The 72,089-nt window shown below is 43.7% G+C and overlaps 1 long non-coding RNA gene across 1 annotated transcript; it reads right to left on the minus strand.

Moving 5' to 3' along the window:
• Positions 1-27,106: 27,106 nt before the first annotated feature.
• LOC112662459 (uncharacterized) lies at positions 27,107-41,550 on the minus strand. The gene is made up of 3 exons (XR_003138564.3): positions 41,150-41,550; positions 39,953-40,832; positions 27,107-27,506 (listed from the first exon to the last, which is right to left on the minus strand). It is a non-coding gene; the product is annotated as an uncharacterized LOC112662459 (long non-coding RNA).
• Between the last annotated feature and the right edge of the window lie 30,539 nt (positions 41,551-72,089).

Below are 72,089 nucleotides of genomic sequence, written 5' to 3' on the forward strand. Positions count from 1 at the left end.
TCTCATGCATCACTTAGAGACCCCATATGTTAAGTCTGTGGCATCTGGACGGGATGAGAAAGAACCCAAGAAGCATGCTTGGTCTGTGTGGCACAATCACCTATATTGTCTGAATTATTAGTAAAGTTTGATAAGATCTCTGATTTTCAAGAGTCTGATTTGACAATGTGACCCTTAGTGACATCTTAATAGCACATATGATAGAAAGCAAAACAAAACAAAACAAAACAACAACAACAACAACAACAAAACAGTCACAGATTCTTGCCCTCCCTACATGTCTTTGTCCCTCTTCCCCATCACATAGTGTATACTGCCTCTGGGCTCAGCCACATGACACGATGTGACACAAGAGAGGCTTGAAATGCACAGGGCAGTAGCAGTTATTCTCTTGCTGCTCTTCGAACTGTGTGCCATGTGGAACCAGGACCAGTCAGTTGGAGGATGAGAGACCATGTGGATAAGAGACAATATACCTTAGTGGAGGCCCTAACCCAATCAGCCCTGGTAGCTGGTGGGATGGGTTAACTGACTATAGATGCATGAGTCCAGCTGAACCCACATGAATCGCTTCTCCACAGAATCATAAGACAAATAAATGCTTGGTTTTTTAGTCCACCTGCCTTTTGAGGTGTTTTGTTGCACAGAAAATGCTAATTGACACAGTATATTCAAAATGCACTGTGATCAGACCCAAGGCTTTTTCCCCACACCTTCCCCAACCCTTACTGTGCTCATCTCATTCTTCCTTTCTTAGTTTGAGAGTAGGGCTCACAGACTGGTGGCTTAGGGGCAGCCCAAATACGTCTCATGCACAACCAACGTCCTGCCAAGATTCACTGGAAAAACCATACTCAGTATTTACCTGCAATGTACATCAGATGTTTAAGTGTCCTAGCCATACTATGCACCAAATACTTTCCATATTAGCCCTGGTCCTGTGAACACAAAGTGTAAATCAGGAGATTTTTCCATGGAAATCTGAATTCCTAGTACTCTAAAAAAATTGAGGGAGGGGTACGTGGGTGGCTCAGTTGGTTAGATATCTGACTCTTGATTTTAGCTCAGGTCATGATCTTGAGGTCCTAGGATCAAGCCTTGCTTCATGCTCTTTGCTCAATGGAGAGTCTGCTTCTCTCCTTCCCTCTGCCCCTCCCCCTGCAGTCTGTCTCATGTAAATAAATAAATTGTTAAAAAGTTTTTCTGTTTTTGTTTTTGTGTGTTTGTTTGTTTTCTGTTTTTGTTTTTGTTTTTTTTTTGTTTTGTTTTTTGTTTTTTTTTTTTTTAGAAAGAATAAGGATGTAGGTGTCTTGTGCTAGGATTGAGCTAGAGGGAGCTAGATTTGAGAAGTGATTTCTGGTTCAGAGGGGACATTTGCTGCCAGTTCACCAACGTCCCCATCACTCCTGGGTATACTGTACACGTCCTGTTTCTCTTATTGCACATTACCTGATTGGCCTTAGAGGAGTCTGATTATATGTAGGTTACACTGGATGATCCTTAGCTTTAGGGTGTGACCATGAACTATTATCTTTTCCCACATTCTGGCCTCCTTGCCTGAGTGTTCATCTCCTTAGATGCTTCCTAAACCTTTGTACTTTCTTTACACCCCACCCAAGTGCCTCCTGTTCTGTGAAGCCTTCCATGTGACTCTAGATAAGGCTAGTTCACCTTCCTCTATTCCTGGGAAGACTTTGCACATAATCTCTACTAGCAGCTCCATCCTCATTGCTCTCATGATTGGTATTTAAGGAGCTGCCTGTACAACTAGAATGTGGCCTCCTTAAACACCAAACCGACCTCTTCCCATCTTTATCCGTTAGACTTGGCTTATGGCAGTGCCCCTTAAACCTGTGATGAATGAGGGAGCCAGCCAACTAGACACTCTGGCTGAACTTCAGAGAACAAATTTGATGCAATTTGTGTTTTGTGTAAAATTAAACTTACGATTCTATTTTTGGAATATTCTCTGAAGATTACTTTATAATCACCAGCATTCTGTTCTGCTTTTAAGGAGCCTCTGTGGCTTTAGGGCTAGCAGCTTATAAAGGAAATAAAAAGTTGTTTGAAGTTTAAGAAAATCTGAGCCAAATAGGTTTGAAGAAGTGTAGTGGAAGGAATCAAAAGGATATGGACAACAGAGTGGTCAGTAGAAGCTCCTAGCTTCCTAATAAGAGGCCACCCATATAGACCAGTGAGATGATCTAGTATCAACCACAAAACAGGCTAGACTCTACTTTGGTAGCAATACCCAAGTCAAAGTGCCTTGACAGCAAACATTTATTGCCTTACTTGTGCTACATGAGCACCATGAATGGGCAGAGGGTGGCTTCTTCATCTTGATCACTCAGGAAGGAGGCCAATAGAGGCTCTTCTCAACACATGCTTCCACGCTTACTCAGCTGGAATACTGAGAACCTGTGGTCCACACACTGGTTGTTAAAGTCACCATCTGGAAGCAACACATATCATTTCTACCTTCCTGTGTCAGGAAAAAAGGAAGTGGAAGCATTTTGTGAACCAATAAGTGACTGCCACAATGAGTGATTTTGCAGGACCTTCAGGTTTCAAAATCTACCTCATGGTGACCTTTGCCACTGAAGTTAGAACAGAATTTAACAACAATCCATTGAATCTGGTACTGCTGCACAGCTGTTTCATAAAGCAACTGTCCTTTGTTTCAAACAGCCATACATTAGACAGTAAGTGAAAGGGAGGGCCAGGAGTAAGCCTCAAGATTATGCCCACTGTCCAAGATGTGTCAACAGTCCAGGGCAGTAGAATGGGCACATGCTTTGTAGGAACATTGGAGGCTATGAGGGACAGATAGGACATGTGGAATTTGGCAGAGGGAAGTTGAGAAGCAGGAGTGGAATCAAGGAGAAAGTGTGCCCAAGCAGGATCTTGAAGTGTCCACCGGTGTTTGCCCAATGGAAAGGGCAGGGAAGGAATGGGGGCACAACAAGTTCTTTAGGCATAGCATGGGGTGGCTATTCTGAAAATGAATGATTTGCACATTATACACACATGTGTGACCTTGAATCAATGCTGTCCTCTGTCTGACTTCAGTCCCCCTTTATAAAACAAAGAGGCCAGGATCAACATCCCATTTTTAAAACTAGAACTCAACAGTCTGGTTTTAAAATGCACCTACCAAGTAAATTATTGAGAATCACCAAGACTATTTAGAATAAGAAATACCATAATATCAACTTGCCCTCTCAGAAATAAAATCACGTTCTAGAGATAGAGGAATTAACTTTTTTTCCCCTCAAAGCCTGGCATTGCCCGAAGACCAGACAAATCGGTTAGAAAATCAATTAAATTTAAATTTAAATTAAATTGAAAACTGTGGGTCTTTTTGCAAAATCATTGATTGTGATTCATTCACAAATATTTCCACTTCTCTTGTTTCTGACACTGAAAAAATACGTGTAGAATAACTTTATTGCCTTAGGTTTAAAGTTTTCCTAAGGAAAATCAGAATTCTTGACACCATAAAGAAAAGACTAATACTTGTTTGCAAAACATTTCTTTCATTTCTTTTTTTGTGAGAGACAACATAACAAATTCAAGAGAAAAGTGCAGAGTAAGAAAAATATTGCAATAAATAAGAATGATTAATAATCAGAACATACAAAGAACTCTTTACTATCATTAAGAATCTTAAAAAAAAAAAGAATCTTTGTCAGAGAAATAGGCAAAGAATATAGAAAGACAACACATGACAAATAAAAGGCTAATAAACACATGAAAGAGCTCTCAATCCTACAAAATACCGAGGGGATGCAGATTGAAATAAAAAAGGTATAATTTATATTAAATTAGTAAAAAAAATTAATGTTGCTTAAGTTGTTTGAATAATGAATATTCTCATTCAATGTCATAAAATGCAAGTTGGTGGAAGCATGTGCTGCGAAGCCAGATGACCTGGGACCCCATCCTATTCTGCGACTGCAGGCAAGTGACTTTCTCTCTTTGCACCCTATTTTACTTTATAATAACAATGTCTTCATTATAGAGGTTTCTGAATTAAATGTAATAATCCATGGAAAATTCTGAGAGCAGCTCCTGGTAGATAGTGAGTACTCAGTGATAATTAGCTTTTATTTTTCCATCCTCAGTGAGAATATCAAAATTAGAAATGCATATGCAATTTTATTTATAGGCATTGGTCCTACAGAAATAACTACCTATGAGCATACATTTTTTTTTCTAGGAATATCCATTTCCATATTTTAATGGTAAGACTTTGTTCATTTTTTTATTTTTTTATTTTTTTTTAATGGTAAGACTTAGAAAACAACTTTAGGTGTTAGTTATAAGGAAAATAATCACGTAATTAGAGCTGCCTCCCCTTTATAGAATTTTATGCAATTATTTACAAAGAGTGAGCTAGATGTCTATTGGCTGAGATAGAAAGATCACTAATATATATTATTATCTAGAAAACAAAGTAAGTCTGAGAACAATTCAGATAGTAGTATCTCTGGAAATTATTTAAAAACATAAAATTTGTAAATATCTTGACAATTTTCATTAAGGAATCACACCAGACCTTTATAGTAGTTATTTTTGGGTCAGGGTGTGGCTTGAAAGATAGTAAAGGCTGATTTTAAATTTTTATTTCAGTAATATTTGTATTTCTCTATAACAACTATGTATTTGGGTACTTTAAAAAATAATATTTTAAAATCAAATGCTGAATCAAACTATATTTGCACCAACTAGACAAACTTCTAATTCAAATATTCTAATTTTATCCTCCAGGCGATGATGGAGAGCCATGGATGATTCTTGGGGAAGAGATTGACCTGGTCAAAACTACAAAAATTCTTGAATAAACAGCATCTTGTCTTTTTCTGCTTTATTTATCTTACCTATTCCTCTCAGTGCCTATATACTCGCTTCTTTTCTTGCCAACACTCTGTGGTTTTACTTTAATTTTCTCTTGGCCAAGGGAAAATTCAACCCTCAAGTTGTTTTCTCTCTGTTTTCCTCGTTATAGACAAAAATTGGTTTCTGAAACCTTTTCTTTTCTGCCACTGCTGAGCCTCCAGAGAAGTCACTTAAGGCCAGTGGGTTTTATTTCCCGCTCCCCCAGTGCAATGAGGAAACACTGGGCCAAGAGTCAGAAGCACAGGCTTCTGCCCTGGTGTGGTGCTGGCCTCAGGTTCGGGGCCCTCTCTGAGCTCCATTTTCATACTAATGATGTGGGGAGGTAGAAGCAGGGATCCTCTAAAGACCCCATCCAGTCACATTCACCTAAGAACACAAGGCAGTTCTGGCACCTTGGAGCTCCAATGATCACACAGGGAGGCCTGTGGTCTGGTGCCCCCATGCCTGTACCTGCCTTATCACCCTACCTAGAATGCAGCTCCCCTCATCCTTCAATAGGCTCAACCCTTCCTCTACTCATTCCTTCATCTAGTTATTCAACAAAAGCTGAGCATCTACTAGGTGCTGGGCACCACCCTAAGCATCAAGAATACAACAGTGAACAAGATGGATGTGGCCTCCACATAGCTTGAAATATAGTGAAGGGGAGAGATATTACTCAAATAACCATGGGATAAAAACACATATTTATGATGTCTATTTGGTACAGTGAAGGAACATAAGTGGTGTTAAGAGGGAGAAGTAAAGTCCCCTAGACTGGGGATCAGGAATCATCTCTTGGAGGAGGTACCATTGGAGGGAACACCTTCCAGGCTAAGGAAGGAAACAGCTTGCCTTGTCTGAGGAAGAGGAAGAGAGCCTTTTTGGTTGGCATACAATGAACACAGAGATGATAGGCCGGCGAGGTGGGGAAGTGAGTTAGGGTAGTGACCCCAACACTGCTGTACTAATTAGAGCTTGAGGCTACTACAGGTATCATGGAGGGATACTCCATGATGGGGAAAATGGTTTTAAAAAGATGGAGTGACTTGTCCAAGGTCAAGTGTCTGGTTGGGGATGGGGAGCCAATTCATCTAATTGGAAGCTCTAGAAAGGTGGAACACCGCATACCACCCCCCAACCTGTGTCTCCCCACTCACCCTAGTTATGCCCTCCCCTCACACTGATCCACCCAGGCAGAGTGTTTTCTGAACTGGTTTTGGAGTTAAACACATTGATGCTGATCTCCTTGCACCTAGGCTTATTCCTTCCTTGTATTAGCCAGGCTTTTGCTAAAATAATGCTGCATAACAAAAACTGTTTCGTGCTAGAGGTGTTCAAAGCACAATTTATTTCAGGCCCACAATTTTATTTCAAGCCCAGAAGGTTGGCTTTCATTCAACTGATCTCAGCTAGCCTCAGCTAGGCTTGAGTGATGCCAGGCTTCAGGTTGGTTCAGAAGACAAAGGACTTTATTCCAGAATGCAGACTGAAAGAGACCACCTGAGCATGCTCTTCTCACGGAAGAGGATGAAAGCTCGAGAGTGAACAGAGACACGTAAGCTCATTTATGCTGCTGGTTGGATGCAACACGTACAAAGCTGCTCACATTGCACAAGCCAAAAGCAAATGGGTCAGTTGGCCAGAGGTGTATATTCCAGCTTCTCTGGAATGACAATTCTTTTTTTTTTTTAAAGATTAAAACAAAAATTATTTTAAGTAATCTCTACACTCAATGTGGGGCTTGAACCCACAACCCTGACATCAAGAGTCACATGCTCCACTGACAGAGTCACCAGGTGCCCCTAGAATGGTAGTTCTTTTCTAGGAGGGTGGGTTGAAGGTAGGGGGTGATTTTGCCTCCCAGGGCCACTTTGCAAAGTCTGAGATATTTCTGGTTCTCATAACTGGGACAGGGGCAGAGGGTGGTATTACTGGCATCTAGTAGGTAGAGATCAAGGGACACTGCTAAACATCCTGCCTACCCAGGATGTCTCCACAGCGAAGAATGAATCCAATACAAAATGCCAATAGTATTGAAGTTTAAGAAACTCCACCCTAGAGAGAGACACTGCAAGACGGTATAACAAAGGCTGTCAATATAGAATTTTAGGACAGGGAAAAAGTGAAGAGTCCAGGACAATCATCTGATGACCACACCCTCAGCTGGAGCAAAGCTCACATTGTCTTTCATTCCTCTGCCTCAGAACCTTTAATGACACCCTGTAACTCAAACTTCTTAGCTGGACACTTAGGTTCCATGATGAGCTGATCTAGTTCACCAACCTCACCTCCTGTTAATTTCTTTCTTCTTTGATTTTATACTCTGGTCACAGAAGAAAAAGTCGTTTTTTGATTAAAAAAAAAAAGACTGCTTGTATCTTCACACAAGGTGCTCTCAATCTCCGGTGCTATCTCTCTTCTCTTCATCTATATCCATCTTGCTTTTGTCCTCCACATTCTGATTAGGGATCTGCTCCCCTCTGAAGCCCTTTATGTCTCCCCCAGGTGGCTTTGCCCTCCCCTCCTATTTTCTCAGTGAGCCCTTTAGATAGTTCATCACTCACACTGCACCACAGAGATTGTTTTTTTCCTTTGCCACCTCCCAGGTGAGACTGTGAGCTCCAGGCAGAAGGTAATCTTGCCTTGTCTTTCTCCCCAACAATGAGTACAGAGTAAGCTCATCAAGAAAATGAAATGTGAGATTCTACAACCCACTACAAAGGGCAGTGAGCACAGAGGAGAGGATGTACTCAGAGCATGATCCCTGGATTTGTAAATTCCTTAAGGATGTGGAATTTATCCATGGCAGGTGCCCAGCACAGTGCTCTGCACAGATTGTTGCTCTCAAAATATTAAATGAAGAGTTTCTGATGTGAGTTGCTTCTATCAGTCATTTACACCTTAGTATGAAGTTGACCTATCATTGCCTGCCTCTCAGGGATGTTGGCATCTTAAGTTTCTCTGCTTGTGAAATTAAAACCTTGTTTAGGATCAAGCATCAGTATTCAGGAGGGAGAAGAGGAGAGGGGGAGTCTGGAGGATAGGCTAACAGAGAATCAGCTTCTGGGAAAAGACCGGTTTAGCCCCCTGGGCCCATGCTTCAGGCTAAGAGGTTCTTTGCCTGTGCATTCAACTCATTCTCTTATCCTCCAGGAGACCAAGGATCTTAGCAAGACAGTTTTCTCACACTGTTACTCCATTCTCGGCCTCCCAGAGGCAGTTTATTTAGTTGTTTATGTGCCGAGACACACAGCCCTTATTTGGAGGGAAGTGTGAACAAACAGACCTGAGGCAATTTCCTTTCTCCACTGCCTCCCCCCTGGAACAACTGTCACTTCTTCCTTTCCTCCCTCCCCATCCCTGCAGCACGCTTTAGTCCGGAGAACCCCGTGGAGCTCACAGTTCTGGATTTGAGTCCTAGTTTCTCCAGCTCTGTGGCACTCCGCCTTGGTTTCTTCATCTGTGAAAATGGGCAAATTCCCTGTCACCTCTCCCCCGTGTAGCCAGGTGAGGTGAATGTCTCAGCCCAGATAATGGATTCAGCTGATGCAGTACCACTCTGTTGGCAGCAGGCACTGCCTCTACAGAAGAACCTAAGACAAAGTTCGTGGAAAACATTAAAGGGAACAATGTGGAGTAGGGGCAGAGGTGTGGAGTGTTATTTCAGAAGACACTGTGTCCATGTTCCAGACCTTGCTGATCCATGGGGTTGGGTTAGCTTCCTGGAAAGTCCTGTGGGGTCGGGATGGCACGCAGGCCCTTGTGTCCCTCCAGCCCCAAGGTACCGTGGCAGACATCATCAATCAAACCCAGATGCCATCTCGGTGCTGTCCCCAGCACAGGGAGCCACTGACAGTCAGAGGCTGTGGGAGGATAAAGCGGGGCTTTGGAGTCAAGCCAATGTGATTTGCAACCTGGTTCCTAAATAATAAGCAAGCTCAATGTTCTCCTGAAATCTCAGTGTCCCTCCACATCTGTGTAAAGAATATGTGTTTACTGATCTCACAGGCTTCCTGTGATCAATAAATTACACGAACTATTATAGAAGCTATTACATAACACATAGTAGGTACTTAATAAATACTTATTTTCCACCACTTCTCTTCTAATACTAAGCAGACCCTTTCTCTGATCCTTAGTTCTACCATTTGTAAAATAGTAGTCTGAGTGTCATTCTAGCTGGGGATTCAGAGTGCTGCCCGTAGGTCATATTGAGGTAGGAGGTCACAAATCAGACTGCTGTCCCTCACAATCTTCCTTTCTCCAGAGCTAGACCACTTGACTTCCAGCTGAATGTCTATCCTGCCTCAGTTTCCCTCCAACCTCTGGTCAGTTTTGAGAGTCAGCCAGGAGATTTGGGGAGGGGTCATTATGGTCAAGCTAACCAAAGGGCTAGATCTTGCTGTGAAGTGTGTATACACTGAAGATGCACTGTGTGCATCAGAACTCCTGGGAGACGGTCCTTCCCTCAGTCCCCACAGGCCTGTTAGTATGTTAGGGAGTAAGGGACCTCACTGTATGTCCCTTCGGGACGGAAGACCACAGAAGAGACCAGCAGTGCCTAACCTACTCTCCACCCCAGTGACCCCCTCCCATATGGTAGATCATGGTAAGACTTGGCCAAGGTGGATGCAGAGAGGCTTGTAGGGCCAGCATTTAAGGAGGCCCTCACTCTTGGGGCCGTGCAAGGCCAACTATGCAGTGAGGGCGAGGACTTCTTTCAACAGAGCACACTCAACTCACTGCTTGCCACATGCCAGTCCTGGGAAGGGGTTTAGTAAAAGTATCATTTGCCAGATGGAGTGAGGCCTTCTGTGTTCGAACCCCAACACCACCACTTGAGTGTGGAACACCTAACCTCACTATAATGTTTTCCTCACCAGTGAATTAGAGCTAGTAAGCAATAGTGGTGCTGTGAGGATTCAATTAGGGACTGCATAATGATAGCCCAGGATGCATTAGTAAGAATAAAAGCACAATTTTTATGAGGCTGTGCCATATTGAAAGCAACAGAGATCCTAGGAGAAATGGAAGAGATCAACTTCCTACCAGGCATAGAAATTTGAATACATGTTTTCCCACCCTGAGCCTTAAAACTATTTTCTCTAGGGCTATGACTCCCCCACTTTACATATTAGGAAACTGAAGCCTTAGAGGATGAGAAACCTGCCCCAGGATGCTCAGTTGGTAGGAAGAGCTTACAGTATTTGAATCCATGACCCTGAAATGCCAAATCCTTTGCTCCTCCCTTCCACCCTGAAGCAATGTCTAACTTGAAACACGCAGACTAGATGCATTGCATGATTCCTTCAACCACCCGTTCATTAGATCACCCACATGGCTTCTTAAACATGCACCTGCCAGAGCACTGCTCTCTGATTAGACTCAGCTGGGAATCTGTATTTTTAACAAGCAGTCCTGGGATTGGCATGAACTGCCAGGTTTGGGCACCATGGGACGCTGGGTGACCTCAAAGGTCCCTTCCACCTCCAATTTTCTAAGTATAGCCTCAGGAGAGAGCGAGAGTAAAAGTGGTTATCAAATTGCAAGAATAAAGTGCCTTGCTAAGAAAAGGCTGGCGCTTTCTAAGGGACATATAATTAAAGCCCAATAGATTAAAATTCCTTTCAGAAATGAGCAATACAAAGATTAAGGCACATCTGATATGGCTTCTTGAAGGGCTGCTCAAAGATTTATAGGCAGAGGATAAATCAGCTCTGGCAAGGGGGAAGAGAATGTGCCTTATCAGTCACATCTCACAGCAGAAGGAAAAGTGTGCAGAGAGGGAGAGCTGGCGATCATCAAGCAAGACACCAGAAGGGCTTCTGCAAATATATTCCCCACAAAGAAAAAGAAAATCCCCTTGAAGTGAGCGGGGCAGTGTGGGTTGTCAATCAGGAGTCGAGTGACTTGGCATGTCAAATCCCTTTCTTGGGTGGGTTTTTTTTTTTTTTTTTTTTTTTTTATCACACACAGAAAATGAGCAAAGGAACTGGAGTAATTAGGAGGTAATGAAGTTGTCAGAATAAGCTATTGACCAAAGAGCAGACAAGGGAATAGATGAAAAATTTAAACGTTTCTAATTTAGCTGATCTGGAAGCTGTGCATCCTTTGTCCATATGGGAATTAGCCTCAGTGTCTAATGAATGAGTTCTTCTGGGCAGAGTGGGGAGAGTCTCAGAAGACAAAGGAAGAAGGAACCGGAATCAAAGTCCAAAACGGTAATAGTGATCGTAGTAGAAATGATAATTAATCCCTTACATTTTTATCCGGCTTTGCAAGGCACTTGAACATATAGTGCCTCGTTCAATTCGCACAGAAACCTAAGAGGAAGGAAGAAACACCCACAGACATGAGTATGGTGACTCCAGTTCCTTTGGAATTTTAATCTATTAGGTTTTAATTATATGTTCCTTAGAAAGCAGTATTGAGACTTGAATTCTGGGCCTCCCAGACCAAAGCAAGTGTTCTTTCCATTACACATTTACCTGCCAGGTAAATGGAGGTAATTGGAGTAAAGAGATTGGCAGGCCAGTTAAAGTTGATCTATATAAAGTGGCCAGACCCTGTTTCCTTTCTTCCCGTGGCATCCTTCCTTTCCTGTTCTCTGGTCCCCTCTTCCCTCTCTTCATTGTTGGAGAGTTTTAACCCAAGGAAGAGCTCTCTCTGAGAAGAACCTGGCTGCTTTCTGTCTATTCTGACCAGCGCTGCTAGTGGGGAGCAAGAGACCAAGAGAAAAACCATGTACTCAGTACAGTTGCTGGTTGGCCCACAGTCTCCTTCAGCCTCATCATCGCTCTGTCAGATAGATATGGGGGTGCACAGTCAAACCTCCGACTCTTGGTTTCAGCTCAGGTCATGGTCTCATGGGTTGTGGGATCGACCCCCGTGCCAGGCTCCTCACTTCGTGGGGCAGGGAGTCTGCTTGATTCTCTCCCTCTGGCCCTCCCCCTCACTCGTGCTTGCTCTCTAAATAAATAAATAAATAAATAAATAAATAAATAAATAAATAAATCTTTGAAAAAAGAGGTAGATATGATTGTGCCTTCTCTTACGAAGGACTAGGCAACGGCCCTAAGACAGCTGTCCCAGTGGTACAGCCCCAATGGTCTCTCCAACACCCATGTTCGTGTTCTTTTCTTTACTATTTCCATCTATCGGACCATCTTGGCTGGAGAACCGCAGGCCACAAAGATTATTCAACCTGGAAAAGAAAGGAAGTCGAGGAATAGGGTTCCAGCTGAAAAGGAACGGAAGTGGGAGGAATAGGGTTCCAGCTATAGGTCCAAGAAGAGCCTTCTCCACACCAGGACATTGTTTGCCCCACCTCTTGGTATGTCCTCTAGTGTGAGTCTCCAGAAATCTGTGCTCAACTGTCTCATCTAGTACGTCCCCACCCTCCACTAATCTCATCTGCGTTGCTATGAACTGACTTGTATTCCCCTCAGATTCATATGCTGAAGGTCTAACCCAAATGTCTTAGTATTTGGAGATGGGATCTTTGGTAGGTAATTAGGATTAGAGGGGGTCATGAGGGAGGGGGAGGGCAGGATGGGATTAGTGCCCTTGTAAGAGGAGACAGCAGAGCTCCTTGCTCCCCTCTCCTTCTTGTTCTCCTTGTGGCACACAGAGAAGAGGTCCTGTGAGGAGACAGTGAGATGGCAGCTGCCTGCAACCCAGGAAGAGAGTTTGCACCCAGAGATATTAGGTATAATAACTGAATTGGTACTACACACATCTATTGGAATGGCTCAAAAAGAAAAATAGCATTGGGTGTTAGCGAAGATGCACCACATCTGGAAATTTTACACTTGAGGGGATTTATACATGTGGAAATTTTGCAGGTGTGATGCAAGATAGCCCCGCCACTTTGGAAAACAGTGCAGCAGTTTCTTATAAATATATGCTTCCCATATGACCCAGCTATCCTACTCCTAGATATTTACTTAAGAAAAGAAAGACCTAGGTTCACACAAATACTGTATACAAGTATTTATGGCAGTTTATTCATAAATGCCCAAATCTAGAAGTAACTCGAATATTCTTCACCTGGTGAATAAACAAACAGACCATGGTGCATCCAAACAGTGGAATAACACTCAGCAGTAAAGAGGAGCCAGCTACCTCACCTAGCAGCATGCAGGAGGCTCAGTGGAGACCACATGCATCAGGGCACTTGGTGAGCACTGCAGTACACACACACGTGTGTGGTCTCTTATTTTCAGCATGATGAGCATTCTGAACTAGACCAAGATGGGGGGAAGGTGGTCCTCCAGGGAGGAGGGCACTATTCCTTGAAGGAGCAGATAAACCACAAATACTCACTCCAGAGTGGTCCTCAGAACTGGGGGAAGATAAGGCTGGAGCATGGGTGGGGTCCAACCTTGCCAGAGTGTCAGGGACAAGTAGCAGCAGGCTTGTGTTTCTGAAAGTCACTCTGTCAGCAGGGGAGGGCGGACTTTGGGGGCAGGGAGATTGAAGGGAAAGTGGGAGTCCAGGCTTTTGTAATCATCCTCATGAGTCATGCCCGATAAAAGCCTGGACTAAGGCAAGTCCAGGAGTTGAGAAGGACAGAAAGGATTTAAAATACTTCGGGTAGAATACCATTGGCTTGGAGACCAGTTGATTGTGGTGGGTGAGGGAGTGGGCCCATGTGTGCAGGTCACAGTTACTCATGAGATCCTAGGGAAGTGCTGTGCTTCTCTGGTTGCCGGGTCTGCTGAGCCGTCAACGGGGAACATTGAAGAAGGCAATCTACCTGCCGTACCCACTTCTAAGCCTTGGCCCTGTTCCATTTTGTTCACAGACTTACTGAGACTTTCCTGTATATTTATTTACATATTTGTTTATTGTCTCCCATCCTGTCAGACCCATGTCTGAATTTAAAAGTCATGAGAACGGGGCTTTGTTTCAGGCCACAGGCCCAGAATGGTACTTGCCACATGGGAAATACCTGACACTTGTCATAAACATCTGCTCTTGTTTATCACAAGAAAAAGATCTCAGTAAAGTATCACTAACTTTAAAAGCGAGGCAGTGGTAGGGACTAGATCTATTTTTACTGCCATAGAAACCCAATGTCCAAGAACTACAGAATTCTAGAACTGCAACTTCATGGGATCCTAAGATTTGCAAGTTTGGCAAATGTCATTTGTAGGCTCCTACAACTCTGACAGCCATCACAGGAAGCCCAGCTCCTGCGGGCCCACAGGCTTCACACATCATCAGCAAGTTCCCTCCAAGATGTCCACTGTCCCCCCCACCCCACCCCCACAGCTCACTGTCCATGATGCCTTTGGATACCTGTGCCCAACTCAGCAGGGATGGCAATCCTTGGGCCCAGAGGAAGCTTGGCCAAGATACCACCTTATTTGAGGACGGTAGAGGAAAGCATGTAGGGAGCAGAGTATGTACCCAGATGAGCACCAGGCAGGATCCAGGGAGGCAGGAGGAAAACCAGGAGGGTGTGAGGGGCCCACACTCCCTCCTCCCTGATCATGGGTGGGACCACCATGAGCTCCACGAGCTCCACCTTCTCTGAGATGGACACCAGGTACAGTTACTGAAAGATGGAGAAGAACGTGGGAGACACCTCATGCGGGTGGTGTTCTGAGTAACTATTCAGCCCTAAAGCCCTGTCTTCAGGTGCTTCTTGAGTCTTTCTCCTCCTGTGATCTCTTCCTACGCCTTAACTCAGCCACTTACACCCACGGCATCCGCTGGAGCTTCACTCACCCACAATCTTCCTGCATATATTCCAGCCTCCAACAGCCTTCCAGCTCATTCCCAAATGCCCAATGATAGCAGCCTTTCAACAGAAGGAACTCCATTCCATGGGAACCCATTTCCCACCTCACTGATTTCCTCCTGCTCCTTCTTTCCCAGCTGAAATTCCACATTGATTATTGTAATTCCTCTTGCACATGTTTTAGATTTCTTTGTCTCTCTCTCTCTTTCTCTCTCTCTCTCTTTCACTTGCTTCACTGTATTCACTTGGAAAAAGTATAGCTGGTGAAATGCAGCTACCCTAATCCCCCTCACCTGTACCCTATGGGGTCTGCCTGAAGACAAACCCACAGCTGCACCGATGGGTCTCATTTAAATCTGTGACCATGGATGTAAGGTTGCCCTCTACTGGTGCTGGGGAACTGCCCCCCTAGCCAATCACTTCACACCTTCTCTCTGCCTCAAGCCCATAGACCCCCCCTGTCCTCACTCTCAGAGGACAACTGGCTCCCTGTTCATTGGGAATAGTGAGGTTACAAAGTACTTCCACAGACTTCCCTTGTCCCCCATATCTATCACTTCAGCCCCACCTGCCCACACACAAGCACCTGCTCCACAACCCTGCCTTCCTCCTTGGCTGGTCCTGGTCTCATTGGCCCCCATATTTTTTTCTGGACTTCAACTGCTATGTTTTACATAGAAAGGGGGCTGCCCTAGAACCTGTTTCTCAGGATCCCGACTCGGTAGCCTCCATGTAAGGCAATGTCTTCCATTCTGCCTGGGTGAGTCCCTCCAATATGTGTGTCTCCTCTGTGATCCAGCTGCCACAGCCCTGGGTGACTCGACATCGCTGGTTCACCCTAGACCAGGGCAGCTACCAACTCTGCTCTGGGTCCCTCCATCTGGGGGCTTCCTGCTGTGATTCAAGCAGGGATTACCTCGGCATCACTTGCTTGTCTTCTCACTTCTTCCATCATCTGTGTAACTAATTCCCCACAGCAAATGCCTGCTGTTGTTAAGTGTGTAGAGTGGTCTCTGTTTTCATCGTTAAACCCTGAATAAATCATTTTGTAACCAGAGGGATGTTCATCTTCTACTCTCTGGAACAGGCATTTTACTGAGGAATCTGATTAAGTAGATCATAATCTGAAGATTTACTAAAAAATAATTCTACTTTTTAAAAATTAAATTAATTTTTTTTTTTTTTTTTAGAAAATGTGCACAAGTCGGCGGTGGGGCAGAGAGGAGAGAGAATCTCAAGCAGGCTCCGTACTCAGCATAGAGCCCCATACGGGGCTCAGTCTCATGACCCTGAGATCATGACCTGAGCCAAAATTAGGAGTCAGATGCTCAATAGACTGAGCCATCCAGGTGCCCCTCAAATCATTCTGCTTTTTGAATTATCTAAAGATATGACCAGTTACGGTATTAATTGAAACTCCCATTATTTACATCACCAGTGGTGCCATCAATTTCTGTCATTCTTCCAGAGATGAGATATATGCTTTGAAACAATGACAAATGACCGGTGTTGTTTCTCCCATAACCAGAACACATAGATCTAAGGAGCAAGGATCTAAGGAGCAATTGGGAGTGGCTCTCTCACTGTTACACTGTATGACCTACTTCCAGGGTCATTGTGTTCTGTCCTTTCAACTACTGGCTCTGCTGGTCTAGAGGTCTTTTTTTTTTTTTTTTTTTTTTTTTTAAGATAGAGAGAGAGAGAGAGAGAGAGAGAGAGACTGAGCCATGGGAGGGAGAGAATCGCAAGCAGACTTTTCTCTGAGCATGAAGCCCAATGTGGGGTTTGATCTCATGACCCTGAGATCATGACCTAAGCTGAAATCAAGAATGAGCAGCTTAACCACTCAGGCACCTGTGATCTAGAGGTCTTAATTCTCATTAATTCCTAGAGAAAGATTTCTCCCAGGGACATAACATTATTCTCATTAAACTAGCATTTGAGACTCCAAATGGATGCTTCAAGTTCCTCTTGCCAGTAAACCAACAGTCTGAGAAGGGGTTCACTCTACTGGATGGGTGGCGGATCCTGACTGGGTATTTGTCACAAAATGGGGGCATGGGCATGGACAGTGATGGATCATACCCAGGGGATTCACTGGGATGCCTCTTTGAGCTTCCCAATCCAGTAGTAAAAGTCATTAGCAACCGATAAGGGAAGGCTTGCTAAAGATTCATCCCCTTGAGGGTGAAAGTTGAGCATCCCCAGAAAAGAGCCAGTAGAAATGTTCATTGAAAGCAAGGGGTGCACGGAATGGGTGAGTTGAAGGAGGAAGTTCTCAAGTTCTCATGACCCTGTCATGAGACAGGGTCTCATTGTTGACACCATTATCATAACATTATAAATGTCAATAACAGCCTGTGACCAATTGCAGAAACATGAACCCAAGGAGCTATGCGTATCTTTGTTTGGTATATGACCAACAGTGGTTACTTTCCCTTTTCTTTTCCCCACTATTTTGTATGGAGACAGTGGTTGATGCTTCACTTTACAACTTAGTTTTTGGGTCCGCAGACCAGGAAAAGCCATGTCCAGACCTGGTGGCCTTGATGGGGGATTCGATGACTGATGGAACTTTGTGTCTCCCCTTATTAGGGAGAAGATGAGAACACCTCTTTGATAAATAAAATATTCTGCTTCTGCATTTTCCATGAGGGGAAAATGCTATTACAGGATAGTGAAAAACAGATAGAAATGAGAAAATGAGTGCTGAGTAGGAGATGGATTGTCTTGGTCTGAAGAGCCCTCAGAGGTGGTGAATATGACATTGGTGGTTCTCTAGTGACTCACACCTACACCTTGCATGGTTCCCTCCCTTTGAATTTAACTGACTACTACCTCAGGTAGTAGATGTGATAGGCTGCAAATTTTAGAGATAAGCCTGGTATTTCTGTCTTCATCTTTGGAATCTGCCCTGATACCACCACGCTGTGAGAAAGTCCAAGTTAGCCACCCAGGGAGGCTTCATGGAGGAAAACCAAGAAACCCAGTGACCAGGAGAACCGAGGCCCCTGGGCAGATAGCCTTAACCGGGCTCCCAGCCAGTGTCCAGCACCAGTCTGCCAGCCATACAGGTAAGCCAACTCAGAGTGGCTCCTCCAGCTCCTGTCCCAGCTGAGACTTTCTGGTTCAGCAATAAGCTATGGTGGTCGGGCTCTGCCCAGGCTGTAGAAAAATGAGCAAGTACAATGGGTGTGTTTCAAGCCACAGAGTTTGGGGATGGTTTGTCATACGGCAAGATATCACTGGAACACCCTTTTGAGCACTGTTCAGATGAGGACTTCATCCCTGCAGGTGATATTGTTCAAGTAGAGTTTGGCTAATGGAACCCATCGGCAGGAGGTTGAGGGGCGGAAAGAAGGGAGAAGCCGGGAGCAGGTCTCTGGCCTAGGATACTTCTCTGTGGTTTTGGCTCTTTCCAGAAGTATCTTCTGATTCTTTTACCTGGTGAGCCCAGTCCCTGTGATCCATTACATTGTTTGTTCCCTTTGTCCTTTCAGCCTGAGGTTGGGAGTGGCCTCCTGCTGTTGTTGATCATGGACCCTATGCTCCCAGCTCTCCGAGCAGCTGTTTGATTAATGCCCACATTTAATTTCTCTGTGGAAAGTCACTAATTTCTGTTTACGTGCTTAGATTCTGATGGCTACCTCATGGATTACAATAAATAAACTCTCTGTGTTCTTTTCTACATGTTCATTCTTTTGCTAAGCTCCTGAGGCCCCATGGGGAGTACAAACACAACTTATCCCTATCACTGAGCCCTCTCATCACTCTGATACCTCTAGGGCACTCTCTCCTATATTCTCCACTGTGCCTCAGGGCCTTTGCACTGGCTATTCTGGTCACTTGCCCAATGTTCTTCTCTCACATGTGTGGGACCCATCCACCTCCCTCCAATCTGCTCAAAAAGCACCTTCTCACTGAGGCTTCCCTCAGTTCCTACATAAAAAAATCACCCAGGATGCCCTGTTATAGCCCATCCTCCTTATCCTGTTTCTTTTTCCTATAGAGCATATCCTCTTTGAACATACTATGTTATTTTGTCATGTATCATGTTTACTTTCCATTGTGTCTTCCTTCCATATTAGCTTACGTGAAGGTAGAAAGAAGCTCACTTGTCTCTAGTCCCTTCTTTATACCGATTGCTTGAAGTGGAGCTGGCATGTGGTGGGTATTGAGAAAACATTTGCTGAATAAACAGATGAATATCTTATGCAGAATCTCAATGTCCAAAGCACAAAAAAGGTGAGCCTCTCTGGCAGCGCAAGCTGGGGAAAGGGGCTAAGACCCCAGGCTGTTCGCCCCTACCCTACCCTGCAATATCTTCTTTAGGATCTAAGGAACTCAGCTTAAACCCACAGCCACAGTGGCAGGAGCCCTTGATTGCTTCGGCGACTTACCTACTGCAGGCTCCTAACTTGTTCCTGATCTGTTCCAAGGTTTGTTTGACAAATACTTCCAAATGCTTCTCCTCAGCTTCAACTGGTGCCATCCCCAGAGAAGATTTGGTGGGCAAATAGGAACAGAGGAACAAGCAGTCTCCTTTCTTCTTATTTCTCAGACCCCTTTAATGTGCTCCTGATGCTATGAATTTCCAGGAAAGACTTAGAGTATTTCTCAAACTTATTTGACCACAGAACCCTTTCCTATGGAACTTTTGGTAAAATACTTTGGGAAATGCAGGGCTACTGGCTGATATCAGCCTCCAAATTGCTCCTATGATAATTTTAATCACCATAAATATTTCACTCCTAACTCTCATCTCAACTGCTAATAGAGTTAGTCACTCTGCATTAATATCAAACCTTCATTCACAGGATCTTAATTATTAACCATTAATTATAAAATAATTAACTGTAGGTAAACCTTAGCTCGCGTTAATTACATTTCAGTCCTGAGCAGGGTTCACGCTGGTAGATGTGTGAGTTGAGCGCTCCAATGGGATTCCCACAACCTAGACCAGTCTTGGCTTTATTGCAGGTGTGTGACTTGGAACAAGAAGTGAAACTCCTGAGTCTCATTTTCTTTTTTTGTTCAAAGAACTGCTTTGATCCTATCTGGGTGTTTGAGCTAATAAGGTCCCTCAGATATAGGGCAGCAAGGGAAGGGAGCACATCTTTTCCCATCCTACCCAGAGTAACTCTGCTGCCTTTATTGGGGCGATAGCACCTGACAGGCATTGTCCACTCACTATCTGCCAGGCTCTGTCCTAACAGTCCCTGCCCTAATGTCCACAAAAACGAGTAGCAAATTCTCCAAAGAAACCAAACAGTAATGAGGTGGAGACTGACTGGGGATGCTTTATTCTATGACATTTCTAGCTTTAACATCCTCTCCATAATAATACCTTTACACATGCACGCACACTAAATGTGTGTGCATGTGTATGCATGTGAGTGTGTCTGCGTATGTCAGGACTGAAAAGCAATGTGTTGCAAGAGCTTAAAATGAGTGCAAGAGACCAGGCAGGCAAGCTGAAGGGGCTGGGTGAGAAGAAAGGTTATTTTTTCCTAAGAAAGGTTGTCAAGTCAGCAGCTCGCGGGTGTCCTCTCCTCAGCCAGAGTATTTCCATCTATAATGAGAAGCAGGTTCCCAAAGGTTGAGAGTGAGTCAACAGCCCAGAGATAGAATGTCAGTTGGATCTGGTCAGTTGTTTAGAGCTCAGTCTGTAAAAGAGGTAAGAACATTTCCTTCTCCCGACACTGCCTGGAGTCCCTGAGAAATCAGATACTAGTTTAATGTCCTCACACTCTCGATCTGGTCCTTCCATGGGGGACAGCTAATGGCTGAGCCCATGTCCCAGGGAAGGAGAAACCTAGTACTTGAATTGAGGCAGTGCAACCTACAGTATTTCTGAGTCTTGAGGCCTCTCTGAATCCTGTAGGTGACAAATCAGATACATCTAGAGACAAGCATCTGGCACTGTATACTTACACTCATCTGGAGATTATGAGGGATGCTCCCAGTAATGTTAAATTGAAGGATGTAGATGAAATGGACTCAAATAGAGACTTACCCAAATTCCCTTTTCAAAAACCTGGTGAGGTTCTGGCCAAGGAATAAGGTAGTCAAATTTGCACATAGGTAAGCTGCCTTCCTGGAGCACCAGGGCTTGAAGAGAGCTTCAGAACTAAAATTCTTAAAAAGGGCTGTAAATCAAAGCCAGAGGAATCAATCTCAGGATAACAGATGAGTGCAGGGTCATAAATCTGAACCCTATGCCAAATGGGAACAGGAGAAATATTATAAATACATTGAGGAGTTTCCGTTAGACAAGACCTGGTGCTCCTCCTACTAATTTCCTTCATGACATTTGGCAAGTTCCTTTGCACAAACTGGGCTTTAGTTTGCCCATTAGGAGAGAGTAAAATGTGGCTGATTCTTACATTTATCCTCCTGTTGCAAAGACAGGGATTGCTGTTCAGTCAAAGCAGTCTTTCCCACCAAGCCCAGATGGTAACCTTTCTCGATGTGGGGCTCCAAGGAACCAACTTGGTTGGATTCTGGGCATCCCAGAATCACTAATATAAAAAATCCTTTCCAGTGCAAACAAGCTTTTGAATTCCATGAAAAGCAGATGACTTCTTGTGGAAGCATTTTGGTCATTGCATTTCCTTCTTGCTGTATTAGTGCCATCTCCACGGGCTTCCTTCCAGCTTTGGATTGCTACCCTGAAAGTCCTCACCATGCACCATCCATCTCAAGATATTTGCACCTGAAGGTCACCTGTAACCTGAAGTCCTCCATGCTGAAAGCAATCTTCCTGACGAAGAATACATTATGAAGACTAAGTTATAAGTGCTGATAGGCATCTTAATGACTAAATCTCAGCCGCTTTTACAACCAAACATGTTTTTAATTGGACTTCCTTAGAGACCACCTCCTCTGTGGTGTCTTGAGGGATGTTCTTGCCTGGCATCCTTGTGTGAAGGGCACTTCACAACTTTCAGTGCTAATTATCCTCTGGAGGAAAGAGTAGAGAGACCCTGGCCAGCAGCTGGTTCCATAATCTAGGTCAACTCTGTGGAGTTGGTCTTTTGTTATTTCAATTTCCTTAAATTCGTTATCAGAAGAAACCTATAAACTCTTGATTAACTGGGATCTGACTGAATAGAACACTGGATTTCCAATAAACTTTTTAAAGCCCTCCTCTCAAAGAGGAAGAGGCAAAAGACAGCAAAACAAGTTGATATGAAGGAACTCAGAATAAATAAAGATGCCCAAGGAAAAAGCATGAATGACCTAATAGCACTTGTTGTATTTTTGTGTAATTTTTTTGGTTTTAGTTGTTGAAAATATCACCCATGTTTTCTCACATGCTTCTGTGGGTCAGGAGTTCAGGCCAGGCTCAGAGAAGATGGTTCATCTCTGATCCACATGCTGTTGGCTCAGCAACTTGACTGGGGCTGGGACATCCAGGATGGCTTCTCTCGCATGTCTGGGGCCTTGATCTGGCCCAGATGAAGCTGGGAGCCCTGCTTCATCTCTGGGAGCCCTGCTTCATCTCTCTAGATGGTCTATCATCAATCAGGAATAATCTAGAGCAAGCCTTTTAACATGGCGGCCGGCTTCTAATTTCAAAGCTTAATTTGGAAGTTCCCTCTGAAGCATCAGTCTGAGGAGGATCACCACAAAGTTATGGGTACCAGTAACAGTGGTAAGGAAAAAGAGTCTTTGGTTCTTACTCCTACCAGTGGAAACTGATGACTCCTACCTCTCAGCCTTCTTCTGGTTCAGAGATTCAGAGTGACTGGGGGGTTCAGACTGGGAAAGCAGTGGGTAACCTTCATGAATTTGCTTTCTTCCTGTTTTGTTAGAGGAGAAGTCTGAGTGTGTCTTAGTGTGAGCTCTCCAAACTTCTCTTCAGTAGATAGCACCATGGAATGTGAACCATACGTCAGTTAGAAGCCCATCCTAAAGTCCACTGCCCACATTGACTGTCTCACAGTTTATCACATTACCCACCTGGCTGCAGACTTCAACAGCTATTCAATTCCCATCCCGCCCCCCCTAAAGAATCTCCTTGTACGAAAGCATTAGTGAGCAATGTGGATTAACTGACAATTATGGAACGGAGAACATTTACATAGCACCACCCTCAGCAAAATTCAGAAAATATATACATCCCCTGTTAGACATTTATCTTCCCCAAATTCCACTTTCCTCTGCAGGATCCCTGAAGGTTTTTTTCCCTTTCCTGCCTTCTCTTGTTCCACTCAGGCTCTCAGGGTCCTCTCATGTCTCTACCACATGATACCAGGTCCTTTAAATTTATCTTGCCTCTGTCATGCAAACAGTGCAGCTCTTTTCTCTTAAATCCTTTACCTTTCTCAATAAAAATTTCTTTTTCTTTCTGTTTTGAGAGCTCAGGCCATGAAAATTACAGAAAAGTGAAGACTATTATGATCCAGTTCTACCCACCTGTCCCATTATCGGTGCCACCACCATCAGCATGACCAAAACAACAACATGACATGACACTGAAAGCCAGTTGGTGGCCCGGGTCTGTTCATTTCTTCACCAATTTTGGAGAGCCCTACACTGTGCCAGACTCCATGCTAATCGCTCATACAAGGGTGAACAGCACGTGTCTACATGGATCTCACACTCTGGTGCGTGAAAACAGATGCTTTAAAAGCACACAAAAACAAAGAAATGCATAAACAGACTTAAGTGGTAGGAAAGAGCTAGAGCACAGTGAGAGGGAGTAGGAAGACTTTCTTAGATAAGAGGTTAGGACGGGCTACGGTTAGATGGGCTGTTTAGGCTGAGAGCCAAAGGATAGAAAGAAGCATCGCTTCTCTTCCCAAACTCTTGCCTTCCTCTCATCATCTTCTTGCTCTCAATGGAACAAGCCCAAGGAATGTTCAATAAGAAGACATCAGCCTGAAAGTCTTTAAACTGGCAAAGACCTTGGTGTGTCCCAGAGAGAGTGGAATAGAGGGAATGTGGGCAGTAGAGCCCTAGTCAGTGGCACAGAAATAAAGATTTGTTGTAGGATTCACACCTTATACACATGTGGGAGGGGCTGGCAAGTGTCATCTAGAAGGAGGGAATTGGAGGACCAGAGAAACAGTCACTGAAGCACAGGCAATGTGGACACATCAGAGCTTGTGGGAAAGCCCAAATCATGAGCATGCCAGGAACTCTGATGAGGAACTCAGGAAAGGTATCTGGGACCTGCCAGCTCTGGGGAGCGGCTGAACTGGTATAACCGCTGCCCCTGTGGAGTCACAGCCAAGTGCTCCATTGAGGTCAGCAGCTTGGCAGATGCGCTGGTTGCAGAGGAGATGCAGACAGGGGTGCTGCTGGCCTTCCGTGTGCCTGTTCATTGCCAGGGACGACCACAGCAGCCTCCTGAGAGTAATAACTGCTTTCCTTCCATCCGCAGCTTCCTCTTTGTGTAGCTCTAAATCAGAACCACATAGCAAAGGGGATTCTGGGAATCCCACTACTCCAGGCAAGGGTTTGGATTTTCTACTCATGGGAAGGAAAACCCATTGGCCTTTAGGACTCCAGGGCACCTCATGGAAAACATAAGTCCTTCCCTGCCATGTACCTGACCTCCCTCTTGTCTCTCTGCTACCACATTCGTCCCATATTTGATTGTTACTAGCAAAGTTCCTCAGCCCCAAATCCTTCAAGTGTCCTTTTTCTGGGAGACAATAGGCATATCGCACACCCTCCTCTTGGACATTTAAGTTCCTCTCTGCAGTCACAGAGCCCAGTCTGTGTCCCACTCCTTCAGAGGTTCAGAACTCTGGGTTTGGAAAGGACAGACTTTGTAAACTTGGGTTAGGACACCAATGTACTACCCTCTAGGTGGTAAGTGTTGGGGCCAGGCGGGAAGGGAAACTCCTCAAGATGACGGATATGCCAAAATGGCTGAGGTTCCTGTCACCACCTCCACTTGGGACGCCAATGGGCCAATGACCTGCTGACAGCTTGAGCAGACCCTTACACCTCTCCTTTGGACTTCCCCAACCGAACCCAATGCCCTTCAAACCCCAGAGGAGGAAGTCACCTTTGACTGGTCGAATTGCAATCCTTCCTTTGCATAGTGAGGGTCACTCTGACTGGTTGGATTGCAATCCTTCCTTTGCATATGAGCCAACCAATAGGAAACCATTCTGCCTTACAACGTTATGTAAACCCCCTACCACCTTGTCTTGGTGCGACTTCCCCGACTCACTCTCTTTCCCCCGTGAGTCGTGGAACCTCGCCCGAGGGTGCCTGCAATAAAATCTGTTCTTGGACCCTCGCTTGCCTTGGCGGTCTCATTTCCATCTAGTTACTAGAAAACTTAACAGTAAGCAGGGTCAAGTTACCTGTCTGAGCCATAATTCATCCACCTATAAAAGGATATAGCAAACCCTACCTCATAGGATTGTTGAGGGGATCAAATTTGAAAATGCATTTTAAGTAGTTGGCGTGTATGCCAAATGTTTAATCATGGCAAATGCAGTTTAAGTTGATTCACCTTCCCCTCTCCCCCGCATCTGTGTGCTGCCTGGGCTAATGCTAGCACAACTCTGAGGTTAGTCATGGCCCCATTGACATCACTTATTCCTATCTTTCTTTATTGCACATCACCAATATTGTAGCCATTATTAAGCTTCTAAGCAGGATGAACCAACTCTTTCTTTTCTCCTTCTTCTTCAGTATGGTAATACTAAAATTAGCTTTCTCAACCTCAAACAGGCATCATAATCATGGTGCCTAACTCAGGTTCCTTATAAAGACTAAACAGATAATGTGTGAAAAGGGTTTTAGAACACAGCCTGGCCCATGGGATGAACTCAGTGAAGGTTTCCTATTGTTACTACTACAACCGTTATCACTAGGTGCACCCTTGTCTCAAAGGTATTGGGTAAAGTCCCTGAGGTCTAGGTGGGAGGACCCAGCACAATGATGGACTCAAAAGTGTCTTTCCTCACTCAATGAGTCAAATCATGAGATAAGTCTAAAAACCTTAGCTGTTTTCTTTTGGAGAACTCTAAGCCCCTTAGGACATCCCTGAGAGCTCAGGAAGTGGACTTCATTGTGTTTCCCTCTGACCTGAACCTCTGGATCCAGTTGCTTAGGGCAGATTGGCAATTTCAAGCTCCATTAATGACTCTTCCCAGGAGTCCACTATGTCCTCATGTAAAAAGCCCAGAAATGCTGGCCAAAGGGACAGACCCATCTTTGTTCTTTTCTAGGATTCCTTGAGATATTTATGATCACCTTTCCAAACATGTATGTCTTGTTCCAACAATAGCAATAACGATGTCCAATATTTATTGACCATTTACTATATGGTTGACACTATGTTCAGTGAATTAGATTCATTGTGTCTTTTATCCTCACTGACCAATGGTAGAAGCTATTACATCAGTTTTATAGAACATGAGACTGGGATGTGTATGTATACATTAATCACACTGGATTAATTTGTGTTACATGCATACTACATACAAATAGAAACGATAAAGTATAATTTAAAAAGCAAAAACACATGCATATAGTTCAGTTTTCAAGTGCCAGGCACAAAGAGAGAATTGAAAGCCAAAGTGGATAAGTGTAAAATCTCATACTGTGGCAGCCCTGGAGGGTAGGGGATAGTATTGGACTTAGAAAAATGCCCATATGTTTACAGGCTTGGATTCCAATCTCATACAGGCACAGGAGGGAAGTCCTGGAGGCCAGAGATGAAACATATGAAGGAAGCAAAAGGAGACTTACTGCATGGAACAACAAAATTCATCATCTAACTGGTAGGGTTTATAGAAGTAGAATATAGAAGGATGGGGGTAAGGTAGTGTTTCAAGATATAACTGAACTTTCCAGAGTGGATAAGACATAAATTCCCTGAACATAAGTCCTGAGCAAGAAGGGTTAGATAACCTTCTCAAGACCTTGTAACCAGTGAGCAGTGGAATCGTTCAGATTGACTCAATCCGAATGCAAAGCCCTTCATTTTAACTAGCACCCCCATGCTGCAAGCAAATCTTTGGTATTCTCCTGGAGGGCTTAAATCATGACTAATTCATGGTACTCTTAGGGCTGTAACAAATCTCAAATTCTAACTGGTCCAAATCAATGACAATCATGAAGCTGTCAATCTAGTATTTCCTAAAACATGTTTCAAAAAATATTTGTACCATGAAGTGTTCTTTTGGGATTGGTGAAGGGTGGGAGTGAGGAGGATTCTCTAGTTAAATAAGTTTGGAAAACACTATACATGCTACATGTTTTTGTAGAGGCATAGCAAATATCAATGTATTAAACTTTCTGATAAGGACATCTGTTTGACTCCAGAATTCTTTTTTACCCAAATACCAAGAATTATTGACCTTCAGAAGACTGTTTGTTTCAACCCTATGTAATACTGAAAACAAGTAATTATTCAACTGTTTTTGAATACTTCCATTATTAAGGGATTCATTACCAGCCAAGGCGGTCCTCTATTTTTAGATAGCTTTTATTGACAGAAAATTCTTTTTTTTTTTTTTTTTTGTTAAAAGGATATGTTTTGTCCTCTGCCCATTGGTACTAATGCGACCCTTAAAGTTACAAAGAAAATGTCTTGACCTGGTTAATTTATGCTGCAGTACCAGATGTCAGTGATTTATAACAACAAACATTTTTTTTTTCTTGCCCATGTATCTATCAGTTCCAGTTGAGCTGAGTCTCTGCTCTTTGCTCTTCTTCATTTCAGGGCTGAAGGAGCACACTCCATCTTGGTTCTGGGGCCAAGGAGAGAGTGTGAAGGAGGAGTCACACCTAGTTCTTACAGCTGAGCTGTGGTAATCACCCCTTTCTTTCACATTTTGTTGATCAAAGCAAGTCACATGATCCAGCTGATCATCAAAGAAGCTGAGAAGGTATGATCCTTCTAGGGAGAGAATAACCAATACTGAGGAACTATAATACAATCAATGCCATATAGTCAAATTTGAAAATAATTACTAAATAGGTTTTGGTACCAGTTCCAATATGTGTGGAGGATGGCATCAGATTCCACAGGTTAAAAGCTCAGTCCTACAAGACTGCTCACTTTCCCCTCCTCCCCACCAACTTTCAGGCCCCTTTTGCAAGTAAAGATTGTTACCTGTATTTCTGACCAACTGGCTGTACATTATGGGTTCCTAAGACCCCTCCTCAGGTTTGATTAATTTGCTAGAGCAACTCACAGAACTCAGAGAAACATTTTACTTACCTGATTACTGGTTTATTATAAAAGGATATAACTCAGGAACAGTCAGATGGAAGAGATGCATGGGGTAAGGCATGGGAAAAGAGCGTAGAGCTTTCATGCTTTCTTAGAGCTCAGATTTCCATGTGTTCATCACCCTGGAACTCTCAGATCTCCCTTCTTTTGGGTTTTTATGGAAGCTTCATTACGTAGGCATAATTGATTAGATTGGCAATTGAACTCCATCTCTAGCTCCTCTGCCCTCCCCGGATGTGGCAGTGGGGGAGGGACTGAAAATTCCAACCCTCTAATCTCAGGGTTGGTTCCCCTGGCAACCAACCCTCATTCTTAAATTGCCTAAGGGCTTTCCGAAAGTCATCTCCTTAACATAACAAAAGACAACTTTATCTCACAGGAAATTCACAGTTTTAGGAGCTGTGAGCCAGAAATGGGGAGGAAGACCACATATATATTTCTTATTCTAAATCACATATCGGAGCTACCATGTGCTCCACAGCCTGGCTTCCCCAGCTTCTCCAATTTCCAGTTCTTTTTTTGTTCTTCCATGACATGGTTCTGAGTCTCTTGGGATCTCCCTTCCCTAAATATGTTCCCGCTAATCATAACAATTATAATTAATACTAATTATTGCAATTATAATTAATAGTTATAATTAATAATAACAACTGGTGAATAGAAGTCTGCTCCACTATTTATCAGCATTATTTCATAATGCTCCCAGGAGACAGATATTATACATGCATACAAATGTGCAGATGGGGAAACTGAGGCTCAGGAAGTTTAATTGATTTAACCAAATTCACACAGCTGGTACCTCACAGAGGCTGTCTGACTATAAAGCTCATTAACCTCTAATGAACATGCTGCCTCCCTGTGTAGCTCTGTTCCCTAGATGTGTATGAGAAGCTGAGCATGGGCTGACTCCTTACTAGTCTTAAGAACATATGCTATGGGGTACAAATGTCCAAAAATGAGATAGAAATTCTATAATTCAACATTGAAGCAAGAACAAGAATATGTTGGCATATCTTTCAGAATCCCTGTGTCCTCCGAGCACCTGGAGGTCTATTTGTGCATTTAATGTACATCCAAACCATCTGTGCATACTGGGTACAATAATCAACAGAGTAATTTACGGACATGATCTGGATCACAGACGGAAAAAATATTTTGCTTTATATGTCAACTTTGACTTTTTTTTTTTTTTAACAAATGACCACATTGAGGGTATGTTGAAAAGGATCTTGAGGGATCTTTAAGAAAGTGTGGCATAATCCGTAAGCAATGTCTTCTAAGAGAAAGTAAGAAGGAAGCTGTGCTATGCATACCAAGCATCTGTCATTCCAATCATAGAGAATGCCACCCTTATGATCTAGGGAATAGAGTTTCTTGGAAAAATAGTGAACTAATATTTGATTTTATAAAAAGGAAGGAGAAAAAGAATATTATTTTAGCACCTGTCATTGGGCATATGCTTTATTTCACTTACTACTCATGACACAGTGCAAGTGGGTATTAGTGTCCCCATTTCACGATCAAGAAGATGAAGGCTCAGAGATGTCAACTAACCCCTTCTGAGAGCCATAGCTAGTAAATGGTAGAAACAGGATCCAGTTTTAGGTCTGATGGACTCTTGATGCTACCCCACGACATGCCACCTTCTAAAATGCTCAGTGCAATAAAATGTCCCACCAGTTCAACTCATTGTTATGCCAAAACATGGCCCAATTCCAGTCTATCTGACACTTTTCTGTCCCTTTGTTTCCTCCTCACTGGCTGAAGACTCATTCCTCTCAGAACACAAATGGCTTTGAGACAAGATACTTAGTGTTGGACCAGATCATGCTTCCTAAAGGTGCAGGTTTGCATCACAACTTTACATAAATGCTCTTGGCACTGACAGCAGGAGGCAGGCAGGAGTGTGGCTCTGCCATGTGACAAATATAGAGCTGCTGTCCTGAAAACTCTAACAAGAGACTAACCCTCAAGGGAGATGCCATGCAATAAATAATTTTTGCCATAACACATTCCTTCCCTTTGCATAAATTTAACACCCGCTCTCTGTACAATATGTGATCTTCCTGCTAACTCTCCATAGACAGAAATAGCTCTGGTAAAATGTGATAAAGACAAGTGACAGAAAGGAAGGGAGACACGACACATTGGAGAATCTAGCTTTACTGCCGGCTCTTCTACAATGGATATTACTATTTACATCCTTCATAATGGACAATATACAAAGGATGACCACAATAGGCAGCAATTTGGGACTATAAGATTTTGGTTCCCTGTTTCCTCTGCCCGATGCTACTTGACTGCCAGCCTCTGCTTCCTTCCTTTCCCCACAGCGATGGCCACAGACCATTTCCCTTACCCTAGACATGCAGCCCAGGCACCAGCTTCAAGAGCCAATATGACCTACAGTGGAGTAGTTCTAAGGAGGTCTAGCAAAACTCATATATTCAGCTTGTATATTCTGGATTTTTGGCTCAGTTAAGATTGCTGTGGAACTTTGAAGGGACCCTGCAAATATCTGTAAGCCTCTTTTTCTTTCTATTTTTTTTCTGGAGATAAGATCACTAACACAAAAAGTCAGCCTTAGATGTTTCCAGCCACCTAAACATTTCCCCCCATATCTTATCTCCCTGCAAAGAGGACCTTTTAGTACCTAGAAAATCTTGAATTGTTGGGCAGTGCCCTATGTTCTCTTTGGTTTAAATAGCCTGTGTAATCTTAATGTTCCAATCTCTAGGGAGGAAGCACACTGAAAACAATTCCATATTCCTGTGGACAGAGGCACCCTTGGTTAGGTAAGGGCATCTGCTCAACATTCCTAATTTCCAGAATTCTGCTAATGGCACACTTTCCCTTGCATTGCTCTTCTCCTTTCCATGTCATTCTGTTGAGAATACCGGTTACAGTAGCTCACCATCCTCCACTTCTAAGCTTCAATGTGACCACATGATCTATAGACTCCATCCCTGAAAATCAAACAAGGAGCATTCCAAGGGACAGATATGTCACTAAAGTAAGAGTAATCAAAACCCAGACATGGAATTGGGCAGAAGTTTTTTCAGTTTCAGGTGACCGAATTACCTACCCAAACTTGTTTAGACAGAAAATACAGTCTATGGGTCTTTGTAAATTAGAAGACAAAAGTAGATGCACTCCAAAAACAGCTGAATCTGGGATCCCTGGGTGGCGCAGCGGTTTAGTGCCTGTCTTTGGCCCAGGGCGCGATCCTGGAGACCCGGGATCGAATCCCACATCAGGCTCCTGGTGCATGGAGCCTGCTTCTCCCTCTGCCTGTGTCTCTGCCTCTCTCTCTCTCTCTCTGTGACTATCATAAATAAATAAAAATAAAAAAACAAAACAAAACAAAAAACAGCTGAATTAAGGACTTCAAAGGTTCTCCCCAGATATAGGTCTCTCTCCATTGGTTCTTTGCTGTCCTTCACCCACATGTCTAGGTCTTTGCATTTTTCTGTGTTGGCTTCACTAACAAGGACAATCTCCTGATGTGATGGCAAAGGTACCCACTAACAGTTCCAGGCTTGGGCTCCATGACACTGGCAATCTGGACAAAGTAGAACACCTCTTTTCCAATGGATACAGCCCTAGGACTGACTCTTACTTGTCAATGGGTTGATTCCTAATTCCAGTCAAAAAGCTTATACTATTTTTAGATAAAGCTGCATCATATGCACCTGGAAGAGATGGCCTCTTCTCCATCCAAGAGATGGAAAGGAATACCAAGATTCCTTTCTGATGAGCTGTTGACTTAGACTTTGGTATATCAAGAAGGAGATACAGCTACCAGAAGACACACCAAAATATAAACAGCTGAATATGGGGAGATGACACACAAAATAGATACACAAAATACACCCAGCTCACTTTTCTCATCTCCCTAGACAAAGGCACCAGCTGCATATAATGAGAGGTATGAGAGTCTGTCAAATGTCCCACCTGCCTGGCATGGTGCATGCCTCTCTATGGTAACCACATGGACCTGGGGTTCAAACATTTTGCAGAAGCTTACTCCTGAGCACTGAGCTTGATATCACATTGCCTCCTACCTCAATGCTGGTCAAAGGACTCTCTTGGCTACTGCTTTCTATGTCTCAATGATCCAAGAATAGCCATAAATATTGAGTGGTAACACTAACAAGTGAGCCCCTGCTGCTTTCTTATGAACTGGGTACCCATTCTCGTCACTCAATTCTTGTCTAAGTCTAGCTTATATGTTTCAGTTATAGTTTTGGCTGCTGGCCTTGTATATCAGTCCCCTTAGGACTTCATTTCCCTAGAAATTGAAGCTATGTCTTTGAATGCCTCCAGCTAGTACTGTGGAAGCTGTGGTGTGCTAGCATTGCTACAGAGTGGTCACAATCTGCCACAATGGTAAAAGTCATCAAGTCCCAGACTCAGTTATTAAACTACCTGCTTGACATCCCCACTAATGTCACCTCTGGCTCAACATGACCAGAATTCATCACACCAAATCTCTTATCCCCATGCCACTTTCCCACCAATGCTCTTGGTTTCAGTAGATGGCATCACTACCTTTCCATTAGCCCAATCCAGAAATGCAGAGGTCATCCTTGACTCTCCCTGACACTTTGCCTTGCTTGATTCCACTCCAGAGTCAACCACCCTGTCCTATTGATCCTACTCCCTTTAATTTGTTGGGACTGTCATTCATCCCCTTCCCTACTTCTAGCATCTCAGCCCAAGCCCCCAGCATCTTTTAGCCTGACCACAGGTCTCTCTGTGTCCATTCTTGTCCTGCTCCAGTCCATTATCCACATTGCAGCCAGAGAGTTCATTTCAAACTACAACATGGAGTGTGTTGATTCCACACATACTGCCTTCTGGTCATTCCTTTTGCCTCAGCCCTATTCATCCTCTAAGTCTTAGATTAAATGCAACTCCCTCAGGTCAATTTTCCTTGACCATTTCCCTAGCACCTATATTTACTCTTCACAACGTTGATCAGAATGGTAGTGCCTCAATTATTTGTGCTACTATGTATTTCATATCTGCCCTCCCAGATAAATTAAATTCTATAGAAGGTGAGTGCTCTATCTGGTTCTCTTCCACTGCCTTTCCAGACCCTAGTTCCTCACATAGTTAATACTCCTTAAATAGTTAACAAATAAACTTATGAATGACTATCACAGCACATTCAAGCAATCTAAAGAGATCCTAAATACTCTTCATTCTGGAATGCTGCAAAGAAAAATATCTCTGTTTTGAAGGTGGGACTAGATAATCCTTAGAGTTCCTTCCAAGTAATCATTTTTTTTAAATTCTTTCTCAGAGTCTCATTGTCCTAATGCTAAATGCTAGTCAGCATTGCTGAGTATCACAGCTGGAACATGGAAGATAGAAGAGGTAATCTTAGCATTTACTAAATTAAACCATCATGGGATGTACCATTAGCTGTTATAGTGTGTCTTTAAGTCACCTATTTCCATTCTGTTTTCAAGCTCTTTCTTCCAAAATGGGAGAGGGGACAAAATTCTATTGGCCCAATTTATGATATTTTAAAAGAGATTTTAACCTATCAGCCCAATAAATAAGAGGAGAGTTTTAGGCCTTACAAAAAGTTCACCAGAGAGGTTCCTTGAAACAGCAAACTCTCTAAAGGCATTTAAAATTGGATTCGATTTACAAAAATTTGATTTGCACATAACTATTCAGGAACATATCGATTGTTTAAAGTGAGGTACACGGGGACATAACTACTTTTAATCTTTTATAACAAAGGCAGCAATTAAAATTGCTTTTGCTAAGCAATTTTTGAAATGGAGGGTTCGATATCTTTTCTGGCTTCCCACTCCTCAGAAGACTCCCTCTCTCCCCACACACTTTTCTCCTCCTAATTAAATGAGGTAACCATTTTGGATTCTCTATAGAATGCAGTTTATGACAGAATCATACTCCCATCTTATGGATCCTGAAAAAGTCATGCTGGGGGCTTAATTTCATTTCCATCCCTCTTTGTTAATACAGCCCTTCCTAGTCTCACTTTGTGGAAGCATTGTTAGGGAGGGATCGATTTGTTGGTTATTAAAAAATGGTCAATTACGGTGGTATTACCTGCCTTGTATTCCCCAATCACAGTGTCATTTTCAACCCACGAAAAAGTTTGCCCTTTGTGTGTGTCTGTTTGCTTTATTTGGCGTGTGGTACGGAGTGCCTAATAAGGAATCTTGATGGCAGTTTGCTTCATCTCCAGATTGAATTTCTTTATAGATCAGCCTCAGTAATTCATTTCCCAACTGGTTCTAATCAATACAGCTCGACACGCTTAAGGTTAGAGAAACTCACAAAACTGTGCTACTGATTGGGCATCTCAACGCCCCTTCTTCATAAAGGCTTTCTTTGATGGTGACCTGTCCAGCTGATCCACAGCCTCTTAGTGGAGTTAGGGCCTGTGCTCTACCCAGGCCCCAAAGCTGCCATTGTCTTGTTTTCTTTGATTCTGGGAAGCCAGAGGCCAGAGAGGCTTTTATGAAAACAGCATAATGTGAAGGGGAGATGAATAGGGGCGCCTCTGGTGTCCTGGGGACTTGCCGTTGAGCCTCAATGAGTGGCTCAACCGTTCTGAGATTCCACTTCAGCATCTACAGAATAAGGCAACTAGACCTGTTGATATCTGTCTGAGGTCTTGCTGACCTCTGAAGTGCTAAGAACTCTGTGTGGAGACAGAGAGACCTGCTGTATTCCAAGTACCTGTCTCATTTTTTAGCAGTGCACTCTGAAATGACCATCATTTGGATAAAGGGATGGAAACCACTGTTTCTAGATTATGAAAAAAAAATGCTTGCCCTCTGCTACAGTATTCCAAGCCTGTCTCTCATACCTCCTAGCTGTGTGGCCTTGACCAAGTCACATTGTCATTCCCAGGTGGTTTCCATATCTGTAAAATGGGCCCATTCAGGGGATGCTGTGAGGGTCACAGAAGGTCACGGACATGAGAAGCACTTTGAAAAGTAAAACAGAATGCATAACAGGGACTGTTGACCAGGTGGCCATTGCACTGCCAGAAAGCAGAGGCTTGCACATCACCCTAGAGCTTCATAAATCTGGCTTCTTCTTGCTGCCTTCTCTCCCAGCCTCCCCACTGCAGTTGTAGTTTTACACCAGGCCAGAAATCATGGCTTGTTTCCAAGTCATCGGAGTGCAGAGACTCATTACTGTCAGCAGTGACACCATTCTCAGGGGGTGATGCAGAGATTCAGCCAAGAAAGCCCAGCCAGCCTGTCCACCCCACCATGCTAATGCCTAATACCACCGGTAAAATAGCCAGTCAGCCAACCAATGCTCTGGCAACAAATTGGCACATAGGACTCATGAATGCTCCAAGTAGAGGATCAACAGTGAGGGTGAACTGGCCTCATACCCTTTCAGATCTACAGTGGCATTCATCAACCATTTAGTAAAGTTCTAGCATGAAGCACATTTATGCCTTTTTCCTAAAATGCTACCAATGCTGATTTTTTTTTTTTTTCTCAGATGGAATATACGTAGATCCTGGACCTGGAAATTTAGTTCATTTCAGCCATCATTTCTTTTAAGTATCTGTAGTGTCCTGAATCCTTACTTGGAGCCAAATTTTATACCAATCACATTCTACAGATGATTTAATTTATTTTTCACATCATCTGTAGTAGGTATTCACTTGGTAACACGTTTGAGTGAACAATTACAGTTAAATAATGAATATATGTTGCATGCTCTCTACATGCTAGGTATCGGTTAGTCACTAGAGAGGAAAATGGGCAAGGTAGCTGCCGTTATTGAACTTATAGTCTAAGTACTGTGATCCTCATTTGTAAATAGAGAAACGGAAACACGGAATATGAGTTAATCTGTCCCAGATCACACAGCGAGATATCATCCGGTCAAAACTTTGAAAGTTAAGTCTGGCACTGCCCCATAGTGGAATAACTAGCACAAACTTACCTTCTGGTCCCAAACAACAATAAAATTTGTACAAAAAGATGAAGCAAGTGTTTTCACACATTGGACTGTGATCTTTCGCTAAAGAGAATCACATAAGATGAGCCTCATGTTTGGGCTCTTTGATTTGGGAATTCTAAAGCTAAAAATTATAATAATACTTAAATAGAATTTATCATATGACTTAACACATTAGAGATGGTAGAAGAATGGATCAATACACTTGAGATAGATGAATAGAAGTGGAAGGGTCTGAAGAATATCAGGGGGAGAGCTTGAGAAAGGGGACAGAGCCTCAGAGGCATGTGGGATAACATCAGTGCCTAGCATATGTATAATTGAGGCCCCCACATGAGAGGATTAAGAGAATACAGCAGAGAAAATATTTCAAGGAAAAATGGCTCAAATGTGCCAAATTTGATGAAAATATCAATTGCTATAGATCCAAAAAAATCAGCAAACCTGGAACAGGATAAATACAACAAAACTCTGGAATAGAAGAGAGACGATCTCAAGGATGTTAGAAAGATAAAACATTCCATAAGTTAGAGGAAATGAACAAATTTCTTAAAATGCATAATTTAATGAAAGTTACATAAGATTTTAAGAAATTGAAAATTTTATTCTAAAATTTATATGGAAATGCAAAAGACCTAGAAAACAAAATATTCTTAAAAAGGAAAATGTGGAAGACTTATGCTATGCAATTTCTAGACTGACTATAAAGCTACAGCAGTCAATACAGTGTAATAATAGCCTAAGGACAGACAAATAAGTCAATAGAATAGAACTAGAGAATCCAGAGATAGACCTATACATTTGGACATTTGTATCAGTTGATTCTCAAAAAAAAAAATGCATGTTACTAATTTAGCAAAAAAAAAAAAAGGAAATTTTATTCAACAAATGTGGGAAAAAGGGATTCCAATACTTGCCTAATAAAACACAAAAAAATTAATTTAAGAGACATCATGGACATACACATAAAAAGCAAGTACTATTAATCTCTTTAAGAAAAAAGAGGATATATTCAAACTTTGGTGCGTCAAAGATTTCTTAGAAAAGATACAAAAATAACTAACTCCCAAAGAAAAAATTGATAAATTGGACTTTACCAAAATTAGAGACTTCTAGTCATTAAAAAAAAGAAAAAAGAAAAAGTCTGTTAAGAATATGAACTGGCAAGCCACACACTGGGAGAAATTATTCACAGTGCATATATCTGACAAAAGACCCAAATCCATACTATAAAAAATCCCTTTAAGTCAATAATTTTTAAGTAGTCATAAAAATAGACAAACGACTTGAACAGACGCTTCACAAAAGAAAATGTATTAATGCGTAATGAGCTTATAGAAAGAGCTCAGTGTCCTTAGTCATTGGGGAAATGCAAATTAAAACCACAATGAAATACCACTATGGATCTAGTAGAATGGGTGAAATTTAAATAATAACACCAAATGTTGCCTATGATGTAAAGCCACCAGAACCTTCATATACTACAGGCAGGATTGTGGTAATACAAATGCTTTGGATAACTGGCAATTTCTTAAAAAGTTATATATCTATCCTAGGATCCATCAAATTTGTTTGTAGGTATTTTACCCAAGATAAATGAAAATATACATCCAGGGAAAGACTTGTCTTAAGTGTAACCGCTTGGTTAAAAAGTCACAATCTGGAAATGACCCATCATGAGAAGAATGTGTAAGTATATGATAATGCATTATATTCTATATATTATATAATTTTTGTGAACTACTAATTAGCGATAAATGCTCTGTATTGTTATCCACAGCGACATGAATGCATTCTAAGAACATCATACCACATGAAATACATCCTGTATTCTTCATTTACATGAAAATTCCAGGACAGGCAAAGCTAATCCATGATGAGAACGCCAGTTGTCTTGGGAGCAGTGGGGATTACATGGGAAGGGTCATAGAGAAATTTCTGGGTGATAAAAATATTCTTTATTATTACTGGTGTTTTTTGTTACATGGGAGAATGCATTTGTTAAGACTCATTGAGCTGTACCTTTAAAATCCTGCTTAACTTCCCTGTATATAAAAGTTACTGTATTTAAAATAATCCAGTCTGTCTGACCCCACCACCGACCACATTTTTTCTGCTCTACTGTGCTGGATATCAGGCAAAAAGTTAGCAACTGGGAATTTTACTACCCTGAAATGAGTCAGCGCATTGTGAAGTAGAGAATGGATTCCTCTATCAGATGAGCGAAAGTGAGCATGCTGTTTATAAACTGTGAAGGTGACAGAAACATTTATATTTATTATTAAAAAATTATTATTAACTGTTAAAGCAGTGCCACACCCTGGGAATTTTGGAAAAAGTGGCCATTTGTATTACCTCTTGCTGCAGGGGAAATTACTGTAAAATAGCAAATATTATGTCCTCATGTTTTCTGTGTGTCAGGTGTGGAGGCCGAGAAAATCAAGGCCATTCCACCTTAAGTTCAGCGTTAGCACAAGTGCAGCCATCCCAGGCCCCTGTGAATAAGAGCTGAGACTTACCTTGCTTCAATTACAGGAAAAAACAGCTTAGAGCTTAACGCCCTAGAAAGCTCCATATTAGAATGAGAACAGAGCTCAAGCCAGTGGCAGAAAGTCCCATATCAGAATGAGAACAGAGCTTAATGCCCTTGAAAGCCCCATATCAGAATGTATACAGAACTTGAGAAACTCCCCCCCCTCCCTTCTGGAGGTCCCCTAGACCAGCCCATAAAACTAAGCTGAAACCCACCTCGGGGTCCAAGTCCCTGCTTCTCTGTGTCAGGTACACTTGGACCCAAGCTCGAGCTTGTAAATAAACCCTCTTGTGTTTGCATCCGTGTCGGCTCCTTGGTGGTTTCTCGGATTCGTAATCTTGGGCACAACAGCTCTGGGTGTCCCAGAAGGTTGCAGTTACATCCTCAGTGGGGGTGCAGTTATCCGAGGACTGGAGGGTCCTCTTCCAAATTCATTCCATGGTTGTTGACTGGCCTCAGTCCCTCACTGGTGACTAATAGGAGCCCTACGGGGGATCCCTGGGAGGCTCAGAAGTTTAGCACCTGCCTTTGGCCCGGGGCGTGATCCTGGGGTCCCTGATCCAGTCCCACATCGGGCTCCCTGTGGGGAATCTGCTTCTCCCTCTGCCTGTGTCTCTGCCTCTCTCTCTTTCTGTCTCTCATGAATAAATGAATAAATAATCTAAAAAAAAAGAGGCCTACGTTCCTTGCCAAGTGGGCCTCATTAGACTGCTGGGAGTCCACACAACAAAGCAGCTGGCTTCCCTCAGAGCAAGTGGTCCAAGAGAAAGAGCACAAGACCAAAATGGAAATCACCTTGTCTACCAAACCCTAGCCTCAGAAGTGACCTTCCATCACTTTGCAGGGTTCTGTTGGCCACCCAGACCATCCTGGTATGAGTGGGAGGGGCTGTGCCAGGACAAACACCAGGAGGTGGAATCATTGGGTGCCATCTTGGAAGCTGGCTGTCACTTTTTATCCCTGCTCTGTAGATGTGTGATTTAGAACAAGTCAGTTATTCAAATCCCAGTTTCTTAATCTATGAAATGGGAAGGACTAATTACATTTGCCTCAAAGGATTCAATTGGCAATGTTTGAAGTTTCTTAGGAGGGAATCTGGAATGGAGTAAATTTTCATAAGTGTTATGTTAAAACACAAATAAATGAGTATAGGACATGCCTACTATCACTCTCCTGGCCATATAGCCTGCTTAATATTTTCCAACTGATTGAACATCTGGATCAACTTTTAGAGATGGATCCTCCTTCTAATGTGGACCCCTGAAGCTAGTAAGTTCTATAATCAACCCATACTCAGTGACTCCCTCCCATCTCTGCTTTATTTATCCCACGTGTGTGGTATCTTTTACCTTTTCTTCTCCTATGAGCTCTCTTGAAGGAATCCTGTGCTTTAATCTTTGAATTTTCCAAAGCCACTGTTTGAATCTTGTATTGATTTTCACATAGCCAGTGCTCAAACACTATTTGCTGGCTACAGATGTTTTCCAGAGCAAATTACCCAGGAGGTGAAAGCAACTGTCATAGATATATTAATTGATTATTGCCCCAGAAATGATGTAAGATAAGCTACCCCCAAACTGAAAACGATAGAACAACCACTTACTCTCTTGCTCATAGGTCCACAGGTCAATGGACTATTGGTTGATCTTGGCTGGGTTAGACTGGGTGGCTCTGCTTCAGGCTGTGAGTCAACTGGGCCTGGCTTCTCACTGCAATTTAGGCTGAGGTCTGTGCCACATGGGTTTATGTCAGGGAACAAGGCTTAGGGTAAGTGCCTACTCAGGAGACCGTCTTCCCAGGTAATGGTAAGAGCGCATGAGAGCAAATAGAATCAGGCACTGCATTTCATTGCATCTTCTTGCTTCATGAACGCAACCATCTCTTTGGCCAAAGCAGGTCACATGGCTGAGACCAAAGTCAATACCTCTGCTTCCAGTGAGAAGAACTTTAAAGTCACATGGAAAAGGCAGGAGCAAAGGAATGAAAGTTGGGGTCAATAGATCTGCTGTATAGAATACAAAGTTGTCAGAACTAAGAGCCAAGCATTGCTGGGGAGAGTTGACGTTCTGAGAATATTTAATATTGCCCTTTCACATCTAAAACTTTGAAACACTTGTGGAATGAGTGAAACAGGAAATTGGATGAGAGGCTTTCTGCATAAGAGTAACATGATCCAGAGTGTGGATTTTCGAGATTCAACTCTGCTTTCCTCCTCTTACTCCTTGTGGGCCCTTCCTCAGCTCTTTCAGTTTCTCTTTTTCCTCAGATGAAAAGTAGAGATGGAGAAAAAAAAAAAAAACTACTCAAGTTGTTGTGAAAATCAACATAAATTAACATATACAAACTTCTTTGGCTTTACTATGTGCTCCATGTTTGTTTCCCCATCTGTCCGGCTGAAGTGGCAGGGAGGATAGAGGGAGCTTTGGTTTTCCAGCAAGTTTCTGAGACCTGGACTCAGTCAGGAAAGGGCTCAGCTTTCTCGACTAAAAAAAAAAAAAATAATGACAGGCAATTTTCACCACATCTTCCACTTGTTGCTCAAAGACAGACAAGCGATCAATTGTCACTTATTTTGCTTCTAAAACACTAAGTTATTACCATAGAAACATAATTATGAGTAATTAAGTAGAAACGTTTTCTGAAACATTTTTGAATTAAAGTTCTAAATTTCTTTTTAGAAATTTACTCAATTCATATAAGCATAAGTCAAAAACTGTAGCACACATCTTATTTCCTTCCAAATCAAATCAGTTATTTGTGGTAATTTTATCAAAAAGAAATGAATGAAATCCTCTCTAACCTTATTCTGAATGTATAATTTCCAGCCTTTTCCTTATGAAGTGGCATTTAGCCTACTGAAGCAATCTGGAGTTTAACCTTGTTTTGCTTTTGCATCCAATAAAGGTCTGTGAGCAGGCCGACAGCTGTTGAGAAGTACCTTCCATCAGCACTAGAATTTATCTGGGCTCCCTTTGCTGGAGAATGCCAGAGAGGAATCCTTTAAGGTTTGCAAGAAACCCATCGCCTCTTCTCTCGTCTGTCCTTCCCCACACTCTACAACTTGTCTACCACCAAGCCAAAAATACATCTTATACCCAAAATACATTTCAAATCCATCTGCACAACCCAATTATCAGTGACATGGGTTGTGACTATATGCTTTCAGATGTCTCCCTGTCTACTCTTGATCACCATCCCAAGTCTTTGTCACATAGCAACCACAATGGTCTTTGAGAAATCTAGAATCACATCCTTCTCCCTCTGGAAGAAAGCCTTCCTATGCTTTCTTATTGTAGTTAAGATAAAAGCCCAATTTGCTGGGAGGCCATTAAGGGTCCACTTGGGCCTGCATGGTTTTGCCCTGGCCAACATTTTAACTTCTCTACTTCCTTAACCCCTCCATACTGAACTTTCCTCCCCAGCTATTTAGTATTCTAACCCTTTCCTTTTCAGGATGTTCACATGGGTTATCCCCTCCATCTGGAGCACACCTGCTTTTCTCTTCACATGTTAGGTTCATTCCCATCTGTCATCTCAGCTTAAATGTCAGCTCCACAAAGTGGTCTCCTTGATTCTCAGGAGTTGGCCTACTGTTCTCTGCTACCATCTCATTCACTTCTTTCACAGTGCTCATCCCAGTTTGTTATTATAAATGTATTTGTGCTTTGACTTATTTAACGTCTGACTCATCCACTGGATGTAAGACCCATAAGCATAGGGTGATATCTGTGTTTTGTTCACCGAGCATAATGGTGCATTGCCCTGTTCCTGATCCTGAAAGGTGCTCAATAATTACTTCTTAAGTGGATGACTGACTGAATGAATCAATAAAGGAGACGAAGTCATCAATATCTCCCAAGAAACCTAAAATATCTCTGAAACCCCATCACAAGACTGTCACTGGAGAATTGCCCATTGAAGCCAGAGGATGTCTCCTAGAGGAAAATGCACCTGCTTAAGGGCAAGAAATCCCTGGATCAATTTCTCATGTGACCCTCCATAAATTTTGGAGTCTTTCTGAGACACAGTTTGTTTATGGTTAAAATGAGGGTTTGCAACCAGACGTTTACACATTAGGGTTGTGGTCCACTATGGACATGCATTTTATCTTATTTTAGAGTAGTTAGTTTTTGTCTAATTTTAAAATGTTTTTGACTCTGAAAAGGTTAAAAAACATTGAGTTAGGTTTACCTTAAAGTCCCATGTACCTCTGACAGTCTGTGTTTCTACAAAAGGAAGATCAGTCAACACTAGATATGGCTGCATGTAACAGAGACCCAAAATATCGGTATCCTAAACAACATGGAAGTCTACTTCTCTCTCTCTCTCTCTCTCTGCTTTACCTCTGGAAGTGAGCATTCTAAGGTCAGTAAGTATTCCAAGCTGCTAGAGACTCAAGCTCCTATCTTGTTGCTCCATCACTTGTCCAAGCGATAACTTTACCACATGAATGGGTGGATATTCCAGCCAGTGGGACTAAGGTAGAGGAGAGATAAGTAAGGGGAATACTTCTTTTTTTTTTTTTTTTAAGATGTATTAATTTATTTTAGAGAGAGAGTGTGAGTGAGCAAGGGGAAGGGCAGAGGGAGAAAGAGAGAGAGAATCCTGAAGCAGACTCCCTGCTAAGCTCAGAGCCTGACCTGATGTGGGGCTCCATCCCAGAACCTTGAATTCATGATCTGAGGGGAAACCAAGGGTGGGCCCCTCAACCGACTGAACCACTCAGGTGTCCCATATGTCCTATTTTTAAGGACAGAAGGGAAAAGATTACATAGCACTGTTACTAACTTCCCATTAGCTACATCTGTCTGTAAAAGAGGCTAAGAGATGCAGATTTTACTCTAGGTGGCCATGTGCTCAGCTAAAAATCTGAGATTCTAATACTTTGGAAGACCAAGGCGATAAAGAGTCTTTGCCAAAATCAGAGATTTTACATGAGTCTTAAGTAAAGAGATGTGACAGAGATGCCCACTATCACAAGAGATATGCTGTGCCAAAAGGGATTAGGCATGCAGGCTGCCCTGCGATTTACAGAACTTGGAATATCTCACAGAATCTCAGGTTGCAAGAGAACTTCAATTGTATAATCAAGCCCTTTTTGTCTGCATAATTCCTATAGCATCCATCATGGTTTCTTCTTGAATGCAATTTATTTATACATAGAATGAATCGTTAGTGAGCACCTCCATCAAGTACCTATTTGCAGACACTGCATCAAACTCTCTGTGTAGGGAGTGCACAGTCTAGTGGGAGGCAGATAGCACACCTTCCCACTGCGGTCTCAATCAGCTTTCATGGGACAGTGGGAGCAGAGAGAAGGGGACCCTGCTCAATTTTCTTAGGAATCTTACAGTTCAAGGAGGGTCTTCTGGAAGAAGGCCTGAACTGAGTTTTGAAGGATGAACAATGGGCATAGTGCCTGGCATGCAAGAAGGAAAGGAGGCATTCATATCATCTCTGAGGGATGATTAGGAAGAAAAGAGAGAAGAGGGGAGGGGGTGAGGGGAGGCGGAGAGGAGGAAGATCGGAAGAGATGGGAAGATAAAAGTTATTACACTGAAAAAAATAACTAGAGGCTTTCAGATTGCTGATCTGGTAACAATTGAAACTGATCTTAGGCTAAAAATATATATTCTATATAGTATTTTTATACTGAAAAATGGTAATGTTTTATGAAACAGGCAGGCTATGTTTTTCTTTTCTTGCACCCTTTTCGTGCACAGCCCGTGATGCCAAGCATCTCACCCATTCTGTGCATCTTTGCATGTGCATCTTGCCTCCGGATGGTGAGCACCAGAGGGCAGAGGTCCTGTCTGTTTTTCTCTCTAGACTCAGACACCAGAGTGTCTGACACAATAGCGGGCCCAATAATTGCTTGGCAAATGAGAGAATGAGCAGATGTTAGCCTGATGAAGAGAGGCAGGCCTTCTATGCAGAGGAAACAGCATCCAGAAAAATGGGAAGTCTTCAGAGAGATGAAGCAGGAGGGGTTTATCCCTGCAGAAGTTGGTATGCACATTGGAGTGGAGGGAGCAGGCCGTTGGTGAAGACCATGGCTTCCCAGACAGCCTCCTCAGGGCAGCTTCTCCAGGCCCACATCACCAGCAGCATGTTCACAGTGGCTTCAGCCTTTCCTATATGAATCCTATCACCATTTGTAACCACACACCTGAGTAGCACACAGTGGTTAAGAACCCAGGCTTAGTCCCTGGGCACATATCCTGACCCTGCTACTTCCTAACTTAAACTCTCTGTGACATGGCTTTCATATCTGGAAAGTGGAAATAAAAATGCCTATGTCATAGGATTGTGGGAAGGTTTTAAGTGAAACAAAATTATTTATTTATTATTTTTAAAAAGACTTACTTTTTTGAGAGAGAGAGAGAGAGAGAGAAGTGGGTGGTGGGGAGGATAGAGAGAGAGGGAGAGGGGAACTCCAAGCAGACTCCCTACTGAGTGCAGAGTCTGATGCAGGGCTCAATCTCATGACCCTGAGATCAGGGCCCTGAGATCATGACTGAGCCAAAATCAAGAGTTGGATGCTTAACCAACCAAGTCATCCAGGTGCCCTGAAATTGGTTTTCTATTTTTTTTTAATATATATATTTTTTAATTTTTATTTATTTATGATAGTCACAAAGAGAGAGAGAGAGAGAGGCAGAGACATAGGCAGAGGGAGAAGCAGGCTCCATGCACTGGGAGCCTGATGTGGGATTCGATCCCGGGTCTCCAGGATCGCGCCCTGGGCCAAAGGCAGGCGCCAAACCGCTGCGCCACCCAGGGATCCCGGTTTTCTATTTTTTAAGGTAAACTCTACACCCAACATGGAGCTTGAACTCATGACTGTGAAATCAAGAGCTGTGTGCTCTACTGACTGAGCCAGCCAGAGGCCCCTGAAACAAAATTAATTTAAAGTGGGTCAGAGTAGTGTCCTGATCACACGCAGTTAATTGATATTAGCTACTATTAAGGGACAGATGAGGAGGAGAATGATAGGTAGCTGACAGATGGCTGGACAAACAGGTAACCTGTGTGACTGGTTGATTATGGTATGTCTACCTCTCCTACCTTATGAGCAAGGGGCAGGGACACATCTTAGAGAGATGAGAGAGGCAGTTTATGGAGCAGGTGCTCTGTAACCAGAGTAGAAGGGTAAGGATGACTGGTGGAGGGGTGCCTGGTAGAAGGTGGGGCTGGCCAGGAGGCAGGTGAGGCAGACCACAAGGGGCCTTGGAAGTTGTGCTAAGATTGAGCTTGTCCCTTGGGACCAGTCTAGGCTCCTGAAAGGAAATAAAATGATCTGCTTTTCTGCATCCCAGAGGCCAGACTGGAGGCCCAGACACCAGTTACTTCAGTTCAGTATATGATCCAGGGAGTAGCTAACCAGAAGGGCTAGGTGGAGGAAGGGCCAGCTTGGAAGGACAAAAGGGTTTCCCCTCCTGTGATGCTATGAAAGGTAATTCACATCTTCCAATTTTAGCTTTTTTATTGGGAAAGCAGAACTAAGACCACAGTTCTGACAGGGATTTTGGGAGGGAATATCTAACATGTGTGAAGACTGACTCCCATACAGTTAGTTTGGTAGATGATCAGCAGGTTGCACTTCCCTTCCTTCTCCTCTTATGGTCACTCCCTTCCCAATAACACCATCGCCTCTCAAACACACTTAAGTTTCACTGGGCTGTATTTAGAGAGATATGGCCTTATCTTCTGATCATTCACTCTTAAGAATGAAGTAACCCTTCAAGGTCAATGAGTCTTACTGAGACATTTTTCAGAAATGGGAAAGACCCTAATCACAACTACTCCATACACATGGAGACCAGAAGGATCAGAAAGGTAAGGTGATTTGCTCAATATTGTACAGCTTGTAGGCTTTAGAGCTGGTCTAATTTGTACACCATTGTTGATCCTACACCCACTACTATTTCTTCTAGCTTCGGTACCTTGAAACCTAGCTCAATGTGCCATGGGATGTGATTGTCAACATCCAGAAATATTTATTTACTGTATTCCCAACCAGCAATGCCGGCTAGTCCAAGGTAAAACAAAAACTTGGCAGCAGTAATATCCATGACCTGTAACACACAAACTATATGCCAGGGACTCGGTCACTTTCCTTACATATATTAATTTGTTTCATCCTCATTATTATTCCCATTTTACGGATTAATAAATCTTAGTCTCAGGGAAGTAAAACCATTGCTTATAAGTGATATAATTAAGATTCAAATACATTAAAACGTTGAGCAATTGCATTAAGGGGTTATTATGTGAACATTTATTTTGTGGCTGATACTCTACTAGATACTGGACCCATCTGACTACCAGACCCATCTGTCTTGCTCCAAAGTCATGGCTCATCCATGCAGAGCCCAGTTGACAAACAACACATATTAAACTCCCAGGCCAATTTCTCTTCATCATTCTAGTTCTTCTGTATTGATATTTTTTCATTATTTTCAACGATATTTTAATATGATTTATTTTTATCTCCTATCATACAGCATGTCAAATTTCAAGTCCGTTTAATCCAATAGATGCATAAGTGAGTCATCACGATGCAAAAGCAGTATGTTACAATAGAGGGTAGGGAAATGTAAAGATTAATAAGACAGGATCCTTGCCCAAAAGGAGTTGACAGTTTAATGCTAGGTAGTGGAAGGATTACATCAAGGTGCTGGACTAGGAGTGTGAAGGGAAGAGAAATGACATTCAACAAAGGTCCGCCTTGTGCCAGATGCTGTTTATTGCTGCTTTCCATACATTATACACACAGCCCTCAACAGCACTGCTTCTGGTGGGAAAGAAAAGAGGGTCAGTGGCTCCAAGCGGGTGACTAATCTGCCTAAGTTGGCACCACTTGTGCTAGTGAATGGCATCATGGAGATTCCCCACAATCTGCCTGCCCCCAAAACCAGGACTTTATTCACTACATCTCCATCACCAGAAAGCAACCAGACAGGGATAAGAAGGCAGCTATCATTCTGACTGAGAAGTTCTCGATTTCAACCCTTAATGGGTCTCCACACTTAACTTTTAAACTTCTTAAGCCTTAATTGTTCTTTTACTCCTATGCTTGAAACCTAGACATACAATATTGAATTGAAAGGAGACTTAAAATTCCATGTTTTCTAGGAAGGGAAATAGATATTTACCTCACAGCCAATGGGAAAGGCAACTCCAGCTAATTGTGAACTGATCTTGGAGCCCAGAAAGTCATTGTCTTTGTGTGTCACTGAAGGTGATGGAATTAATCCCAGGTACGTGATTTGCTTGGCATCCACACAGTTGTGGGTACAGTGTGAGTTGCTGGTGTAGGAGTAACCCCAGTGTGGTTCAGGTGGCTGGAAAGGTGATGGGACTGGAGGGGCTCAAGTATGGAGAAAGCCAGGGAGGAAAACAGAGATGGAGCTGTAGTTCTAGAGCAAGATGTGGGACACAGAATGGAGACATGCCCAGAGCCTGGGGAAATGACTGAAGGATGAAGCTCAAAAGACAGGTAGGAAGGACCCAGGCACTGGGGACAGAGAGGGAGGACAGTCCTTGAGAACAGGCAACAATAGTGAAACAAAATCCAGAGAGCATGTAGGGCTCAAAATGAGGAATGAGACCTTGACAAGGCTGGTCAGTCCCAGAACCAGGATGAAGATGAGCATTAACTTGGCACCACACTAGTTATCTTCGGTAACACTAAGCACATAATCCTCACAACTGCATTATTGGGTAGGTATTCTAACCCCTTAGTTACAGATCTGAAAGTAGAGGCTCAGAGAGATAACTCACATAGCACATGGCTGAAACTGGAATCCTGATCTTTTGTTGACAGGAACCAGGTCTCTCCACTACCATGCAATGATTCTCAATCAGGGATAATTTTGCACTCCCAGAGCTATCCCATAAAAGCTAAAGAGATGGTTCGTTGTCACAGCAGGTAGAACATTGGGATGCTGCTAAACATCTTGCTGTGCCCACGACAGCCCCTGCGAACAGATCCAGCCCCAAATGGAAGCCGTGCTGTGGTTGAGAAGCCTTGTTCTACACTGCGCGTCTCAGAAACAAAGTATTTTGGAACAAGTGCTTTGTATTTGTAATTATGCATTCATTTACTCTTCCCACATTTATTGAGTGCCTTCGACTAATGTCTCTCTCCCCATTTCTCCCACCCTCTAGACCCTGGAAATCACTATTCTACTCTCCACTTTAGTGAACTCTAGGTTTGGAGATTACACATATGAAAGAGATGATGCAGGATTTGTCTTTCTGTGTCTGGCTTATCTCATTTAGTGTGATGTTCCCCATGTCATTGAAAATGACTGGAATTTCTTCTTTTTTAAGGCTAATATTTCATGTATATGTATTTATATTTATATTTATATTTATATTTATATGGCTATGGCCAAAAAGACAAAAGATAAATGTTGGTGAGGATATGGAGTAAAGGAGGAAACCCTTGAACATTATTGGGGAGAATGTAAATTGGGGTAGCCATTGTGAAAAACAGTACAGGAATTCCTCAAAAGGTTAAAAGTAGGACTATCATATGATCCAGCAATCTCATTATCCCACTTCTGGGCATATATCCAAAGTAAATGAAATCCAGGCACTGTTTTAGACTGTAGACTTGAATAGAATGGTTGAAGTCCTGCTGCTTGATATTTATATTCTAATGAGAATACTGACAATAAACACATCTGTCAGCAAATAGACAGCACACAAAGCCATGGGATAAGTGGGCTTATCTAATGAGAGAGGGCGCATAGAGAAGAGAGACAACATAGTCCTGGGCCCTCACTTTTAGAGATTGGAAAAGGGAGCAGGATTGAGCAAAGGGCTAGAGAGGGAGTGGTCATGGTTCAGAGGAGAACCAGAAGAGCCTGGGGTTCCTGAAAATCCTGAAGAAAGTGTTTTAGCAAAAGGAGAGGGCACCCTGCTGGGTCAGGAAGTCACAATTTCAGATTATGGCCACCCCGCTGCCTTCCAGCGAGATGGGCCACTAGGCCTCCAAGAATCTCAGGCTATCATCCAGAGACTCAGTTTTTTTCTCCTAAAAAATGTGACCTCTGAATGTTACTGTAAGAATATCAGTGAATGGATATGGACTCCCTTTGTAAATTGCTTTATGAATGAAAGAGATCATCATTATGTCCTCGAGAAATCCCGTGTGTACAGATTTGGTTTCGTGGTTTTTTGTTTTTTTTTTGTTTTTTTTTTTTTGAAAGCGTAACAAAATGAGTTTGCTGACGGGAACAGAAGGATCATTTCTGATGTGGCACATGTCATGACGTGCATTAGAACCATCCTGATAAAAGGTGAAGGGAGGGATTCTTTTCAAGTTCACTCAGAGTGCTTTGGCCAAGTTTTTCTTTTCTTTCTTTCTTTTTTAATAATGTATTTTAAACAGATTCACTGAATGAACTATTGCCGTCATTGGAGTAGAGCCTACATCGTCTAGAACTGATCCATTGTCACACAGGAGGAGATTTGAGGGTGTTTCTCCAAAGGATATTTAGGGGCTTTTGGGAAAGGGAAAATAAGGAAATGAATGCTGAGTGGGCAGCCAAAAATATTCACTAAGGTGAGGACTCGTTCTTTAAATCTAGAAGGAAACTTACTTAAATAGGGATCCTCTATTCTTAAGAATAGCAAGTGTTTGCATTGCGCTTTCCACGCACCAGGCATTGTTCTAAGCACTTTACACGTATTGATGCGTTTAATCATTGCAACAATCTTATGAAGTGGCTACGATGGAGATCCTCATTGTACAGATGGGAAAAGTGAGGTTGAGAAACTCCCAGTAGTCACCTACGCTCCTAAGGAGCCAAGCTGTAAGAATACAGTCTGTGCTTGTAATGACTATTCCGTGTCCCTCCTGCCTCTCCTCTATGTCCCTTCTCATGGTGGAGAGGACAGAGGAGGAAAGGGGCTTAGCCAAGCTTGGTCACTGGTTAGTGGTAGAGCATGGGCAAGCTTTCAGTTTCTCTGTCTCAGCCGTCAAAATGATCAAGCAGGCAACTTTTTTAAATGAAGATTTGAGAAATTGTCAGGCAATACATAAAGACATCTGTGGCTGGTCAGAGAGGGGAGGAACAGACGTAGGGGCAGCACCTGCCTTATGATTGCTGGTTGCTGCAAAATCCTCTACCCCCACAAGGCTCGCCTCTGCTTTTATCATCTCTCATCTGTGGGCTGCCAGCTTCTTTCGGTGAAACCACGTGGATTGGCCATTCCTTGGAGACATTGTCAGCATGGCTTTGCTGTCTTCCAAAGGCTGAACACCCACGAGAAGCGAATGTGTCTGCCTCCAGCCATTCTATGCATTAAGATTCCTTGAGTACAGCTTCCTGGGCAATGCTGAGGAAATCAGCCACTGAGCCAGACAGCCAGTTAAGTGCGTTTCCCTCTGGAATCCACACAGGCTACAAAAGAATTAACGAGGACGAATTAAGGGTTGTCAGAGCTTGGGGAAGTCAAGCTATTTTCTACCCAGGAGCAATCTGTTAAGATCATAGAAATTTGGACAAATAGCTGGAAAGCACATCTCAGGGAACAATTTTGGACCAGTGAGCAATACAAAATGATTGTCTGGCTAAGCCTTGCCCATCTCTATCACCTCCAATCCTATTTTTGGCAGGTCTCTGTAGAACTATCTAGTCAATATTAACTCTCATCAGGGCCCTACCTTGGGTCTGCCCAAGGGGAGTTAGTACTCTTTCCTTCCTCTGATTCCCCACTCTTTCCACCAGGCCCAGGGAAACTCCAACTTGAGTTCTGTCCTGGACCAGGCATTTCATTTCTGAGTAACTCTGGTTCATAACAAAGAAGGATACGCATGTCAATGCTGAGTTTGATGGGGAAATAGAGGCAAATGTAGACATGTTTCTGTGTCTTTGCCCTTTGAAGTATGTCTTCCTGATTGATCTTGGAACTTATATTTTTCACGTGGCCAGGAGAGGGCTATTTCTTTTATACATTTGTTCTGTTTAACTACTAAACAAAGAACATTAGCGGACTCCCTTGCATAATAATAAAAAAATAACCCTTTATTGTTGAACATTTGCCAAAATATGCATATGGATGGATGGGTGGATGAATGGGCAGATAGATGAATGGTGGGTGGGTGTAGTGTAATGTACATATGTGGAACCCAAGGTTTAAAAAACACTGAAGGATTATTCTGAAGCAGAGGAAAATTATTGGAAGGTCACTAAAGTGATTTTTAAGGTGTGTTGAGTGTCTGCTATGTGCCAGACACTATGTGGACAGCTCTCAGAATGCACAGGCAGACCTAGATTCTAACACATTGGCTCATTTCCCACCCTTGCTACTCTCTCCCATCTCCCCCAGCCCCATAAATAACAAGAGCCTGATCATGCATGGTTAGATACCGCCTTACGTTGGATACCGCGCCTTGTCTAACACTTATTCATTCATTCAACAAATGTTTATTGAGCATATATCATGCTCCAGGTCATGTGCATCGAGCAGTTATGGAGAAGATAAATAACTATAACAGTTATAAAGAGAAATAAAGCTGGGTAAGGAGAGCAGGTGAGTCATACCCGTTCATTCAGTAAATAGTTATGAGCACTGACTATATAGGAGATGCAGAAGGAAGCAGGAACTCATCTGGATTTCCAGAGGCTCAGTGGCTGGGAAGACAGAGGACCAAGGTCTGTGCCATTCAAGTCGGGGCACATAGAATGGAGTGTTCATGTCTACGGAGGGCAAAAAAATGGCCTACAGAGTTAAGAAGGTCTTTGAAATTCAGGGAACACTTAATTTGAGTCTGGAATGTGTTTTCCCAGCAGACAAGGATGGGGACTATGTTCCAGGTTGAAGGACATTCTAATCTAGAACCTCGCAGCTCAAAGTGTGGTCTACAGACCAGCTGCATTAGCAGCCTAGTAAAATTAGGAATCTCAGGCTGACCCCAGGACTATTGAGTCAGAATCTTCAATTCAACAAGATGTCCAGACAATCTTGATGCAAATTGAAGTTTGAGAAGCACTTTCCCCAACCAGTGGCTTTCAAACTTTATTGCACATTAAAATCACGTAGGGGAACTTTAAAAAATCCTGATGCTCAGGCCATGCCTTCCACCAATTAAGTCAGAATCTCTGGCATCAGACATTATCAATTTTTAAATTCCCAAGGCGAAAGCCCTGCCTTACAAAATTTCTTTTCACTCCTGACCTGTGGGCTTTATCCTCAGTAAAATACTCAATTGTCATACAAAGGGAATAATTTGTGAAATAAAAATTTTTAACCCGAACTATGCAAATATGTGGCTACCTTGGTTATAAGCCCCCCTAGAGAGCTCAATTGGAACAAAGAGATTTTGCAACTGGTAAGTGGGAGAGGATGTGAAATGGATTTCCCTGCTGGTGACAAGCTGGCAGACCCGGCCTCCTGCAGATGGCTGGCTGTTGTCGACACGGAGCAGCATATCTGACACATACGTGTTGGGCTCAGTGTTCCTTCCTGAGCCAGAGCAGACGGATTTGGGAAGAGAGGACAGCGGGTCTTCAGAGAGGAGAGCACGCTGTCCCAAGTTCTCATCGACAACAGGCTCTGTTCTTGAGGAGCAGCCAAAATGCTTATTTCTCACCAAAATTGAGTCATACTGAAAAAAAAGCAGAAAGTGGAGCCAAGATACAAACTTTTCTCAAAGAACTTTATTCCCAGACCTTCAGTCTGGTGCCATGTGCCTGTGTGTTTCCTTGGAGCCATTCCTCCCTCCACTTCCATCCCCTAGTCCTAAATCTATGGGGGAGGGGGAGCAGAAGACACCCCAGACTAGAGTTTCTGAGCCTTCCGTGTGACCCTTGGAACTGGCAGCAATTGCTGTTATGCTTTGAAAAAGTGGCACAGATCTCTGAATTTCATCTCTTGGAACATCATAAAAATAACTTTTCTCACCAATTTACACCCTGTGCTCATCATACTTCTGTCCTCTCCCTCCCTCGTTATCAAGCTTGAAGACCACAGATGTTCAGGCTCTTCCAAGGATGCTATCACAGATGTGATCAAGGGAAAAGTCAAAGGGCAGGAGTTCCAGATTCTTCATGGGTTTTGTCATGAGTCAACCTCTCTGTCTCTGTCTCTTTCCGATACCTGGTTCTTTATTCTCACTCTGCTCCAGCGGATCTCATCCCCTGTCATGGACCCACCTGTCTCTGTCCCAGAGACCTATGAAGCTATGTCTCCAGTGTGGGCTGAAGCTCCTGATTCAGGCTACCTGATGGCTTCAAATTGTTCTCAAGTAAACACTGTGAATCTCTGTTTTGTATGTACCAACGTGTACGCACACACAGGTACACTTACGTGTACACGCATGTCTACACTCACACTCAACAGAACTTGAGCTTATTCCAGGGTACCCCAGCTCAGAGGAAGTCACCACTATTTATCATCCAGTTATTTTTCCTTAAAATCTGGCCTTCAGGGATACCTGGGTGGCCCAGTGGTTGAGCATCTGCCTTTGGCTCACGTCATGATCCCAGGGTCTGGGATTGAGTCCCTCATCGGACTCACCTGCTTCTCCCTCTGCAGTGGTGCTGCAGACAGACACAGCCAAAGTGACAGGGGAAACACTGTATTGATGCAAGCTACAAATAATAGTGTCTGGAAAACTGACAATTTCTTAAGTGATTTCTATATTGTAGAAATTTGAGGAATAAGTATTAAAAGAGATGATGTCTCAGAGAATGTTGTCCCCTGAGAGTCACTCACCATAGAAATGACACGGTTAGCCCAACATTTATGAGAGTCAGGTGGTGCCCTACCCAGGAGGCTGAGGTTTGATCCAAGACTCCTCTTACAGGTCCCAAATGCCCTTTCCTTGTCTCCTTCAGAAACACTAGGGCAGTTCAGGGGATTCCCTTAGAGATTGAGAAAGTGATTGACTGACTGACTCCCTCTGCCTATGTCTCTGCCTCTCTCTGTGTGTCTCTCATGAATAAATAAATAAAATCTTAAAAAAAAATCTTGCCTTCAATCATGGCTTTTCCCCCCTTTTTTCCCTATAGCATATTGATTGCCAGCTCCTATTGAAGCTGCAGCAGAAAGAAGCCACCCCTCCACTTCTGCTGCATTCTCTGGGCTGTGACCCCAACTCAGACCTCTGTCTTCTGTCACCCAGAGCACTTCCAGCCACCAGCCCAGTCATGAGCCTTTCCAACACACCCTTCTCAAAGTAGCAAAGCAATAGATCTAGAATAAGAATCTGATCCTGTCACTCTTTCTTTTGGGACATTTCAATGGTTTCCCATTGAGCCAAGAATAAAGCCCATGCTTCTCAGCCTACTTTCAAGGAAGACTCTTTGGCAACAGTCCCCATATGTCCCTGCAGCCTTGGCTCCCATTGGCTCCTCCTCACACTCAGCCTAACCAACTTCTTTCAGTTTCTCAAACACTCCATGCTCTTCCTCACCTCTGAGACTGTGGGCATGCCTGTATCTTCCTTTCTCTCAACACCTCTGTTCCTGGACATTTTCCCATCCTACAGGCTGAAGGTATAGTTCAGCCTCCTGCAGGAAGTCTGACTCGCAGAGAGTGGGTTGAGTATCTCTGCTTGTTGCTCTCATTCTCCTTGAGTCTTCCAGGACATGGAAGTTAGCAGACACATGCTGTGTGCTGACTGGAGCCCAGACCAAGCAGTTCCTGAGAAGAGGAGCCTTGTCTGTCTGCCCAGAGTTCTGTCCTCAGCACCAGAGCAGACATCCACAAGTGTCGGAGGAATGACTGCCAGCTCCTGCCATTCTCTTGATCCCTCACAAGGCAAAAGTCCAGCTAGTCTTTCACGTTGCTCGAACCCCACTGCTGCTACCTTAGTCCACACTCTTGCCTTCTTCCAATCTCACCCCTATTACCAGGTCCTCTCAAAATGATTTCTCATCTTCCCACCCAAAAGTCATCCTGCTATTTCTGTGCCTCATTTGAAAATGCAGAGTTGATCATTGCTCTTCATTGGTTAAATTTTTTTATTGATACCATTGTCCTCAGGGTAAAATCTAATCCTTCAACATAGTGCAGAATTCATGGTCACCTTTATGGCTCACTGTTTTCATGTCTGCATCATACCTTATTATCACATTACCTTAAACCCCCTCAAAGATTTCCAAACACTTTAGGGTTTCCTCATGCTTTTGAAAATATGGATCTTTCTGCCTGAGATGACCTCTGCCTTTCCTTCCTTCTCTGTCCAGACTTGGAAATACTTCCTTGTCTTTGGAGATTCATGTATTCATTAAACAAATATTTAGCAACCATCTACTATATGTCAAGCCTTATACCAGGCATCAGAGACACAACGCTGAACAAGACAAACACAGGTATTCCTCCCCAACCCCCAAGAGTTTAGGATCTGCTGGGGAGAAACGTGTGCTTCTGTTTCCATGCCTAAATGATGACTTTCCTGACAACCTCCCTCTTCCCTGCTTCTTTAAGCCCCACTCTGCCTGTACACACACACACACACACACACACATATACCTTGTACCTTTTTGTTTACAGAGCTGTCAGACCATATAAGAAAGGGACCATGCCTGATTCATCTTATGTCTCTAGCACTGAGCACAATGCCTGGCACATAGTAGGTATTTGGTAAGTATTTGTGGGATGAATAAGAAGTTAATGATTTCTTAGTTTTTACCAGTAACTGAAGCTTTTAGGAAAATGAGGCACAAAACAGGTTAGTGTGATAGTGGAGATGGACTGAAATATGGTGCAGAACAGTGGTGTTCCACAGAGGAATGAGACAACTTGGACATCCCAGTGGAAATAACTCCACAGCCAAAAGGCAACAGGATGGGACTCATTAGTGAGCAATGGTTCTGCCACAGGAGATTTGAGGTTTTCCTTTCCAAAATAGAAATTTCCCTTATAGACTCAATATGCCACCCCCATGTCTCCCATATTTGTATTTAGGGCTTACCCACTGCTGGTACAGTTCTCATCTAAAGCTATACAGTTGATGAGTAGAAGAGCTTGGATTCGAGCAAGTTCTAGCCTCATCCCAAGCTTCTGCTTTTAGCCATGCCTCAAAAGTTCCTTAGCCCACCTCAAAGTAGATGACTCCAAAGCTTTCTTTTACATCTGGAAAATATTTTGATTCTGGTGACTGTAAGCTTGGTCCTGGGATTGAATGCATCCCTCAGTTGGAGCTCCTGCTCCAAAAATTTGTTGGTGTTTTGTCAGTAGAGGCTTGATGCCTTCTTGGACTCCATTTACTTTAAATGTCTGGAAATTGAAGCAGATGATGCAACTGGGGTTTATCATTCTAACCTCCTTTCCCATAAGTAGGCCTACAGATGACCACAGGACAGAACAGGAGGAAAGTGGAGAGCCTGGTCTGCAGTGGTGCTGTGGATGGATGCAGCCAAAGTGACAGGGGCACCACTGTATTGATGCAAGCTACAAATAGCAGCATCTGGAAAGCCGATAATTTCTTAAGTGATTTCTATATTGTAGAAATTTGAGGAATAAGTATTAAAGAGATGATGTCTCAGAGAGTGTTGCCCCCTGAGAGTCACTCACCATAGAAATGACACGGTTAGCCCAACATTTATGAGAGTCAGGTGCTGCCCTACCCAGGTGGCTGAGGTTTGATCCAAGACTCCACTTACGGGTCCCAAATGCCCTTTCCTTGTCTCCTTCAGAAACACTAGGGCAGTTCAGGGGATGCCCTTAGGGATTGAGAAAGTGATTGACTGACTGGAATGATTTACCCCTTAATTTTTCCTGCAGTTTTTCCATGAAGTCTAAAATATTGTCATTAGAGGCACACCTTGAGTTAGAAGACAGCAGTTGTAAAATGGAAAGAATATGCTGTCAGTATGCAAAATTACATTTAGTGGATGCTTAAGATTCCATTGAATATTTCTATTAATAGACATTAAGACCATTTCCATTTTTCACTATTTTCATGCTGCACTAATCTAATACTTTTATACATGCCTCTCTCTGTCAAAATCTATTATTATTTACTTAGGAGAATATTCTAGAATATCCTATCAGGCCAAAAGTCCTGAAGTTGGTGGAGATGTGCATTGGTAAAATTTTCGAAAAATAATTTTCCAGCCTATACGACTTAAACAAATTTTAAATACTTCTCATACAGTCTGATGCTGTTCTTTAGAATTATGCTACAGCTGTCAAACATCTGATCCATCCCTCTCAACACTGGATCAAAAGTAAGTGCGTCCTCTGAGCCTCTGGCTGGCCATAGTTGGAGCACACCACATGAAGCCTCTGTCTAGGTTGAGATGAATGTATTAACACTCATGAGCACATGTCCAGTCTGTCAGTGCATTGTGAGTCATGGACCCCTCATAAGGATGTCCTTGAAGATGGTGATGATCATCCCCCTCCACCATTTCAGCAACAGTGTCAGTGACGGAGAAGTACCTGACATAGGGCCATTATGTTGGCCACTGGGGATTGTCACTTCTTCCATGTGTCCACCCTCACCCCTACAAACATAGAATACTATTTCATAGAATGTTTCTGGACAGGCTTGATGTCCACTCGGAAGATGTGATATTTAGACGTAAGGAGGGTCAGCTGGATGACTATCAGGAAAAGAATGGTGTCAAGAACTCATAGTCTCCCAGGCCAGGGCTGAGGCACTGAGGAGAGAATGTGCCAGAGAACTGCAAACAGGCCTTGAAGCTGTGGCAGGTGGAGCTGAGAGAGATACCAGCTGGCCGGAGCTGACAAGGAAGGAGAGTGGAAGCAGCAAGCAGTGGGTGGATGCTGTTTTTATGACATTTTCTTCAAGTGGTTTTGCTTTCTGTTCTGAGATTTTGTTCTTCAATCCAACTTAGAATTTGCCTTCCCATTACTGATGATGTGATATGTCATATATTTGTTTATTCTCTTCTAGTTTATGCCAAAAGAATTCTTACCTACTCCAAACATGGGGGAGTATTTGTGTATATATCCATGTGTTCTTTAAGCACATGTGATGCCACTCAAGGTTGGGGTGGGAGATGATTAGTATGTCAATTAAGGAGTATTTCAGGAGACCAAGGCTGCCCCTGGCACCTCTCAGTGTGACAGAGAGATATAGAAGAGTCATGGGGAGTTTACCTAGTTTGGTCAAAACATGCCTCCTGGTACTAATGAACAAGGGCTTAGGAGTCAGGAGGCGGGGTTCAAATCCTTGCTCAGCTACTATGTGACCTTGGCCAACTTCCTTCCATGGCTCTCCATTTCCTCATCTATCAAACAAAGATTGTACAAACAAGTCCAACAAACCCACCATTATGCCCATCCTGGCCCATGAAAGCAAGCCCTCTGCTCTAGCCAAAATTGGAATCATCAGCCTGAGACCCTGCTCCCCCTCCTATGGCCCTATCCTATCCTGATCAGACTGCACTAGAATTCTCCCTGGTTCTGAGCTCTGCACTTCTTACCCTGTCCCGGATGACTGCTCTTCCACCCCCTGATTTCTCCGTCCTCCTGATTTTCCTGAGGAGATGGACCAGCTCTTTGGAGCTGGGGTATGGGATCCTCTCTGGCAGCGTGCTGCAGGACAAAGGTGGCTTCAACAGAAGTGCAGGTGTGTAAGTCAGAGAGTTCTCATCTACTTCCTGAATTCTTTTTGTTTCTTTGCCTCTTGCTCACCTTACAATTTATTAGAAGTTTTGGGAACATTCCTTGTGGCTCAGCTGAGTTCTGAGCATAAAACTGGAGCTTTCTCCAGGCATAAACTAGAGTGCTGAAGACAGAACAGTCCCTTGGGAGTGGTGCTGGGACACTTACTCCAGGTCTTTGAGTTTCTACATGAGACATCTTTCTGACCCTTCCCCAACCCCAAGCGCTTCCCCAAGGGAACTCAGGAGAGGAAGTCAGTGATCTGATGAGTGAGGTGGGGAAATTTCACTGAGCCTCCTGGAAGCCTCAGGAGATCCACATCTTCTGCTCATCCATGTGATAAATTCAGAGAAGTAGCACGCACCTCCACCCCTACAGTGGAGAGGCCTGAAGGGTGAGCTGGCCACATTCAGTGTGGCAGAGGAGGAGCAGGTGGGAAGCTCCGTGTGTGGTGGCTCACCCAAGCTACAATCTCCAGACCAGCCAGTTCAGTTATAGAGCTGATATTTTATTCCCATTTATTTGACTCATAGCTATCATTTCCCAATTTATTTCAAACTCTGAGGATACATAGCTGTGATTTATTGCCCCCTTATAATCCCACATATTAAATGGCTTGCCTTGAACCCCTAGAAATCAGAAATGCAATTGGCATTCAGAGCCCAGAATAGTGCAGAGAGACATTGCTTCTAGCACAGCCATAGTGCTTCGGAATGCTCTCGTCCTGCAGGTATTTTACCCATGGTTTGCAGCATTTCTACTGTGCCTGCTTGAGTGTAAACATCACCATACCCAGGCCACAGATGAGCCTGATCCTTGCTTTTTCTAGCTGATTCTGACTTGAGCAAGTACCACTGAGGCAAGTATTAGCTTGCAGGAAGAAAAGAGTCCTTTAGGCCTGAAGAGGACCTAATCAGAACAAGCAGAGATTCAGTTTATGGGCTTTTTAGTTGAGAGTAGGAGGAATAATTTTCTGCTTCTTTTACTGTGTTTCTGAGGACTGTAAGCCAAAACTTAAGATTGAAAAGCAGCTACATTCCACGTGGGGCTCAGAGGCACCAGAGTATGAAGATTAGGCCTTGAAATGGGTTTGAGTGGATCAGCTTCCTGAGCTTAGAACCAGTTTTCCCTGACACTGATACACTAGGTCAGGTCACAACCTAAGGTTTCAGGGACCCTGGTTGCTGCTCCATCCAGGACAAGGTGGTAGATGTCATTAGGGACAGAAAAAGTAACAGAGTCCCACTGACAAGTTTCTATCAATTTCTCATGTTGATTCAGAAAACTATAGTAAGTTTTACAAATCAGATGGACAAGAAATATATCTCAAAGTTCTGTGTCTAGAGCTCTCTTAGTAAATTGTGGTTCACCTCCAAAATTGCAGAATTAAATTGGTTGAAAATGTGCTTCAGATTTATTATCAAAGCAAACAAGAAAAATGAATGGGATCAAGGTGATAAAGCCATGGGAGAAGGCTGGTTTCCTTCATAGGGGCTGAGATTTGGGTCCAGTCCAGACAGCCAAGAAGGTAAGTAAGATCCTGGAGGATGATCTGGACAGGTATGGGAAGGAAGCAAAGATATACCTGCATCCAACCATCCTTAGTGATGGAGCCAACAGGAAAGAGGTGTTGTAGTAGTTGTTGGATCATAAAAAAAAAATGATGCGGGGGCCAAATAAATCTAATAGAGTGAGAAACAGTCAATAACTGAGAGAGCAGAATAGGGTGATGCCTTCAGGCCCAGAAAATATATAGAAGTTCAGTCTTAAAGCTACAGGTGGACACAGTAATTGGAGCAGCCAGACAGCCCCTCCTTGGACTCCAGGACAGCCAGGCCAAATGGTCACACATGTCTAGACAGATTTGAAAGGGGTTACCTGAGAAGGTTGTCATTGTTAAGTAAGCCCCAAGGGAAGCAATGTAGAAAACTGTGCTCTGAGTAGGCACACTTGAATAATTTAGGGACTTGGGGCCCACAGAAGACAGGGGGATGGGTGATTCATAAGAGATGCAGTGGAGGGGTGCCCAGGTGGCTCAGTTGGTTAAACGTCTGCCTTCAGCTCAAGTCATGATCTCAGAGTCCTGGGATCAATCCCCATGTGGGGCTCCCTGATCAGCATGGAGTCTCCTTCTCCCTCTGCCCCTCCCCACTGCTCACATATACTCTCTTTCTAGAATAAATAAATAAAACCTTCCAAAAAAAAGAAAGAAATGAAGTTGAGGCTTGAACTAGAGGTTGGCCTGAAAGAGGAACAATTCCTGGGGCGGGGGGTGGGGGCGGGGGATGTACAGCAGAGAGGAACACAGATGGCTAAGATTTGCACAGAGGTTTCTGGAAGGGGCAGCTCTTCTTGATGTCATCCATATTACAGTGCTATACTCACACAATAAAATATAGTCAGTGTTAGAAAAACAAATTCTCTTGTCAGTAAGACAGCAAATGAAAAGAAAAAGGAAAGGACTCAGCCAAGGGGGCAGAAAGGAAAGGAGCCTATTTAAGAAACAAGTTAAAACGTTAAAGATTCAGCCAAGGGATTTTGAATTTAGTTTAGAAGGAAAGGGAAAGTGGACCATGGGAGGCATACGCCATGGTTGCAGGGAAAAGTACAATGGAGGGAACTCTAACTGCTGCTGAATTACTGAGGCCTAGACAATTGCAGAGCCAGGGGAAAGCAAAGCTCTGGGGGCAAGGCCAAGGCAAAGTGATCAGAACTCTCGAGGCAGACAGGGTCGGAACTCCAGAAGCCTTGAGTGCATCTCCAGCTCAGGAATCTGCTGAGGATGCTTCTCCAGCTGCAACAAAAGACCAGCTTCACAGACGAATAGGATGCCATAGCCAGAGGCAGGGGCAGCAGCCACTGAAGCTCGGGTATGTGGCACTGGACAGAGATCACGCTCATCGTGGCGAGGGCAGGGCAGCGTGGAGGCAGGATCGCCCCAGCGCTGGCAGGAAGCATAGACTTCAAGAGGATCTGAATGCAGCCTGAGGAAGGGGAGAGTCTCAAGAGGTCATCTGCAAAAAAAACATTGCAGCATAAGGTCACCGCTGCTGCTCTGTCTCAACTTTACAAGGAGACAGAAATAGCTCAATGGCCACCCCCTGAGAGAGAAGGGAGTGTGAATGGGGAGATGTGGTTAACAAGGCACCAAAATTAACCTCCTGATGTGAGAGTGCTTCGTTCACAGTTGACAAATCTGCACAACTGGCTTAGACTAGCTGGCTTCCAGAGACCAAGTGTTTCTCTGCCTGCCCTAAGATGCTCCTGAGATGCTCCTGGTCTTTGATGACAGGGTCGGAATTAGGAACTGGGCCCTGGGAGCTTGTACAGGGTATGAGGCTTCTAGACGTTGTCGTTGTCCGGTCGTTGGTTGAGAAACCCTGGCATTGGTATAATTGTTCTGTTAACTCTTTAGTCTCCTTAAATGGGAAGATACATTTAGGAAGATCCAAGGGCACTGAGGGGGGCACTTGACAGGATGAGCACTGGGTGTTATTCTATATGTTGGCAAATTGAACACCAATAAAAAATAAATTTATTAAAAAAAAGGAAGATCCTTGGGTTTGAATTAATTTTGGCAGAAATTGTAATCATTCTGTGAAAGGCTTTCCCAGTAAGCCCAGGCAGGTTGTCATCAGCAGGGTTCGATGTCTAAGTCACTTTCCTTAGAGGGTCCTTATATCGACCACTTAATCTCAGTGCAGGACCCCTCGGTGTTTCCGTTGGACAACACATTGGGTGTAAATGGGATCTGGAGTGAGAAATAGGCTGTGATTATTTAGCCTAGAATTCAGGGAACCACCTTTTGGGTCCTATTTGGCAAAGGTTAAACAGTCACCAACTGTCTCAGGAGGAAGAAGGAAATGGGGAAGGATGTGGAGGGAGCTTATAAAGGTAAGAGCAGACCTTCCCGGAGCTCCCTCTGAATGAGAGCTGTACTCCTGGCTGACCACCCCAGTAAGTGAGGAGGACACAAAGCCCCCGGGAGTATCAAGGGGGATGCTTTTCCCGAGTCACCTCGAGTTTCCCCTTGCAGCTCCTCAGTGTGATTGCTCAAGAGAGGAACTTACCTGAGATGCTCCAGTTTAGTTCACAGAGACTCGAATGAGAAAGCTTTGTTTGCTCACACAGATGATGGCCATCCTCAAACCCCGACTTCGTCATAATAAAACTCATATAATTTTGTAACTTTCCAATTTGCAAACTATCATAAACTGATGCGGTAGGAAGGGTTCCTGCCTCCTACCCCAGGAGCAGCTTGGTGTGTATCAGTGATAGTTCCAAAAATTATGGAGGGCCAACAGGGAAAGTTAACTCCAGGGATACTGCTTGATCCACCTGCTTCCAAACCAGAGACTGCCTTTATTTTCCTAAAACTCCAGAAGCTCTGTGCATTGATAAGTTGAGAGTCATTTCTCTGACAGCATAATATTGTGTGATAATTCAGCTTTGCATCTGATGGAAGGCTGCATGCTTTCTTGGCACCATCCTATAAAATCCTTACACGAATCCTATGAGGAGCTTCTATTTGTATCCCCATTTTGCAGATAAGGAAATTGGTTCAGAAAGCTGGAATGACTTATCTGGGACTACCACACGGCAGGTTGCAGGGCTGGGATTCAACCCTAACTCAGTCTGAAATGGAGTGTAGACTATTACCTGGCCTCCCAAATGTGAGTTTTAACACTGAAAAGAGTGGAGAGTGAGTCTCCACTGTAGTTCTCAGATCAGCTCCCCCAGGAATTTTCAACCACTGCTGGAAGGGTGCTGATGGCAGAAATTAGAACAATGGAGAGACCCCATTTTGTCAAAGGCCTGGATAAATACAAGCTCAGAAATTGAGGCATTACCCTTACAGAACTCAATCACTGATGTGTAGGACTTTGTCCTAGGAAAATAATGATATGAGGGCACAAAGATATTTGCACAAAACCATTCTCCAAAACATCATCTGTCACAGTAAAACAAAAATTTAAACAACATTCATATCCGTGTCTAGAAGGACCAATTAAACGTATTAGGAAATCCTCGTCTGGCACATTGGACTGTGGCCACAGACAATTGTCATATAGATCTGTATGTATTGACCCAGATATATGTTGACCGGGAATGGCAGGTTACGTAAGAGTATGCATAATAGAAGCTATTTCTCTGAAAAAAAAATTCTTTTTTTTTTTTTTTGAGAGAGTGAGGAGTGGGGGAAGGGCAGAGAGAGAGGGAAAGAGAGAATCTTAAGCAGACTCCATGCTCAGTGTGGAGCCCAACTCGGGGCTCAATCTCATAACCCTCAGATCATGGCCTGAGCCAAAATCAAGAATCAGATGCTCAACCGGCTGAGCCACCCAGGTGCCGCTGAAAAAAAATTTTAAGATGTGAATAAGTCTGCGCGGGAAAAGCCTGAAGGGCTACGCCGATCAAATCTCTGTAGGGAGACACCTAGCCTAGAAGTCAGGAGTGAGGGTGCCTGGATCCCACTCTTGGCTCCTGCCCAAGACCTTGGACATGGCCCTGAATCCTCTCAGCCTCAGCATCCTCATCTGGAAAGTGGAGATGATGATCATTATTTTACAGCGTTGACTTGAGGATGCAATGAAACGTGACTGAACCTTTGCCCACGTATCTTAGCATCTTGCAGATATAAAATATGTGCCTCTATAATCTAATGCATATCAAGTCTCAGCATTCTGCATGCCACAGGCTGGGCACTTGGTCGATGGTACCGATTTTGATATTTATTATTTTTGATAACTGGGGCCTGTTCCAGTTATCTTGTGCAATGTAAGTATCTAAACCCAAACTTAGTGTCTTCAACAAGAACCATTTTATTAATTCTCACAAATTCAGTGGTTCCCAAATGTGGGCCGGGCCGGGCTGTTTCTTTGTCTCCATGGCACCCCCTGAGGTCACTCCTGGTGCTTGGCTGATGAATGCACCGCTTTGGAGCATCCAAAATAGCTTCCCTCACATGTTTGGCATCTCAGTATGTGTGACTAGAGTTCAGCCGACACTCTTACTTGAAGCATCAATACCTCGCCTCTCCAGCATGATGCCCTCAGGGTCATTGGACTTTTTACGTGGGGGCTGACTTTCCCCAGAACCAGCATCCCAAGAGAAGATGGTGCAACCTGCTTGGCTTTTTTCCAGCTTGTCAGCAGAACTCACACAGCTTCACTTTCATGGACTCTGTTAGGTGAAGCCCTAGTAAGCCCTTTCTGACTCAAGGGGAAGGGTATCATAGACCCTCCTGGGTCAAGGAGAGGAGTGTCAAAGTCTCATTGTAGACAAACACATGGGATGCAAGATGTTGCTGCCGCCATCTTTGGAAAATGCATCTGCCACAGATCCTACCCCCGGGATATTCAGTATTTTGCAGATATATAATATGTGCATCTTTAATCTAATGCATGTCGCTATAAACAGAGCTATAGGCACTTTTATATAACTAAACACTGTGCACACAAATAGATGTGTGTGGAGACATGTAGAAATTCGGCATTAGCATTGCTTTGCTTGAGGAGCGGGTCTGATACGTGTGAAGTGTGGAGTATTTGTGCAGGAAAGCGCTGGAAAGAGGAGGGAGTTGCTCACTTGCTGTATATATAGCATAGGTTTTGCCCTTTACAATAAGATGATGTATTTCATTTTGCTTTCTCTGTTGCTATGGTATCTGTCACTTTATTTATAACTGGATCTGTTCAGTTGCATCCACGTACTTGAGAAGCTTTTCTGCCTCGAGAAGGAGCTGTAGCAAGCACAGGAGGCACCCTGGGTCAGGGGGGGCAGAGCTGGAGTTCAGATGTTCCTGCCCATTCTCTTTCACCACTCTGTTTGAGTTGCATCTCCAGATCCTTAACAGCCCCCAGACAGGGGGTCCTAACCTGCATCCCGCCCCCCACCCCAACTGCTCCTGCACCTCAGCCCGGGTGTCTGCCCTGGGCGTTCCTTGCTGGTCACCTGAACCTGGGCAAGTTGCTCAGGGCTTCTGAGCCTTTGCTTCCTTCCCCCTCCCCTTTAGAGAACAGGAAGACTGAAATAGATGTTATGAAAGCCTGTTCCCAATCCACCACTGTCCATGGCTCTTTCAGTTTCTGGAGAACCCTGAGTCTGGCCCACCTAATGGCTTTCATGTGCCTGGCTTCCTCTGCTGGTTTGATTCTCCTCTGCTCCTTCTCATCTTTTAAGTGTCTCCTTCTCTGAGGAGCCTTCCTCGGTCTGCCCATTTGCAGTAGATACACATGGTGCTCATGTGCTCGCATCCCCTCAGATCAGAAACCTCCATCATTTGTTTGCACACTGGCTTCCAGAATGTGCTTTCATTCCCAACAGTCAGCATCTGAGTCTCTTTGTTGGCAGGCTGCCCTTGGTCTGCCAGAAGCTGCTTTGCTGGAATGCAAGGGGAGCTGAAAGTGTTTGGGCATTTACACACCCCAGGCATAACCCTTAACAGTGAGAAGGATGCCAGAGTATAAATACTTCAGCTTTTCTGCTGCTGTTTTGGAAAGCTATGCCCTACACTGTTTCCACAGCTCCCCTGTTAGTGGAACCATTGTTCCTTCCTTGGGACTTTCCTTGAATTCACTCACTTGCTTGTTTTCTTACTATCTCTGTCCCACTGCTCCCTTCTCCACTCCACCACCAGCCTTGCCCTGGGAATACTTCATAATGCAAATGTTCTTCTTAGGGTCAGAGTTTGGAACACTCACCCTGAATCACTTTCAAAATGAAATCTCACTATAGGATTGCCTCACTCTATGTCCCATTTGTTTTCCAGGATGGCACAGATCCCAACTTATAAACACCTATTGTTTACTTTGTAAATCTCTCTCAGAAGTGTGTTCCAAAAAGACAGAGACTATTTCTGTCATGTGCACTATTTTATGTCATAATATAATTCCTGGAAAGGAAATGTGCTTAAAATTTTCTTTTAGATGAAAGAGTCATTGAATGATTATCTCTTTATACAAATGTCCACATTGATACCTTCCCCTTTGCTCTTGGGGTTACTTAAGATACTCTCACTATCATGCCTTCATCCAAATTCTTTCATTTATTATAACTGATGAATAAATCCTAGAAAAATACACAATCTCACTATTTATCAAATCCAATTGACATTAGAACAAATATATAAAGAGCTCTCACAATTCAAAAATAAAAAGACAAATAATCCAATTAAAAATGACTAAGTAGACATTCTCCAAAGAGATACAAATGTTAAATAAGCACATGAAAGGATGCTTAATATCATTAGTCATCAGGAATATGCAAATCAAACCACAGTGAGATACCACTTCACACCCACTAGAATGGCTAAAATTAAAAAAAATCAAATAATAATGTGTTGCCAAGGATGTTGAGAAATTGGTATCTTCATATGCTGCTGGAGAGAGAGTAAAATGGGGCAGCCACTTTGAAAAGGAACCTGGCAGTTCCTCATGGAGTGAAACAGAGTTACCATCTTACCCAGCAGTTGTACCCCTGGGCGTATACCCAAGAGACAGGAAAACAGGTCCACACAAAATCCTGTACATAAATATTTATGGCAACATTATTCACTATAGCCAAAAGGTGGAAGCAACCCAAATGCCCATCCACTGATGAACACAACATGGTATATCCATACAATGCATTCTTATTTTATATACAAAAAAAAGAATGAAGTGCTAAAAATGGATCTGAAAACATGCCAGGTGAAAGCAGCCACTCGTAAAGACCCACATAATATAACTCCATTTTTACAACCTGTCCATGATAGGTGAATCTAGATAGAGTACATTTGTGGTTTCCTAGGGCTGGAAGAGGTGAGGGATTAGAAAATGATACTTGAAGAGTACAGAGTTTCTTTTTAGGGCCATGAAATGTCCTGAAATGGATTTTGGTGATGGTTGTTCAACTCTGAGAAGATACTAAAAACCATTGAGTAGTACGCTTGGAATTGTTGAGTTGTACAGCAATTGAATTGTATTTCAATAAAAGTAGTTAGCAAACAAATTTACAGGAGACCAAGTGACCATTTGAACTTCTTAATTTAGTTAAGCTATCACTGTCCTGGTGAGTGAGAGGCAGTGACCAGATCACTACTGTCATAGCTTGATGGTGATGTAGTCACACATTATAACCCTTTTGTATGGCACGTTGATGTGATTTATAGAGTCCCCAGAACCTTCATACCCTTTGGCCCTGTGGTTCTACTTCCTAGAAATGCAATTTTAGGACTTACCCTGAAACTTAAAAAGCAGTGCCATACATGATGGCACTCATCCTGATGCTGTTTGTTACAATTGAAAAGACTCAAAATGTCTAACAATGAAGAAAGAGGTAAATGTCGCCATGTGTAAAGGTGATGATGGTGGGACGGGAAATGGCCTGCCATGCTGATGGCGGCATGACCATGCATGTAAGGAAGCCTGCTGGGGGGTGGGCTTGGGGAATGTTTTACTCCATGCCTCTGAATTCTCTGTGACGTTGATGTATTCATTTTATATCAGTCCCAACGTTCATCCAATTCTCATCCATAACAATCCCCCAGACCACACAGCCCTTTCACTTTTCCAAATTCCTAGGTGATTTATGGTTTATGTGACATGAGCTGGCCGGTGTTTGAGAACAGTTGTACCAATGGCTGTCCTGTACCGAACGTCCTCAAGGAGTCAAACGCTTCACAAGCAGTATTTTACTTACTCTTCTCAAGGCCTGGTATGTATACAGGGACTCTTTTCTGGCAATAAATGGCATTTCCGGATATAGCGATTGAAGAAGACAAGGAAAGTGGCACCTGGCTGGCTCAGTCGGTTAAGCGTCAGACCCCTGGTTTCGTTTGGTTCAGGTCACGATCTCATGGTTGTGGGATCAAGCCCTGCATCGGGTTCCCTGCTGGATGCAGAACCTGCTTCAGATTCTCTCTCCTGCTGCCCTTCCCCCACTCAAGTGTGGTCTCTCTCTCTCTCTCTCTCCCAAATAAATAAATAAACCTTAAAAAAGAGAGAGAGAGAAGGAAAGTAACCCATCCAAGATCACCTGCTTGTTAGCAGAGGAGCTATGGTCATACCTTAGGCCTCTCGGGACCTCTTCCCTTTGGCAGCCCACCAGGTGGCTCCAGCATTTCTACAGGGGAGACTGCCACAGATGTTCTTGGGGCCCCATTCATATCCCCAATACCCATCTTCCCTACAGAGGCTCCTTGTTGCTAGCATGTGGGACCCTGCCTGAGAGCATCCTCTGGTCCATGAACATGGTCCTCCTAGGCACAGGGCAGGTGGACAGGATCAAAGAGAAGGATCCCAGGAGCAGCATTCACCAGTGACAAGGGAGTTGATGTGTAAATGCCCAAGCTTGCCCTCCTAGGGGACATCTCTGAGGCATATTCCACACTGAGTCCCGGAGGTCCCCTCTGAGATTCAGCTTCGATTGCTCACTGATGTACCATGCATTGGCTTCCTTCCTTTCTCTGTCTTTCTCCTCCATAAATGCTTCTTGGATGGGCTCCCCAATGAGATACTTGCATTACATCCTGTGTCAGGAGAAAAAGTCATGAGGGAGTTGAATCTGGTAGGAAGCTGGGTCCAAGAGCCTTGTCCTGATGCTACATTTACTTAGCATTTTTTGATAATTGGGGTGGTGTGGCTTTAGGAGAAGGCTGATGGGGCCTGTGGGGTGAGGGGTGGCAAGCCGGCCACAGTGCCCTACAAGGCATATATATATCTGGTAAATATCTCCTTTTTCTCTTGCATTCAGTCTCAGCTTCCACACATGAGTATCTGACGAATAGGCTCATGGCCTTCTGAGTCTTTGGTGCCCCGAGTCCCTCAGCACCTGGCACACTTCTAACCACCCAGGAGCTATGGAATACATGGTCGCTGATGACCGATTTCACATGCTCACCTAATTCTGATGGACTCTGGGCTACCTCTAGGATGACAAAAGCAAACCTGCAAGCCTTAGGGAGACCTGGCTTGTAGGAGAGCAAGGTTGCTCTCCCGGAAAGTCTGGGTTGGTGTCCTCCATCTGCTACTTTTAGTTATATGTCGTGGTTAAGTCACTCAGCCTCTCTGAGCCTCCACATCCCAGCCTGCATAACGGGAACAGGACAACACTGGCTCCCCAGAAGGGGTCTGGGGGCTGAGTGGGTAGTTGGTATGAAGGCAGTGCTCAGGATTAGTGGTTGTTGATAATGTATAAATAAACTCTTTTGCAGCCTGTGGCTGGAGCCCCCTGTGGCCGTGCCCACTCTTTGCTGGGGCTGGGTTGGGGGGAGTGGGAGTCTGAGCCTGAACTCCAGCTGCATTGTGGAGGCTTGGATATGTAAGAAACCCCCCACACCTGCCTTACCGCAGCGGGGCTTCTCTGGCCCCACCAGCACCCAAGTCTCTGTACACTCGGCAGCTACCTCTAAGCTCTCACCCCAACTGCTGGCTTCTGTTCAGAGTAGACAACAGAGCAGCAAAACCCACTAACAGCTCTGGGCAGGTCCCTCTGGGCATCTTGTGCCCCACAGCCCTGCAGTCAGGCTCCAGCACCTTGTGCAGATGATGGAAGGCACGAGGCATCATGGACTGGTGTGGGGAAAGAGCCCCCAAATCTGCCCTCAGCAAATGGAGATTCCCTAGTCAGAGGGCCCCAGCTCTGGGACAAGAGGACACTGAAATGAGTACTTGGAGGAGGCTGGGACCTGGGTGCTGACCATCTAGCTGTGCCATCTTGTGTGCTTCACATCTTCTTCCTCCCTCATCTGTAGAATGGGCACAGTAAGGGGTGATTTAGTCTTCTTCTGAGAATTCTATGAATCTCAGTTATGACCCCAGCACAACTTCTGGCACATGATAGGGGCTTGGGACTCCTTGTCCTCCCCTATCAATGAGCCCCAATTTTGCCTTCAGGTCATGTACAAGGACTTCCAGTAGGATGAGCATGGGGATCTGGAGTCCAGCAGGATCAGTAGCACAGAGCAAAACCCAGGGTCCAACCTTCTGTAGTGCTTGTCCTCCTCCATCCCCATTTGTCTCTTCTCTCATCCATACCCTCCTTTTCTCATTGGGAAGTAAGACCTTCACGGTCCATTCAGAGGGTCCCCTTTGAATGCAGCAGGGGACAGGCAGTTGCTTGGGGGCTCACCCTTGCTGTTGTCTTGGGAGTGGCAATGTCGAGGAGGGGGATGGCAGGAGGGCGCTGAGGACAGGGGGCACAGGGACATGGGAGGGAAGCCTGCTGAGCCCAGGGCCAGCTGGACTCAGGAACGTCCCTGGAGCTTGACAGTTCCAGACTCTCCAAACAGGGACCTCCCAGACAGGATTCCCAGGCCCCAGTGCCCACCCTCCATGGGGACTGGGACTCCTGCTGCTACAGCAAGAAGCAGCATTTCAGATGGTTCTATCCCAGAGGAGTGTGAAGAAGAGAAGCAGGGACATAGTCACCAGCCCAGAATTCTTCAGGGCCTGTCGGAAAAAGGCTGCACCCAGCACTTCCCTGCCTTCTGGACTGCCTCTATCCACTCTCTCCATCCTTGCCTGCAGATTTCAATTTCCTTGCATCCCTTGGTCTGTTTGTGACCTGCTGATGGTAAAACCTCTTCATTTATCAATGTGCTCAGGATGGTGGCTTGGGGACTTCCAAGATCTATATACAGAGGTAAGAAATCGTCATGGGATTACAAGAACTGGTTTACTCTGTACTCACCTAATGCAAGAGGGAAGACCAGTGTGTGTGTGTGTGTGGGGGGGGGGGGTTAGTTTCCTTTAACATCTGCATGGTTTTGCCCTTTTCAAATGGCAGTGGGAGCCACTGCGAGCCTGCCAGTGGCCCTGGCTCTTCCAACTGTACGCAGGTCTTTTAATGGAAAGACAGTGCAAGTTTGAGTTCAGAGGGTCTGGGTGTAGTTCCTACTCCTGCTAATAAACAGCTGTGCAACCCTGGGAAGTTAGGTGACCTCTCGTAAGATTAGGTGAAATTCAATTGTTATAATAAATAAGTCACATGGAAGGTGGGAGTATAAGACAACTTATGTAAATAAAAATTATTTGGAAATTTTAGAGCTGTTTTGCTATTTCTTTTGTGACTTTCCTCTTGCACTAGATGGATTCCTGCTCATCCAGAGACAGTCATCCCCTAATTATTAGTAATACTTCTGGTTTCCAACCTCCAAT

Source organism: Canis lupus, chromosome 13 (assembly GCF_003254725.2).
Source record: "Canis lupus dingo isolate Sandy chromosome 13, ASM325472v2, whole genome shotgun sequence".
Lineage (NCBI taxonomy): Eukaryota > Metazoa > Chordata > Mammalia > Carnivora > Canidae > Canis > Canis lupus.